Source organism: Ursus maritimus, unplaced genomic scaffold (assembly GCF_017311325.1).
Source record: "Ursus maritimus isolate PB19 unplaced genomic scaffold, ASM1731132v1 scaffold_14, whole genome shotgun sequence".
Classification (NCBI taxonomy): Eukaryota; Metazoa; Chordata; class Mammalia; order Carnivora; family Ursidae; genus Ursus; species Ursus maritimus.
Window position 1 is genome coordinate 31,736,658 of NW_024423786.1, and position 70,579 is coordinate 31,807,236.

General features: G+C 50.6%; 2 protein-coding genes and 1 long non-coding RNA gene across 4 annotated transcripts in view; 2 read left to right on the forward strand and 1 right to left on the reverse strand.

Annotated features, from left to right (window-relative positions):
• Nucleotides 1-1,171: 1,171 nt before the first annotated feature.
• Nucleotides 1,172-30,375, forward strand: FAM3D (FAM3 metabolism regulating signaling molecule D). Of its 2 annotated transcripts, none has more exons than XM_008703095.2 (10): nt 1,172-1,854; nt 3,585-3,635; nt 5,462-5,569; nt 8,083-8,106; nt 11,409-11,526; nt 18,981-19,039; nt 22,079-22,129; nt 26,761-26,845; nt 27,545-27,671; nt 29,974-30,375. In XM_008703095.2, the coding sequence occupies exons 2-10, from the start codon at nt 3,623-3,625 to the stop codon at nt 30,061-30,063; spliced, it is 675 nt and encodes a 224-aa protein (XP_008701317.1). In that variant the 5' UTR covers nt 1,172-1,854; nt 3,585-3,622; the 3' UTR covers nt 30,064-30,375. The 2 variants fall into 2 exon arrangements, with proteins under 2 accessions (XP_008701317.1, XP_008701318.1); XM_008703096.2 differs by having other exon boundaries at nt 8,086-8,106.
• Nucleotides 30,376-30,393: 18 nt separating this feature from the next.
• Nucleotides 30,394-34,896, reverse strand: LOC103674209. The gene is made up of 3 exons (XR_571576.2): nt 34,778-34,896; nt 33,329-33,478; nt 30,394-30,741 (listed from the first exon to the last, which is right to left on the reverse strand). It is a non-coding gene; the product is annotated as an uncharacterized LOC103674209 (long non-coding RNA).
• A 32,796-nt stretch (nt 34,897-67,692) lies between these two features.
• FAM107A (family with sequence similarity 107 member A) overlaps nt 67,693-70,579 on the forward strand; it is a 19,643-nt gene continuing 16,756 nt past the window's right edge. The window contains exon 1 of the mRNA XM_008703094.2: nt 67,693-67,796. Coding sequence (XP_008701316.2) covers nt 67,718-67,796 — 79 coding nt within the window. The 5' untranslated portion in view covers nt 67,693-67,717. The remainder of the gene's footprint in view (nt 67,797-70,579) is intronic.

The window sequence follows — 70,579 nt, forward strand, 5'->3', positions numbered from 1 at the left end:
GGTCAGGGTTGAGTTCGAAGGCATCTGAGTATAGAGGACTCCAGGCAACCGGAAGAAGCCGATGTCCCAGCTCTCCTAGGACCATTAAGAAATGTCACAAACAAGCAGGCTGTGATGGCATTTTGGTTTCGTAGGAAGAGCAAACATCCGCATAGGACTCCTGCCAAGGAGGTGTGTCAGCAGGAAGCAGCAGGGTGAACGGGGCCTGCCGGCGGGGAGGAGGGCTCGGGGGGATGTCATCAGACCAGCAAAGCCCTTGTAGAAGGCGGCCTCCCTGCCTGACACCCCTTTCAGGACAGGTGGATGGCATCACCCTCATTTGACATAGGAGGAAGCCAGGGCCCAGAGAAGTGTGCCCCCAAACACACAAGTACAGAGTGACTAACACAGGTCTGTCTGATGGACCCAAAGTCCATCCTCTTTCCCGACGTCTCACACTTTTTCCTCCCTGACCCTTTCCAGACCAAGGCCACAGCGCTGCCCCATGCACAGCCCCAGCATTTGCCTCTCCTGGCGGGTTGGTAGAGTAGCTGAGAAAGGGGCTCCAGCAGCCCCAGACACCCAGGTGTCCAGCTTAAGGTCATCGGGGGAGAAATAGCTTCTCTCTCCCCCGATTCCAAGAGCTGTCCCAGGAGAACTCTGTTTGGCCTTTTTTGGGTCACATGTCCCCTCCTGAACCAACCACAGAGAAATCACAGGGCTCTGACTGCCCAGCTCCTCTTGACAGGATGGGGTGCCATGATGGGTGTTTAACCTTGATTTGGGGGGTCAAGAAAGGCTTCCCAGAGGAAGTGACTTCTACACTGAGACCTGAAGTAGACGTAGGAGTGTCGCAGGCAGAGACAGACAGGGAGTAGCAGTGCAAAGGCTCAGAGATGGTCCAGAGCATGTCTTGCTCATAGCCATACCCCCAGCCTAACGCCCAGCCTGCCATCCCGTGACTGCACAGAGACTGCTTCAGAAATGAAATCCACAAGTGGCTGTGTGGCCTTAGACAAGTCACTTGCCCTCTCTGAACTTCAGCTTCCTTCTCTATACAGTGGTTTCATTGTCCTAACCTTTCAGGACTATGCAAGAAACCAGTTCATTCAGTCCCCAAATATTCACTGAGCACTTCCTCTGTGCTCAGCATTGTATGGGGCCTGCAGGAGACCAGGCCTGCCGCAGAAAAGCAAAGCACGCTTGTGACTTACGTACCACCTGGCCAGACCTACAGCCAGAAATCCATAGGGGTCCAAGGGGAGGGGCAGGACAAAGGGAGAGGCTCAGGACAGTGAGGGCGGACAATAGGCTCTGCCTTCCTCCTCCCCACCCCTCCACCTCCATCCCCTCCTTTCCACCCTCCACCCTCCCACCCCACCAGCCCTGTGACCACATACTACCCTGGGGCCACCATATGTGCGCAAGGGCAGTCAGACCTTTCTCCCCGTGCCTTTGCCCCACAGCTCCGTAACCTGAATAACAGGTTGCGACAGACATTCTCGCAGGAACAAGTAAGAAAGAAACTTTGGGGTTTGGGTGGCTGCGGAGGGAATTCTTGCCCCACCCTTAGTACCAGTCCCAAGTGCCTTTCTCCCTCCCTCCCCACCCCCAGCAGACCAGTCCCGGAGCCCAGGACGCCAGTCTTGGAGCTGGAGACTCCAGACCACCCACGGGCTGGCAGGGCGAGCCAGTTGGAGACTCAGGAGACTGAATAGCCCGGCAGGTGCTGAGGGGACAATCGGGGACTCAGCTAGGAGGGACATCAGGCTGGAAGAACCCTCCCCACCCCTGCCCCTCCCCACCCTGCTGCCCTGAAGCCAGAATCCCTGCTTGGCATGGGCAGGACTGTGAGAAGCTAGCCCCCCCACCCAGGTATGCGCCCCAGCCTCTATCTCTGTCCTACGTCTCTCCTCTCTCTCTCCGAATGGCACTCTTTCTCTTTCTGAATCTGGGTGAATGAATGTCCTGAGTATTTGCTCTTTACCTCTGCCCCTTTGTCTGCTTTCCTCCTCTGTCCCTGTCTTCTTCTTTCTCCTGTGTCCCTGTCTGTATCTCTGCTGTCCCCTCTGCCCCTTGTCCTTTGTCTCTCCAGGTTCTGTCTCTGGCATGCTCTCTGTCGGTATCAGCGTCTGTCCGGTCATCTATGCACCCTCATCTACCTGACCATGTTCCCATCCTTTCATCCTGTCCGGCTCCCAGCTCTGCTGGGCGCTCCACATGTGTGGATCCCACGGAACGACCTTCCAACGTCATCCAGGGCCCTGGGCTCCCAGACTGTAGGGCAGAGCCTATGAACATTCAAAAGCATAATATACAATTGTATCTGAAAAAAAAAAAAAACAAAAACAAAACGGGGGTGGGGGAGAGGGTGATAATTTGAATTTCAGGAAGTAAAAGTTCTACAAAATCACTGTGGGTGGGGTCAGGTACCCGCTCACCTTTCTCACCTGGAAGGACCTAGACAGTAGGCCAGAGTGGGTGGGAACATTTTCATACTTATCAGAAGGAAATGTAGATTTGCCCTTGCTTTTGTTTAAATATCAAGGACTGACCCCTCCCTACTGCTTCCGTGGCAGGCACTAAAGCCTCCTGCCTCTTACCTGGGTGCTTGGTGGTTGGGCTTTGGAGGCGGTATCTGTTGAGATGGATTCTTAGGATAAAGAAGATTCTGGAGTGGGGAAGGGGTAGGAAAAGTAGTGGAAGCAAGTCCTTGCAGTCAGAGCCCTCCAGCTGTGGGGGTTCAGAGACTTGGAACAGTTACTACCAGCCCTGCACTCCCCTCCCCTAGGTTCCTAGAGACCTGCTGGGGGTCTTCACAGCTGCTGAATCCCTGGTAACCGCCCAGCACCTGGGGGGTGGCACAGGTGAAAGGTGCGGCCAAGGGTAACCCTACCCCTGCCTTGTGCTCAAGAAGGGAGGAAACTCCAATGTCAACTCTCCTCTGGGACAAAAGGCCCTGAGAGTGGGACCCTGTGGGGATTGGGCAGTGGAGACCTGCACCCAAATTCTGACTGTGACCCTTACAAGCTGAGTAAGTGTGGGCTTGCCCATGGTGAGTCTTGGCTTCCCGACCCCTAAAACGGAGGAGTGTGAGGATGAGAGGAGATAGTTGCATGTATAGCAGCCGGCACAAACTGACCGGTGATGTGAGCGTTCTCTCTTTACTCTTCATGTTGGCCCTTACGCAGAAATTGCTTGAGCTTCCTGACGGTTTTACTAGAGCAAGCTAGCTCAGTGTCTCTCAGCTAGCTGGAGGGACGGAAGGATGGACGGGTGGAAGCTTGGATGGATGGATGGATGGATGGATGGATGGATGGATGGACGGACAAATAAATCCTCCAAGAGACAGCGGCTGGCAGACTACACCTTCCTCTACCTAACAATCTCTGCACTCAAAAAAGACATGTTGAATTGAATATAAAATTCTAGGGGCAAAAGTGAAGGACAGGTGGAGGCAGAGAGCAAACAGATGGCAGGTGGTGAGGAACCAAACTGAAAGGGCTGTGATCTCCTCCGTCGGAGGTACCCGTCCCTGATCGTCCATCTTACTCATTTTCAGACCCCAGGTGCCAGTTTCCAATTTGATTTCCTTCTCTCCACAGGCTAACGTTGACCGCAAGCCGCTCCTCACCTGGACAAGATGAGAGTGTCAGGTAGGGGCCACGTTCCGAGGATTCAAAGTCTCAAGGTTGAGGTCTGATACTGGTTTAGGAATCATTTTTTTATCAGGAATGCAGCCAGTCCCTGGACGCAGAGGTTTTTTGGCTGTCTATGCTCTCGAATGTTCAGACCAGACTAACTCCAGGAGGAAACCCATCCGGGGGAGCCTGGAAGATGGGGAAAAGGCAACTTGCTGCCCCGAGGCTGAAGGGCTGGAGAAGCTTTGGCATCATGGCCCCACCACCTGGGATCACAGGGACTGACCCTATTTGGGAAATACCTGACCCTGGAAGGAAGTGAGGGCTCAAGGAGGGCTATCCTAGAATCTTCACACCACAGGACTGGGCACGAGGAGCAGCCTTTGCCTTCTCGTCCATGCTCTCATGCTGTATGTACCCTGTTTGTACAGATAGGGAAACTGAGGCACCAAGTAAGAAATGGACACAACTCATTTATATTCCCAAATAGCTGTGAGGAAGTTAAGAGCACAAGTTTTAGAATCAGTGCACTTTTCTGGGTTCAAACGCAACCTCTGTCACTTACCAGCCAAGTGACCGCCTCCCTGAGCCTGTCTCCTCATCTGCAAAATGGGAATGATCAGTAGTATCCAACGGAGGTTTACCGTGAGGATGAACTGAGATAATGTATGTGAAAGCTGTTGGCGTGCTGCCACGAACAGGATATATGTAGAATGTGAACTGATACCCAGGGAGAATTCTGGGTGCCTCCAGCCACACTGTGCCCCAGAAGATGAGGGACTCCCACAGACCTGAGCCATGCCCGTACATGATCCAGGGGGCCTTCGTCCCCATCCCAAGTAGCCAGAGGCCAGCACAAGACCCCAGAGCTGAATTCAGGGCCACACAGAGGTCAGGGGCAGAGCTAGAGAACATGGCCCGAGGGCAGTGGGGCCACCAGAGTCCCTGTGCTGGGAGGTGTAGTGGAGCCCACTTCTGGCTCTCGTGGGAGAGTGAGGGAAGGGAGTGAGACCGGGAGCTCTGGGGGGCTCTCCTGTGTGTGGGGTTGCTCCCCACTGATGCAGAAGCAGCCAGGCTGTGAGCCCGGGGAAGCCACGTCAGCAAGGCAGAGTGTGTTCCTGTAGGTAGCGTCGTGCGGTTCTTTGTGGTGGCTTTCAGGGGGAATGATGGAAACTGTGAGGGACCAGCCACAGCCCCAAGCCACCCTGGAGGCTGCCTACTAGGGACAACCATCACATCCCTCCCAACAAGCTGTGGGCTCAGAAGCAAAGCTGTCGAGCCATGTCCACTCTGTGACTGGGGCATTCCTGCCCAGAGAGGCTGAGCTTCTGCCAGAGGTCACACAGCAGCAGTGGCTGCCCGGAGCTCTGGACCCAGCCTTCCCGACTCCTGTGGCGTTGGGCTCACCCCCTCGGGCTGTCTGCAGCAGAACCTGCCTTCTGCTTGGCTGCCACACCTCTCAGGCCTCACCTCAAGGTGCTGGATAAAAGTGCAGATTCCCAGGCCTCACCCCTCAAGAGTCTGTCTCTGGATGGCTGAGTGGAGCCCAGGAAGGACCATTTCTAACTCTTTCTCCCTGTGGACCCACCTTAGGAAATGTGGCCATGCAATCTTGCAGCACGATCTCACCATTTGATCATTGCCTGAATTCACACACGGTCTCACCACATGGTCCCCTGACCTGGTCCAAGGTGTGGGCGTTGGTCTGGGGCTACAACAGGGGGTCTCCTGGTGGGGTCTCATGACATGGTCTCACTGGGGGGATTTGGTAAGGACTCACAAGTAGCCTTGCTATGTGGCCTTGTGATGACGCTTCGTGGCCGTATCTGCTTGCTCTGCAGGTGTGCTTCGCCTCCTGGCCCTCGTCTTTGCCCTGGTCGCCACATGGATCTTTATTCGCAGCTACGTCAGCTTAACCATGAAAACTATCCGTCTGCCTCGCTGGCTGGGTGAGTGGGGCTCACTGCTGGGTACAGGGACTATGGACCAGGATGGGGCCAAAGATATTCCTCCCGCCATCTGTGGGTGACCCAGGAGGCAGCCAGACATGGCGGGGTGTGGGCTGCCTTTGGGACTCCAGCCTCTGTGGGGGTGGAAGCTGCCAGGAAGGCTGGAGCCCATGGGGAACAGAGAAGTGTTCCAAGGCCCTGGCCATAACATATGCCTGCATCAAGGGCCAATTTGGAAATGTGATTCCAAGAAAAAAAAGGACAGAGGGAGGAAGAAGGAAGAAAGGGGGGAGGGAGAGAAAGGAGCCAAGAGAGACAAAACTGAGCATTGAGTGGCATCCAACTGCAGGTGCTGTCGCCTCTTCCTGAAACACTCTTCGCACAGATGTCCCTACAGCCAGCTCTTCTCCAACTTCATGTGTCTGCTCAAATGTGACCTACTCAGAGAGGCCTTCCCTAACAACCCCAGTTGCAGCATGCCCCCTCCTTCTTCTTTAGCCCCTCATGTCAGCCTATTTCCTTCAGAGCTTCACCATCATCCATCATTAGGGTGTTTATTTATTTGTCTAGTTGGTTGTTTTGGGTTACCATCCCCTAGAATGTAGGCTTCTTGAAGGCAAGGATTTTATCTTGTGTACATCCATTTCTCTAGCACTCAGTGCAGAACAGATGCTCAGTAAACATTTGGTGAATGAAAGAAAAATGAATGGATGATGGAAGCATGGATTGGTGGATGGTGGATGGAAGGATGGGTGAACGGATGGATGTATAGGTGGATGAATGGATAGGTGGCTGGATAGATGATGGGTGGATGGATGGATGGATGATGGATGGATAGATGGATGATGGATGGATGGATGATGGATGGATGGATGAATTGTTGATAGATGGGTGGATTGGTGGATGGTGGGTGGGTCGGTGGGTGGATGGAGAGATGATGAATGGGTGGATGGATGCGTAAATGCATGGATGGGTGGGTGGGTGGATGATAGATGAATGATGGATGGGTAGATAGACACATGAGTAGATGGGTGATGGATGGGTGGATGGATGGATAGATGGGTAGACGGATAGATGAGTGGATAATGGACGGGCAAATGAATAATATATGGGTGGATGATGGATGAGTAATAGATAGCAGTTGCTTACATGCATAATCTCATATAATCTGCACAAATGGCCCCATGAGGTGATCCATGGTTGTGGAGTGGACTCATACGTGACCTCATGGTGTGGTTTTATGTGTAGTCTAAGAAAAGAGAAGCTTGGAGAGCTTCAGGGAGAAAAAAAGTTGCCCAAATTTCCCTTATAGATGTCAGCAGGAATGGGAACGCAAGTCTCCCAGGTCCAAATCCTTTCAAAAGAAAGAAAGAAAGGGAAGGGGTTTATGCCTTTGCATTTGTCCTCCTTGTATTTAGAGAACCACCTCCACTGACATAGTCAAACTTAATAACCTCTAGTGGCCCAGGCTAGCTCATAGCTTCACAGCAGCTAGAAGCCAGTCACCCTAGAGAGGAGTCTCCGAGATCCCGCACCTCACCCACTTCTTGTCAAGCGCGGCTCACACCCATGTCAGGATGAATTAGATAGACCCATGGGGGCCACCATTTCCCCAGCCCCAGGGCACTGCTTTTACAGAGATGGACTTGGCTGTGCTGACAGCCTGGGAAGAGATGGGCCCAGGTCAGTGTAGGAGGCTCAGAGCAGAAGTGGAGCTCAGGGGCATCCTCTAGAGAAGAGAGCCCCAGCCTGAAGTGAGAGAGAGGACAGGTTTGAAAGTACACCCCAGAACTCAGCCACCTGAAGTCTGATGAATCAACACCTCCAACCAACAGTCATGGAGCAACTATTCTGTGTTAGGTCCCAGGGACCCCAAAATGAGAAACATGTGGGCCCCGCTCATGGTCTGAGTCGGGAAGACAAATGGACTTAATTACAGAATATACAAAAACAGAAGTGATGATCCAGTCTCGAGAAATGCTTACAGTGACAGGACATGCAACCAGTGGGAAAAGGGGCCATCGAAAACCATGAACGTTCAGCCACTGGAAGGGGTAATATTCATTTTCTTCAGAGGTTCCTAGTCTGGCTGCACACACCCCCCACCTTATTATTTAATGCATTAATATAGAAGTATATATATTACTGTAGTACAAATTTATGTTTTAATATTTTATTATTATACTGATATATAGTTGGTTTCCATTCTAATCTATTTTATTTTATGCATTTAATAACATGCCCTGTTAGAGTAGGAAGTGCTGTGTGTGCGTGTGTATGTGTGTGCGAGTGAAGGGGTGGCAGCAGTAAGTGAGAGAGGGCTCCCTGACAGGGTGGGACTTTTAGAGCTCACTTCAACATCCCCCACAGGAGGAGAATCCTTGGCCAGGCCAGGCCAGTGCCAGCCTCCAGCCTCCAGCCTCCAGCCTCCAGCCTCCAGCCTCCAGCCTCCAGCCTCCAGCAGGGGGCACCCAAAGCATTTTCTCACTAACAAGATTGTGTCTTCTCTCCAGCAGGTTCGAACTCCAAGGAGATCAGTGAGTATCACCCCAGCCCCGCCTTTGCCTTAGGGTGAGATTTCCCAGCACTGCTCCTACTGGCCCTGCAGGCCTTAGAAAAATCCTGGTGTCCAGAATCTGCCCAGCTCTCTCCTCTCATGGCCCGATGGTGCCTTCTGAAGCCCCCGAGCCCTGTAGCAGTAGTGGCCTCCTTTCAGCCATTCAGACTGATGGAGATGACTCAACTCTCCCTTCCCCAGTCCCCCCGCCCTGCAGTCTGGATTGCCACCCTTGTCACAGCACCCGGCCCTGCACAGCCACCTCCCCACTCTGACCCCCACTGAGCCAGAGCCCTGAAGATGGGCGCTGTGCTTATCATCATCAAGCAGCGACCCCAGGGTTGGTTCACAGTTCCTGTTCCAAAGTATCAGGGGCCATGTGGGGCACTACAGGTGCCCCCAGAGTCATACAGAAAGGGGTGCTGATTGTCTGTTGGGGCAGAAGTGCCCAGTGTGCCGAGAGAGATAGGGCAAAGTGTTCTGGGCTCCGGGAGGGCTACCTCTTCCAATGGGATGAGGTCAGAGGAGGCATCAGGGAGGGAATGGCAAAGGCCTAGAGCCAGGAATGTGTGGGGCTGCGGGGGAGACCATGGCTCCCTGCAGAGCCCCAGAGTCAGGCACTGGGAAGTGGGAATGCCCAGGCCTCCAATGCTGGACACTGCAGCCGCCCGAGCAGGGCCTCAGCAAAGACCCCAGCTCCCAAAGTGTGCAGAAGGTAGAAGGGAGGGACAGTTATGATGATGATGATGATGATGATGATGATAAGATGATGGAGGACCTACTACGTGCCAGACACCATATTCAGAGCTTTGCAGGCATCTCAGGCAATCCTCACCGCAACCCTGGTAGGTGCTATAATTATCCCCATTTTATAGGTGGGCACAATGAAGCTCAGAGAAGTAGGAATATCTTGGCTAAGGCAACACAGTGGTACATAGTGGAGCTGGAGTTCACCCACAGGCTAGCCCAGAGCCCACCCTCTCAACACTCCTTGCAAGAGGCAACATCTCCAAGTCCCCCTTCTCCCACCGCAACATAGTAGTGACTGAAGAGGGTCATAGTTCCAGGAGCAGAATTGTGACCGAGAAGGGCATGGGAGCCCCCGTGCACTGTGGGATTACAGAGAGCAGAGACCAAATGGATCAACACAAACCATTCGCCCCACACCTGCGACTCCATTGACCTGAGCGTCCTGAGTCATATTCTGAAGTAGACAGAGTCATGGCATCTTGGTGCAAACAAGCACTCAGGCATCATCTGCTAGGGCCAGGGCAAATCCAGGCACACATGCTGCCTCCTGCCCCGCCCACCCTCCTGCTCGACATTGCCAGTCAATCCAGCACTTGCCCGCGGGCCCGCAGGTAGTCTCTACAGCTTTATCATTAAGCCTCTAAGAGCAGATGCACTGACAGTTCAGAGAAAAGCTATTTGACAACCCTGATCTAAACCAGCTCCCTCATTTTACAGCTGGCAAAGGTAAAGGGAGAGACTTCTGGCAAGTCACGCCGCTGATTACGGAAGAGCAGCCCACATTTCCTGACCTCTCCCCCTCCCGTGCTCAGCTTCACGCCCTCAGCAACAGCACTAGGGGTTTCCAGAGGGCTTGGGTCTCAGGGTTTGAGACAGCTGGTGGGGGCAGCCCCCCACCCCGAACCCAGAGAGCAAATCCCCTGCCTCCCAGTGGCTGAACCCCCTGGACATCATCCCCTTCATCCAGTAGCTGGACCGTGAAGGCTTTATGGTCAGAAAATCAATTCTGGAAAGCCCGCTTAAGCCAGCCTGTTGACATCAGGTTTATCAGACTTAGCTGCAGTTGATTAGACTCTGGGCAAACTCTAGGGTGATATCCAGGGCCTGGAACAATCCCTCCAGCACAGGTGAGAACGTCTGGCCTCAAGAGAAAACTGGCCTCTCCATGAGGGGACGGGGGACCTGAGGTTAGGGCCCAAGGCTCATAGGAGAGGAGGACCCCTCCCCAGCCTCATCCTCAGCCTCATCTCACCTTCAGGCAGGTGCTGGGCCTCCTGAGAAGGGTCCTCTCCAGAAGGTGGGGAAGGGGAGTCAGGTCCCCACATCTCCAGCCATAGGCCCAGACACCCACTCATCCCCTAACAGCCCCTTATGTCTCTGCTCCTGGCCCCCATCCTGGTGACAATGTCCTGGTTTGAGCTCTGGTTATACCCATCAGGTGGGTGGATTAAAACTTGGGGTGGGGGGAAGGGCAGGGCAGAGAGCCTAGGATAGGCATTCCACGCAGACCTGCAGGGCTGCCCACCTGTCGAGGGTACCCTGGCGTGAGTGGCATTCACTCCTAGGAAGGAGCAGCTTTACCTACTCAGAAGTGCCACGGGCTTGCCAAGGCTCGCACCAGTGCGTTGTGTCCCCCCAGAGGGGCACTTTTCCCTGATGCACGTAAAGGCTCCCTAGAGGCTGGCAAGATCCTCATCACCCTGACCACATGGATTCTCCCAGTCTCGAGCCTAGCCCTGCCCAACGCTCTGTGCGTTCATTCCGTGAAAATTTACTGAGTGCCTACTACGTGCCAGGCACAGGAGTAAGCGGCACGATTTAACAAGATCATAAATGTAAAATGCTTGCCGCAGTGCCTACCACCTCCCTCAGCGGCTGCAGCTTCTCTCAGGAAGCCTGTGCGTTTGCTCCAAGCGGGTGCTGCCGGAGCTCAGCCAGATGCGCGGCTCCGGGCTGGAGAGAGGCTGCTCGATCACGGCTTTCCCTTTGCAGGGACACTTTCTCTAATTCCGTGTTTACGCAGTCCTCCCTAAGGGTACTTTCCAAACTGTCAGGTGGTATTTAAAAAGGGGGGGGCATTAATATAAATCAGAACCTGCGGGGCCGAAAGCACAGGTGACGGATATCCCAGCTCACAAAGAGGCCGCGGAGGACGGAGCAGCCCAGCAGCTGTGTTTGGAGGCCCTACGTACATCTCCCGCCTTCCGCGTGCCCTGTGAGGGCCGCACGCAGAGGACGCGGGTCCTAAGCAGAGCCAGGCTCCGTGCTGGAGCTAGAGCTGTCGTGCTAACCCTGAAAACGAACTCGAGGGTGGTCAGCCACACAGCCGGTGCCCTGCGTCTTTGACGGGGTGGCTGGAGGCGCTGTGCGCCCAGAAAGGGGCAAGCCCCCCAGACTGAGGCGGTGCGCGAAGGCGGCTTGGGGAGGCTTGTCTGCGCTGGGTCCCGAGCCTGCTCCCCCGCCCTCTCCCCTGCCTCCTCCGGCGCCCCGTCCCGAGCTGCCAGCACCGAGGTTGGTCTGTTCCCTCCACAGAGGCCGTGAAGACCAAGTGCGGCCTCAGCAAGCCCTGTCCAGACAACTTCTTTGCCTTTAAAATCAGCAGCGGAGCCGCCAACGTCGTGGGCCCCACCATGTGCTTCGAAAACTTTGTGTAAGTTTCTTGCGTTTCGTTTCTTTTCATTCGTTCAATGGCAAATTCGGAGGCTGCAAGGGCGGGCCCTGAGACCGGTCCACACCTTCCACTCGCTTCCTTTCCCTCTGGGTGGATGAGTCGCACTTAACGATGATTCTCACAGCTTTCCCTGTCAGCCAGCACCTTGCGAAATGCTTCCCGGCTTCCTCTCATTCAATCCCCCAACGCTCCCAGAGGTGGGGCTGTCATTATCCCCTTTGCAAAGATGAGAAAATGGAGGCTCAGACAGCATTACCCAGCTGACTCGTGGCAGAGTCAGGATTTGAACTCAGGTCTGCCTGACAGCCAAGCTGCCGGGCTTCCTATATAAGATCAAGATCCAGGCATCAAAGTTCAGATGTGGCAGGTGTCAGGGCTTCCACCCAGGTGCAAGAGGAAGACTACGCATTATCCAAACCAGCTGGTAAAGGCTCTGGGGCAGTAAGTCTATCCTGCCAAAGGAGCCAGAGATAGGTGATTTATTTATTTATTTATATTTATTTAAATTCAATTTAATTAATATGCACTGTATTAGTTTCAGAGGTAGAATTTAGTGATTCATCAGTAGCATGTAACACCCAGTGCTCATTACATCACGTGCCCTCCTTAATGCCCATCGCCCAGTTACCCCATCCCCCCACCCACCTCCCCTCCAGCAACCCTCAATTTGTTTCCTATGATTAAGAGTCTCTTATGGTTTGCCTCCCTATTTTCATCTTATTTTATTTTTCCTTCCCTTCCCTATGTTTCTCTGTTTTGTTTCTTAAATTCCACGTATAAGTGAAATCATATGATAATTGTCTTTCTCTGATTGACTTATTTTGCTTAGCATAATACCCTCTAGTTCCAGCCTCATCATTGCAAATGGCAAGATTGCATTCTTTTTGATGGCTGAGTAGTATTCCATTGTGTGTGTGTGTGTGTGTGTGTGTGTGTGTGTGTGTATACCACACCTTCTTTATCCATTCATCTGTCAACGGACATCTGGGCTCTTTCCATAGTTTGGCTATTGTGAACATTGCTGCTATAAATATTGGGGTGTGGGTGCTCTTCAAATCACTGTTTGTATCCTTTGGATAAATATCTAGTAATGAAATTTCTGGGTTGTAGAATAGCTCTATTTTTAACTTTTTGAGGAACCTCCATACTGTTTTCCAGAATGGCTACACCAGCTCGCATTCCCACCATCAGTGTAGGTGGTTTCCCCTTTCTCCACATCCTCACCAACACCTGTTGTTTCTGGAGTTGTTAATTTTAGCCGTTCTGACTGGTGTGAGGTAGTATCTCATTGTGGATTTGATTTGTATTTCCCTGATGCCGAGTGATGTTGAGCATTTTTTCATGTGTCTCTTGGCCATTTGGATGTCGTCTTTGGAGAAATGTCTGTGTCTTCTGCCCACTTCTTGACTGGATCTTTTGTTTTTTGGGTGTTGAGTTTGATAAGTTCTTTATAGATTTCAGATACTATCCCTTTATCTGATATGACATTTGCAAATACCTTCTCCCATTCTGTAGGTTGCCTTTAATTTTGTTGACTGTTCCCTTTGCTCTGGAAAAGCTTCTTATGTTGATGAAGTCCCAATAGTTCATTTTTGCTTTTGTTTCCGTTGCGTTTGGAGACATGTCTAGCAAGAAGTTGCTGTGGCTGAGGTCGAAGAGGTTGCTGCCTGTGTTCTCCTCTAGGATTTTGATGGATTCCTGTCTGACATTTCGGTCTTTCATCCATTTTTAGTTTATTTTTGTGTATGGTGTAAGAAAATGTCGCAGTTTCATTCTTCTGTATGTGGCTGTCCAATTTTCCCAACATCATTTGTTGAAGAAACTTTTTTCCATTGGATATTCTTTCCTGCTCTGTCAAAAAGTAGTTGACCATAGAGTTGAGGGTCCATTTCTGGGTTCTCTATTCTGTTCCATTGATTTCTGTGTCTGTTTTTGTGCCAGTACCATACTGTCTTGATGATTACAGCTTTGTAATATGGCTTGAATTCTGGGAACTGTGATGCCACTAACTTTGGTTTTCTTTTTCAACATTCCTTTGGCTATTCAGGTCTTTTCTGGTTCCATACAAATTTTAAGATTATTTTTTCCAGCTCTGAAAAAATATTGATGGTATTTTGATAGGGATTGCATTCAATGTGTAGATTGCTTTGGGTAGCATAGATATTTTAACAATATTTGTTCTTCCAACCTGTGAGTATGAAACGTTTTTCCATTTCTTTGTGTCTTCTTCAATTTCTTTCATGAGTGTTCTATAGTTTTCTGAGTACAGATCCTTTGCTTCTTTGATTAGGTTTATTCCTAGGTATCTTATGGGTTTTAGTGCAATTGTAAATGGGATCGATTCCTTAATTTCTTCTGTCTCATTGTTAGTATATAGAAATGCAACTGATTTCTGTGCATTGATTTCTATATCCTGCCACTTGGCTGAATTCCTGCATGAGTTCTAGCAATTTTGGGGTGGAAGTCTTTTGGGTTTTCCATATAGAGTATCATGTCATCTGCAAAGAGTGAGAGTTTGACGACTTCTTTGCTGATTCGGATGCCTCTTATTTCTTTTTGTTGTCTGATTGCTGAGGCTAGGACTTCTAGTACTATGTTGAACAACAGTGGTGAGAGTGGACATCCTTGCCGTGTTCCTGACTTGAGGGGAAAAGCTCTCAGTTTTTCCCCATTGAGAATGATATTCGCTGTGGGCTTTTCGTACATGGCTTTATGATATTGAGGTATGTTCCCTCTATCCTTACACTGTGAAGTTTTAATCAAGAAAGGATGCTGTGCTTTGTCAAATGCTTTTTCTGCATCTATTGAGAGGATCATATGGTCCTTGCCCTTTCTTTTATCCATGTGGTGTATCACATTGGTTTATGGATGTTGAACCACCCTTGCAGCTCAGGAACAAAGTCTACTTAGTCATGGTGAATAATCCTTCTAATGTACTGTTGGATCCTATTGGCTAGTATCTTGGTGAGAATTTTCACATCCATGTTCATCAGGGATATTGGTCTATAATTCTCTTTTGGTGGGGTCTTTTGGGATCAAGGTAATGCTGGCCTCATAGAACAAGTTTGGAAGTTTTCCTTCCATTTCTATTTTTTGAAACCACTTCAGAAGAATAGGTATTATTGCTGCTTTAAATGTTTGGTAGAATTCCCCTGGGAAGCCGTCCAGCCCTGGACTCTTGCTTGTTGGGAGATTTTTAATTACTGCTTCAATTTCCTCGCCGGTTATGGGTTTGTTCAGGTTTTTTATTTCTTCCTTTTTCAGTTTCGGTAGTTTATCAGTTTCCAGGAATGCATCCATTTCTTCCAGATTGCCTAATTTGTTGGTATATTGTTGCTCATAATACGTTCTTACAATTTTTTGTATTTCTTTAGTGATGGTTGTGATCTCTACTCCTTTATTCATGATTTTCTTTATTTGGGTCCCTTCTCTTTTCTTTTTGGTAAGCCTGGCTAGGGGCTTATGGATCTCATTAATTCTTTCAAAGAACAAGCTCCTAATTTTGTTGATCTGTTCCACTGTTCTTTTGGTTTCTATTTCATTGATTTCTGCTCTAGTCTTTATTAATTCTCTTCTGCTATTGGGTTTAGACTTTATTTGCTGTTCTTTCTCCAGCTCTATTAGGTATAAGGTTAAGTTGTGTATTTGAGACTTTTCTTACTCTTGAGAAAGGTTAGTATTGCTATATACTTCCCTCTTAGGACCGCCTTTACTGCATTCCAAAAGTTTTGAACAGTTATGTTTTCATTTTCATTTCTTTCCACGAAATTTTTTAACTCTTTAATTTCCTGGTTGACCCATTCATTCTTTAGTAAGGTTCTTTTTTAACCTCCATGTATTTGTGTTCCTTCCAAATTTCCTCTTGTGATTGAGTGAAAGTTTTAAAGCATGAAAATATGCAGGAAATAATCTCAATTTTTTGGTACTGATTGAGACCTAATTTGTGACCCAGTATATGATCTATTCTGGTGAATGTTCCACGTGCACCCGAGAAGAATGTATATTCTGTTGCTTTAGGATGGACTGCTCTGAATGTATCTGTGAAGATCATGGGGTCCAGTGTGTCATTCAAAGCCCTTGTTGCTTTGTTGATCTGCTTAGACAATCTGTCCATTGCAGTGAGTGGGGTGTTAAAATCCCCTATTAGCATATTATTATCAATGTGTTTCTTTAATTTTGTTATTAATTGGTTTATATAATTGACTGCTCCCATGTTAGGGGCATAAATATTTATAATTGTTAGATCTTCTTGTTGGATAGACCCTTCAATTATGATACAGTGTCCTTCCTCCTCTCTGTCTTTGGTTTTATTTTTTTTAAATTTTTTATTATGTTTGTCGCCATACAGTACATCATTAGTTTTTGATGTAGTGTTCCATGATTCATTGTTTGCGTATAACACCCAATGCTCCATGCAATACATGCCCTCCTTAATACCCATCACCGGGCTAGCCCATCCCCCCCACCCCACCCCCCCTCTGAAACCCTCAGTTTGTTTCCCAGGGTCCATAGTCTCTTGTGGTTCATTCCCCTTCTGTTTACCTCCCTCTTCATTCTTCCCTTTCTTCTCCTACCAATCTCCCCGCTATTCCTTATGTTCTACAAATGAGTGAAACCATATGATAATTGTCTCTGCTTGATTTATTTCACTTAGCATAATCTCTTCCAGTCCTGTCCATGTTGCTACAAATGTTGGGTAATCGTTCTTTCTGATGGCTGAGTACTATTCCATTGTATATATGGACCACATCTTTATCCATTCATCTGTTGAAGGGCATCTCGGCTCCTTCCACACTTAAGCTATTGTGGACAATGCTGCTATGAACATTGGGGTCTGTATGGTCCTTCTCTTCATTACGTCTGTATCTTTGGGGTAAATACCCAGTACTGCAATTGCTGGGTTATAGGGTAGCTCTATTTTTAACTTTTTGAGGGACCTCCACACTGTTTTCCAAAGTGGCTGTACCAACTTGCATTCCCACCAACAGTGGAAGAGGGTTCCCCTTTCTCCACATCCTCTCCAACATTTGTTGTTTCTTGCCTCATCAATTTTTGCCATTCTAACTGGTGTAAGGTGGTATCTCAATGTGGTTTTGATTTGAATTTCCCTGATGGCTAATGATTTTGAACACTTTTTCATGTGTCTATTAACCATTTGTATGTCTTCATTGGAAAAGTGTCTGTTCATATCTTCCCATTTTTTGATTTGATTATTTGTTTCTCGTGTATTGAGTTTGAGAAGTTCTTTATAGATCTTGGATACCACCTTTTTATCTGTAGTTTCATTTGCAAATATCTTCTCCCATTCTGTGGGTTGCCTCTTTGATGACTGTCTCCTTTGCTGAGCAGAAACTTTTTATCTTGATGAAGTCCCAAAAGTTTGTTTTTTCTTTTGTTTCCTTTGCCTTTGGAGACGTGTCATGAAAGAAGTTGCTGTGGCCGATGTAGAAGAGGTTACAGCCTATGTTCTCCTCCATGATTTTGATGGATTCCTGTCTCACATCGAAGTCTTTCATCCTTTTGGAGTTTATCTTTGTGTATGGTGTGAGAGAGTGGTCAAGTTTCATTCTTCTGTATATAGCTGTCCAATTTTCCCAGCACCATTTATTGAAGAGACTGTCTTTTTTCCACTGGATGTTTTTTCCTGCTTTGTTGAAGATTAGTTGACCATAAAGTTGAGGGTCCATTTCTGGAGTCTCTATTCTGTTCCATTGGTCTATGTGTCTACATTTGTCTGATATGAGGATTGCCAACCCAGCTTTCTTTTAATGTCCATTAGCATGATAAATGGTTCTCTACCCTCTCACTTTCAACCTGGAGGTGTCTTTGGGTCTAAAATGAGTCTCTTGCAGACAGCATATTGATGGGTCTTGCTTTCTTTTCCAGTCTGATACCCTGTGTCTTTTGATTGGAGCATTTAGCCCATTTACATTCAGCAACTATTGAAAGATATGAATTTAGTGCCATTGTATTATTACCTGTAAAGTTGCTGTTTCTGTACATTGACTCTGTTCCTTTCTGGTCTATGTTACTTTTGGGCTCTCTCTTTGCTTAAAAGATCCCCTTTAATATTTCCTCCAGGGCTGGTTTAGGGATCTTTTAGTTTGTTTGTCCTGAAAGCTCTTTATCTCTCCTTCTATTCTGAATGACAGCCTTCTGGATAAAGTATTCTTAGTGCATATTTTTCTCATTTAGCACCCTGAATAGATCATACCAGTCCTTTCTGGCCTGCCAGGTCTCTGTGGACAGGTCTGCTGCCAGCCTTATGTGTCTAACCTTGTAGGATAAGGACCTCTTTCCTGAGCTGCTTTCAGGATTTTCTCTTGAAACAGGTATTTTAATGGGGATTCTGGGGGCATCTGGGTGGTTCAGTCAGTTAGATGTCTGCCTTCGGCTCAGGTCATGATCCCAGGGTCCTGGGATCAGGTCCCGCATCAGGCTCCCTGCTCAGCAGGGAGTCTGCTGCTCCCTCTGCGCCTCTTCCCACTCATTCTCTCAATCTCTCTCTCTCTCTGTGTCTCTCAAATAAATTAAATCTTTTTTAAAAAATAAGGATTTTAAGCCTAACTCCAACTTAAGCAAAAGAAGGAACTTAGTGATTCCCATATACAAAATGCAGAGATAGCAGGCTTCAGGACCAGCTGGATCCAGGGGTTTAAAATTGTCATCAGGGGTCCCTCTCATACCATCTTTAGCTCTGTTCTCTTCTGTTAAATTCAGTTTTCTCAACATGAAAATGAGTTGCTTCCTGTGAAGGAGGGAGGCCATTAGCTCGTTGACATATCAGCCCAGGCTGGCACCCCACTGGGAAGAGAACTTTCCCATCCAAATTATCCCTGTAAAAGTCCCAAGACTGAGTTTCCTTGGCTGGCCTGGGTCACATGACCATACCTGGCTCAATCACTGTGGGCAGGGACGCAGGATGCTCTACTTGTCCGGGCCTGGAAGACCGAGGTCAGTCCTGAGAACTACCTAGTCTGAGAGTAGAGAAGGACAGTTTTCCCAAGAAACACCAGAAGACTGGAGCGTGGATGTTGGGCAGGGAGCAACACAGCTGGATTCCACACGGCAATCCCAGCCACTGCAGGAGCGCAGCAACGCTCTGGGCTCTGCCTTCCTCCCAGCGACCAGGCCTCACTGCTTGGGGGAGGTGGGCTGGTCCCACCTCCAACACCTCAGAGCCCCAGGCAGGGACCTTCCCTCTTTTCCGAGCAGACTGTTCTCGTCCAAACATGCCATGAGCATTCCTCAGAGAATCCAGCCCACCACTTGTTTCCAGGAGAAAACAGATGGCCCAAGTTATTCTGTGTGTTTCCTAATGCTTCTGCAGAGCGCCATGTGGGCCCCCTCAGAGTTCCAGAGTCACAAAAGCAGAGTGTTCGTTCCACACTTGGGACCAACTGTTCTATTTTGTTTTTCTTCTTCTTCTTCAGGATCATGAGTCCTGTGAAAAACAACGTGGGCAGAGGCCTGAACATTGCCCTGGTGAACGGTGAGCTGCCGACCCACCCCCCAGACAGCCCCGACCATGCTCTTAGTACTGGGGGTGGGGGGTACGGGGAGGTAGTTAACATTCATTCAACCAACACTGGCTCAGCTCCTACCATGTGCCTGGGGCCGTCCTGCAGTGCATGGGAGGGGAAGCTTGTGGGAACAGAAGGTCTAAAAGACCTGGTCCAACCCACCAGAGTCCTGACCAGACCTCTGCCGTGTGCAGCTGTCCCAGGAGGATATGCTTCTCCTGTGAAGCATGACCCCATCCTCAAGGCCATGCAGCCTAAACCAATACACATGAAACCATGGGGGACAACCACCAACAATGTGAGATGATGAGCTGATTGCATACCTTCATTCATTCATTCAGTAAATATTGACAGCAGCTACTATGGGCCAGGCCCTGTACAGAGCACTGGGGTAGGTCAGCCATGAACTACAAGGACCGGCCCTGGCCTCACACTCCCTGGGGTCTCCATGAAATTGATCACCAATCCAGTGGGGTGAGCATCTATGAAGGAGAAAGAAGCACAGCTCTGAGAACTGGGACACAGAGCTGGGGACGGGGGCATCAGGGGAGGCTTCCAGAGGGAGGTGCTGGTCAGCTGAGGCCTGAAGGATAGTAGGGGTTGGCCAGAAAAAAAAAGTAGAGGAGACTCCTTCGAGGCTGGGGCAACACTGTGCAGGGAACAAAGAAGGGAGGAGTGGGGGGGAAGGATTGGGAGCCATACAAGGTCTTTCTGGATGCACCAGAGAAGGAAGGATGACAGGTATAGCTTGGGGGGGGGGGGGCAGGCAGGATGACAAGGTGAGGGGCTAAGCATCCTGCTAAGAAGTATGGGCTTGAAGCTAAGGACAGTAGGGAGCCTCAGAAAGGCTTTGAGCAGGCCATGAGGGCTCAGCCCTGCATGCCAGAAACTTCCTTCCAGCTTGGAGTAGGGAAGCTGGAGTCCGGGAGACGTTGCGGGGGAGGCCCACAGCCTCATTACCCTGCATTTCTCGCAGGGCACAACTGCAGGCCAAACCTGAAACAGGGACACATTTCAGGAGCAGGTGGGTTTATAGGGACATAGTAAGGACCAGGTGCTCTGCCCTAGCAAGGACACTCTTCTCTGCCTTTGGAGAGGCATGGATGAGATGGAGAGCAAAGGCCAATTTCCTGAATCTAAGAGCTGCTTCCTGGGACAAAGGGCAGAGCAGGTGGACAAAGGGCACAGCAGATACTCAGGAAGGAAAAGGTCAAGCTTGTGTGTGGCATGACTACGGGAACACACTTAGGAAGTGACAGGGCTGGAGTGGTTACTCCTAGGGGAGCCATCTCCCTTCTGCCAAGAAATCCTGCTGCGTGGGGGGAAAGGTCAAAGCCTGGAGCAAAAATAGAGCCTTACCCAGAGCAGGAGGTCAGAAGGCAGCCCTGACCAACTTCTGGGAAGCCCGAGAAAGGTGGGGTCTGGGAGGGGCAGGAGGCTGAGCGGGGGCATGCCCCCTCCAAAGTCTTGAGAAGGAGAGCAAGGCCTGATTCACTCCACTGGCAGCTCCTTCCTACAGGAAGGGCATGGCGCTGTTCCACCTAATCTCCGCTCACCCCCCTCCCCCGGCCCCTCCCCACAGGGCAGGAGCTGGCCCTGGCCACAGCCCATCTGGCTGAAACCTGCTCGTTCTCTCCACCCTGAAATGGGCCACTGCAGAAGGAGAATAGTTTCCCATGAGACAGGCTCAGACTAGGGCCTCCTTCCCTTCCCCTCAGAGCAAAGACCAAAACAAGTATCCATAACACCAAGAGCTAATGTTTATTGAGCCTTCACTGTGTGCTGCCTATTTAATTCAACCTCATCCCCGTGCTAGGGTGGAGTCGTGCGCCCTATCCCCACGTTCCAGGTAAGAAAATGGAGGCTCAGAGAGGTTAGGCCACTTGCCCAAGGTTACACAGCCGACAGAATCACCTAGATTTGAACCTGGATCTGGCTGACTCCAGGTTGTAATCGCTCAGCTGAACTAACTTCCCTAGACTAAAAACCTCTGGAAGCATCTACTGCTTGCCAGCTGTGGAGAAGTCCAATAAATCACTCTCAGGGCCTCAGGGTCTCACCTGTATAATAAGCCAGCAAGGACTGCTAAAGATTAGTGGTTCTCAGTCTTTTAGGGGGCAGAGATTCCTTTAGAAATTGTGCAAACTACACCTCTTGCCCCTAATTCCAGAAAAATGTGTAAATATAAATGATCAGTTTCATGTGTACAACTCCCCGCCCCTTTCCACAGACCCTACACTGGAGGCTCGGAGAATCCAGGAAGGGCTGCAGTGTAAACCCTCCACCCACCCAGCAGTAGAGCCTCCACTATCCAGGCCCTGTCCCTACCCTCTCAGGGATGCACAAACTGGCTTGGGGGGAAGGGACCTGTGGTGAAACTATAGAGCTTGCCATCCCCTCTGCAACACCCCCATCTAGTGGCAGAGAGTGAGAACTGCGACTTCCTGTAGGACTTGGACCCTTCGCAAAACACACCAAGGCTATTCAGATGACTGGACTCGGACTCGGAGCTTTGAGTACATTCAACCCACTGCATATCCCTTTGCCTTCAAGAGTCGGAGGATTGAAATTATACATTTCCTATTTAGGAAGAAATAATGATAACAATTGCAGTTATTTTTATTACTGGTTTCCAGCTAAAATTTGTCTTGTATGTTTACTGCCTAGTTTAAATTCAGCTCCCTCAGTTCCCATAGCCCATTGTTCAGATGCAACAGTTGAGGTCAAAATACTAATTTGTGCATTAGGAAGTGGCGAGGCAGAACACAGACCCAGATTGGCTGGATACTGTTCAATTCCAGAGATCTTCACCGTTATGTTCTGGTACCTCTCAGATCAGCCCAGAAGTTAGTGGGCCCCTGCGCAGTCCTGCATGCTTTCTATCGGACCTGACTTGACTCACATTATTATTCCATTTTTAGATCTTAGACTAAAGAGTAGCCATTTTCTGCAAAATGATAGGCAGGATGACCTGTTTCAGGAAGTCAGTTTTGCTCTCTCACCCGCAGGAACCACAGGAACGGTGCTGACACAGAAATGTTTTGACATGTACTCTGGAGGTAGGCATCTCTGTTGGCGCTGATGTCACAGGGTGGGCTGAGCTCCTTCCTATGGCAAGAGAGCCGTCAGGGTGCTGGGACACTCGGCTCTCGTCTCCACCGGAGACGACCAGAAGGAAGCACGGTAGGGTTGGAGGACCATCCTTCTGTCTTTGAAACTCCTTTCTGCTGTCTTAGTTGGCTCTCCTGGGTGCAGATCCTGAGATCAGAAGTCAGGTGCAACAGTTTACTGGGCAGGAGGTGATCTCAGGAAATGCCAGCCGGAAGTGAGACAGGGAGAGGGAGACAGCCAGAACTGTGTGCTACCAGGCTCAACGCTGCGGGCAGCTGGAACTCGGGAGCCAGTGTCAAATACATGCCTCAGATCTCAGAGGGGCATGGGAGCTGGGGCGCTCCCACCCCTAATTCCTTGGCACTTCCCACATTTCTGGTCTGCCCCAGGGCACAGAGGAGGATCTGGAGGTCAGAGAGGACCTTCAGGCAAAGAAATGCTGGAGCTGGCAGTTGGAGGCCAAGCAGGTGCACGCTCAAGTGCTAAGGACAAGGACACATGGCTCAGTTTGCTCTGCTAGGTAAAGGGTATTTTATTTTAAGGCCTCATGGGTCTCTCTTGGGCCCAAGGATGGGACAAGGCCTCCTAGGGCCCAGAAAGAATCACTCTGGGGCTCTAAGCTCTCTGCGTCTTTCTGCAGACATCTTTTCTTCTCTCTGCCCAGGCACAGTATTTGAACTCTGTGCATGTGACCACCCCACTGTCCTCCCACCCTTAGCACAGCCTGGGGACAGGCCCCTGACCTACCTGGGCTGGACTTTCCCACCAGCAGCTTCCTCACCCCCAGGCTGCCTGGCAAAGCTGTGTTGAGGGCGGGAGTCTCACCCAACAATCCTGACATCTTCCAAAACGTGGTGGAATCTGTCCCAAACCGTGTATGCCACCCACTGCCCAGCTGGCAACCCACCTCCTTCCCTCTGACCCAGTAAACCTCAACAAGGCGTAAAGAAGCAGCAGGGCAGCCCCTCGCAGGCAGCAGAAGTCTTGGTCCTGCAAGGACAGGTTTCCATCAGGACAGATAACTGAGCTCAGCCCCCTTCTCAGAGTTCAGCTCAGCTCCGTTTCCCTTCCCTGTACCTGCGATCTCAGGGCCAGCTCTGGGCTCAGGCATCACTACCTTCCTGTGCCCACCTAAACACATGAGCCCCAGAGGGGACAAAGCCAGGCAGCAAGAAAGGGGGAAGCCCTCTTGGCTTTGCAAACAAAGGAGGGGCTGAAAGGCGGGCAGTGGGAATCGGGTGCCCAGCAGTCACAGCTGGGAATGTAGGGAAGGTGTTCGGCAGCACCACACTTCGAGACAGCAGCTGGCGCCCTGTCCTGGGCCCAGGGCTTCGGAGGGTCCCCTGGGTCCCCTGAGGGCCATCCTCCAGTGAGTCCCACCCCACAGGTCGGGTCTGCAGGGCCTGAGGACGTGCTGGGCGGAAGCCTGCATCGGGGCCCATGCAGACTTCCAGGCATGCCCCGCTAGGACAGAAGCTGCAGACACACCACTAGGACCGAGGGATGGCCAGGGCACGGCAGTGGCTGGAGGCGAGGGGGTGGAGGAGACGGAGCTTGGACAGGCAGGCGGGGGGTGTGCATGTGCAGGCACGCGAGGCCCCCTCCTGCAGGACCGAGCTGGAGACGGGTGAGGAGACGGTGGGGCAGGCTAGGGGCCAAGGGCCAGAGACCGTCATGTGTTCTCTGTCCAGGACCCTGCACGTGTTTGGGGTGGCCAGGCCAGGTTTATGGAAAAGATCCAGTCTCTGGAGTCAAAGACTTCAGGCTGAGGCAGTTGACACCTTTTGCACTTGAGTTTTGTCATCTGTAGAATAGAGGTAAACCACAGTGTCCTCTTCAGGAGATGGATCTGGGGGTTTGGGTGGGAATTGGCACTAATCATTGCGAGGGGCCTGGCCTGCCTGGGGGAGGGCCCGGGGGTGCAGTCAGCCTTCCCCCTCCCCTTCCCTCCCCTCCCGCCCTCCATCCACATGACTCGGAAGCAAGGAGGTCATTGTCAGAATGAAAAGGGTAAAAAAAAAAATTTTTATTTTTATTAATTTAAATTCAATTAATATGTAGTGTATTATTAGTTTCAGAGGTAGAGGTCAGTGATTCATCAGTCTTATATAGTACTACCCAGTGCTCATTACATCACCTGCCCTCCTTAATGTCTATCACCCAGTTACCCCATCTTCCTACCCACCTCCCCTCCATCTGTTTCTTTCCTATGATTAAGAGTCTCTTATGGTTTGTCTCCCTCTCTGGTTTCATTGTTTTATTTTTCCCTTCCTTCCCCTATGTTCTGTTTTGTTTCTTAAATTCCACATATGAGTGAGATCATATGATAGTTGTCTTTCTGTGACTGACTTATTTCACTTAGCATAATACCCTCTAGTTCCATCCATGTCATCTCAAATGGTAAGATTTCATTTTTGATGGCTGAGTAATATTCCATTGTGTATGTATACCACATCTTCTTTATCCATTCATCTGTCAATGGACATCTGGGCTCTGTCCATAGTTTGGCTATTGTGGGCATTGCTGCTATAAACATTGGGGTGCAGGTGCCCCTTCGGATCACTACATTTGTCTCTTTGGGGTAAATACCCAGTAGTGCAATTTTCACTGGCTCTATTTTCAACTTTCTGAGGAACCTCTGTACTGTTTTCCAGAGTGGCTGTAACAGCTTGCATTCCCACCAACAGTGTAAGATGGTTCCCCTTTTTCCTACTGTTTCCAACACCTGTTGTTTCCTGAGTTGTTAATTTTAGCCATTCTGACCCGTGTGAGGTGGTATCTCATTGTGGTTTTGATTTGTATTTCTCTGATGCCAAGTGATGTTGAGCAGTTTTTCATGGGTCTGTTGGCCATTTGGAGGTCTTCTTTGGAGAAATGTCTGTGTCTTCTGCCCATTTCTTGATTGGATTGTGTTCTTTGGGTATTGAGTTTGATAAGTTCTTTATAGATTTTGGTTATTAGCCCTTTATCTGATAAGACATTTGCAAACATCTTCTCCCATTCTGTAGGCTGTCAAAAAGAGTAAAAAAACCTAAATTTTATATTGCTCTTTTATGAACATGGATGTAACCATGACTGTTGGGGACCCAGAAACAGAAGCATTTGAGGACAAGTCGCCCCTTCCCACAAGAGATAAAAGGTGGCAGTGACTTCTTAAAGTGAGAGGATAATTAATAGAAAGCACACTTCATTCTTTTCCAACTTTACTGTCCATGCCAGACAAGAACAGATCTTGATATCTGTAGCTCATGGCTCCAACCAATTTTCAGAGTTCCCTCTTTTATCTCAAGAGTTCAAGGGCCATTTTACTAACAGAGCTGCTGTGGTCACTGGCTACAGGCCTCTGTCTTACTGAGCTGGTTGGTGGCTGGCCTTGCTTTCAGGGTTTGATTTTAGGTCCAAGGGATCCCTGGGGAATACTAAGAACTGGCTCATCTTCGTGGGTGTGGCCTGTGGGCAAGGCAGCCACACAGCCCTGGGCTTAGAGCAGACTCGGGTTTAGCCTGATGCTCTGCCCTCACCATCTTGAAATTCTTAATTTTTTAACAAAAGTCTCCACGTTTTCATTTCTCACTGGGCCCTGAAAATTATGTTGCCCATCCTGCTAATAATTGCAATTCCATTATAGTGCACTTTCTGTATGCCCTGAGTTGTTGTCACATTTGGTCTTTACAGAAATGCTGTGGGCAGGGCTATGCACCATCCTCGTGTGACAGATGTAGCCCCTACTTTTCCCACTAGGCCCATCTTGCCCATACCTCCTCAACTGTTCAAGAGCCCCCTGTGCAAGTTACCTCATATCCAGAGTACCACCTGAATTAGTATTTTCTTTTGAATCAGCTCACTTTTTTTCAACATAAATAATGTTAAAAACTTAGGGCAGGGATATAATTTCTTATCAGTTTTTATGCAGAAAAGGTGACCACAAAAATAAGCACAATGGAAACAAATCCATGTCCTTGAAGTGAGCTGGATGCTGATGTCTCCCCAAGGAGCCACACCCAGGCCTACTTTCTGGTAAACGCAGAGATTTTGCAAGTTCAGGGAGGTGTTAAAGATGCAGAGGGAGGCTTGGTCCTTGGCATAAGCTAGAGAATTGTAGCGCACTGATGTTCTCTCTGTGTGACCTGAGTTGCCTGTGGTGCAGTGGATATCCTCTCAAGTCAGCACAGACAGGCTCTTAACCACCTCCTTCTAAGCTGGTGTGCAAAGATCCCAGAGTTCCTGAGAGATGACTGTGCTCCATACCTTGGGTGCAGGTCCCTAAGCGCCCTTAGAACAATCTCTCTCGCTCCTGGCTGCATATCAGAATCGCCTGTGGAACTTTTGAATTCCAGTGTCCACCCCGCCCACCTGAATTAGGGTACCCTTGCTCCATGCACTTTGCTCTCCCCTGGACAAGGGCTGCAGGGAGCTCCATCCAAGGTGTCGCCTCCTGCTGGCCCCTGAGCTTCCGATGGAGCTCCGTGTCAGCCTGCCCCTGGCCACTCCTGGATCTTCAGGGCAGTAACAGAGAATGAGAATGACCAGCAGTTATTTCCCTTCAATAACCAGCACCCCACTTTCTTTCCTCCCCCAGATGTTAAGCTCCTGGTAAAATTCCTTAAAGAAATTCCAGAGGGCACGCTGGTGCTGGTGGCCTCCTATGATGACCCAGGAACCAAGTAAGTGGGAACCTTCACCTTCCCGGCCATGGGTTGAAGGGAACCAAATGCTTCCAAGCCCTAAGTGCCTTTTCCCCCGCTCTCCCACTTACTCTGTCTTCTGGCAGCTTCTCCTAGGGAAATAACCAGATACGTGCACAAAGACATGTTCATGGCAGTTCATCACAACCTTGGTTACAACACTGGAAAACTGGACATACTGTCCCTGTCCAATAAAGACCAATTAGTTACAGAAATTACGACACATGTTGATATGACGTAGTATTATATACATAGAAAAGGATCTACTCCATCAAAAATGATGATGTAGAAAATAGTTTAAGGGCCTGGAAGAATGCTCACCCTTTAGTATTAAGTGGAAAAAAAACAGATTATAAAACTATTAGTATGATTCCCCAGTGCATGGGGGGAAAAGACATTAAGGAAATACATTAAAATTTTACAATGATTATGTCAAGTGGGGTGAGACTATAATTTTTAGTTTCTCTGTGATGTTCCATATTTTCCAAGTACACATGTGTATTTGTAAACAGAAGCAAAACCGTACTACTGGCCACTTAGCCCCGTTCCTGGTGAACACGACTCTGCAAGCATGGCTGTTGCATCCAGCCAAGGGTGGAGCAGAGGGCAGGCCAAGTGCTTGAGAACCTCACGCTTCTCCCACCCCTCCACCCCACTGTCCTCTCTGGTTCTCTGCAGAATGAATGAGGAGACCAGGAAGCTCCTCTCCAGCTTGGGCAGTTCCTATGCAGAACAGCTGGGCTTCAGAGATAGCTGGGTCTTCTTAGGGGCCAAAAACCTCAAGGATAAAAGCCCTTTTGAGCAGGTGAGTTCCTGGCAGCCTCTCCATCCCAGTGAAGCAGGTGGGGGTAAGGTGCCAGGGATGGATGGACAAGGACTGGGGTAACTTGGGAGGGACAGTGTGGGGACCTCAGAGGTCAGGGTGGCCCGACTGGCTAATCCGCCAGCAGGAAGTAGCCTTGACCATTTTGCGAGGAGCTGGGTCACATAGAAATGGATAACTACCAGGAAGGAGAAGGAAAAGGAGAAAAGAAGGATGAGGGAAGGAGGAATGGGGAAAAAGAGAAAAGAATATAGAGATGAAGCCTGCGTGATGGGCGAACAGGGGGCAGGATGTGTCGCTTCTGGTCCCATTGGAAACCTAAGCCAAGCCCCTTTTCTCTCTCTCTCCACTCTCCTGCCCCGGGGCCTCAGGCTCCCCACCATAGGGGAGAGGTTTAGACCAGGGGCACTGTTCCCTTCTAAGCTCCCTGTGGAAAGGATAAATTTGCATCAAGAGGAGGACACAGGAGAGCCCACCTGAGTACATGGAAGGGGTCAGGAGTGGACCATGACAGGCGGCTCTACAGTCACTACTCAGGGGTGGCCCCAAGCCGAGTCTGGGAGGCAGCCCACAGTGGAGTCTCCGGGGTGCTCTAGAGGAGGAAAGGGGAGTCAATGAAGGGGTGGGAGCCTCCAGGGAAATGTTGCACCTTCTCTCCCTGTCCCCCATCTGTGCATCCCCAGCTCAGAGCAATTCCCAGAGGTGGGAAAACTAGCCAGATCTTCCGGGCATGAAGCGGTCCCTTGTCTGGTGGTGAGAACATTCTGCTCTGCCTAGACCCCAAGGCAGGCAGCTCAGAGTCGATTCGGACACATAGGACTACTGAGGCGAGTGAACTCTTACCCTGAAGGCAGAAGGGAGCCCTGGAAGGTTTAAGCGAAAAGCGACAAGAGCAGATGGATACGTAAGAAACACTAGCATTCAGCAAGCACTTGCTCTGCACGGGCTCGGCTGAGCAGGTTACCTGCAGGTCCTTCTTTCATGCCCACAGTGAAGTAGGTACGATTCTCCTCCCACCCCCCAGTCAAGGATCCGGAGCCGTGGAGAGGTTTCAGGCAGCTTGTTTGGCTCTGATGAGGATGTAGCTCTCCTCCCGGTCTGCTGCCTCCACGGAGAGTCCTGATGCTTTTAGCACAGCCTCCGTGGCTGAGCACAGGAAGGCAGGGGGGAGACCCAGGCAGCAATCCAGCCAGTAGCACAGCAGCCTGCAGGGAAGGGGCTGTGGGAGGCAGGGAGCGACAGTGTCAAGACGCTGGGCTCCAGGTGCAGGGACCACAGTGGGCTGCGAGGGTTCTTGCCTTGTCTGGAAGATGCTGGCCTGGTCTGTATGTGTGAGTTTCTAAGAGAATGCATTCAGGTCGTTAGATGTTACTTTTAAAAAAATGATAGTACAGTGTAGCTTCTGCTGGAGGAGACGAGGGAGCCGTCAGTTTATAGCCTCCAGGTGAAGAACACAGGCAGTGGGTGGGGATCCAGAACATCCCTGTGCGGGGAGGGGGTGGGGGGTGGAGACAGACAGACCCATCACCCAGAATGAACTGGGGCCCACGATGTGATTGAAACCATTAGGTCTTTGTCCCCATACATGGGGCTCTGGGTTTTAGAGAAGCAGCATCCAGAATTACTTCCATCCCTAAGGGTTAGCTACAATTATTCCACTGGTAGAGTTTGCTATTTACATTTCTTTCTTCCATAAGCTAAGCCTAAATACAATCTTAACCGATTCTATTCTATGTTTATTAATCTTAATTAGTATTACACAGTAGTTCTGCCACTAGGGTCACTTTGGCCCTCTGTGCCTCAGGTTCCCCATCTGTAGAATGGGATGGTAATGGGATGCCCTTCTCAGGGTATTGTAAGGAATACATACATAAGGCACTTTGCACCTGGCATAGAGCAAGTGTCATGAAGTGCTAGGATGATGCTTGTCATTGCTGTGGTGGTTTGGGGGTGTCCTAGAGAGGCTGATGGAGAATGTGGCAGAGGAGCTAACACTCTGCAAGCCTGCCCCCCAATCCTTGGTACCCCACCCCCCAGGGCATGACAGGCAAGGACTGAGCTCTGATCTCCTCTGTAAAATCTTTCACATGTTGCCATCCCTCTGCACCTCAATTTCCCCACCTGTAAAGTGGGCTGGTCCTATCCCACACCACCACCTCCCCATGGGAGGGGCTGAAGCCAGGGTGGAGTGAGTGAAGTCAGGATGTCTTAAAGCGCAGTGAAAATTCAGGTGCAAATTCTGAACAGCCTCCCCCATTGTCCGTGTTACTCTTTCTCTCTCTAGTTCTTAAAGAACCACCCGGACACGAACAAATACGATGGCTGGCCGGAGCTGCTGGAACTGGAGGGCTGTGTTCCCCAGAAGGTATTTTAGGGTGGCTGCAGGACTGACAAGCCCCTGGCTGTCCTGGGGACAGCGTCAGCTGCAGCAGCCAGAAGGGCACCAGGCGGCCTGTGGAAAGTTCCCCGGGCGGGGGCTCTGTGCACCTCCCCTCTTGGGAAGCAGCGGCCTCCCAGAGGCTGCGGCAGCCTACCTGAGGTGGCCAGCCATCAGGGGTTCTTCTGGAGCCTATCTGCAGGAAGAACAGTCCGCTTTCCTTCAAGACGGCCAGCACTCGCTCCCAAGGACGGACGGACCACCCGCACCTGCGGCGCACCATTAAATTTTATTTTTGCTGATTTTGAATGAACTTTCTGACCTTCTGATGTGCAGCGTTTCTGCCTGGGATCCAACTGACCCAGGCCAGGTTGGCTCGGGCCGCAAGCGGGGACAGGTCGGTGACAGCTTCGGGCACCAGGTTAGGCTGCTGGAAGACCCACAGGAGCAGAGAGAGCCCAAGGACAGAACGCGGAGCCTGTAGTCTTCCTCTGCTGCTTGAATGAGAGCTGGAGGGCTCCAGAGCCAGCGAGGGGGAGGCGGGTGTCGTGGGAGGAAGGCTGGGAGGAAGAGGCAGGCTGTCTGTCGGGCAGGCTTCAGGGAGGACGTCCTGGCCATCTTCGTCTTTGAGTGGTTCTCCGGGAGCAGCCCCTGAGATGTATTCGGGAGGTGATTCTGGAAAACACCAGTGGGGGTGGGGAAGTAAGACCGGGAAGGAAAGGCAGCCAGTAAAGGCTGGGGGTGAGTGGAGCTTCGTTCCTCGAGGACCCCCAGGAAGCCATGTGGGATACACACATCCGAGAGCTCGGAGCCAGGGTGAGGGAGCTGAGCTGTTTATGCCCCATCCTGTCATTGCTGGGGGGCTGCTGGTGTTGGGGCTGCAGGGAATTCCTGAGCACTTCTTGTCGGCCCTACAGAGGAAAGCGTGGCCAGCCGTGGCTTCACAGGGAGTCCTTAGCCGAGAGACGTTGGTACCAGCCACTGAAGCCCACGGAGGGGGTAAGGCCCAAAGGATATGGTGCAAACACCCTGCCTGAGGTCTCTGAGAAGGGCCACGCATGGGGTGCCTAGAGCCAGTCCTGGGAGGGGGACACGGGAGAAGACCGTACTGGTACCTGGGCCCCTGGAGTGTAGACCAGGGAGCCTGCAAAACTCCCGTGCAAGTACAAGTGCCCTGAGCCGCGGACCAGCAGACGCTCAACTCCGGCTCACAGCAGTGGTGTGGGGCCCTGGGGATGGGCAGGGCTTCCAGTGCTCCAGTCTGGGGTAGAGAGGAGGACAAGAGTGTGGGACCCTTCGGCCAGAGGCCCCCGTGGGCTGGGACTTGGGCTACTGTTGTGATGGGGTTGAGATCAGGGTTCAAAGCCCGACGGGACAATTTTGAGCAGGCTGAGGCAGTCCGAGGAGGGCACCTGGCCAGCCAGCACCCACCACCCCCAATTCCATTACCCCATTTTTCCCGGTGCAGATCCCTCTCGGGGACTAAAGGGGGAGTTTGCCTGCAACACCCACTAACTCCTCCTATCTAGACACTCACATTTGTGTGGTGTGGAATGCCTGGTGGCTGCGTAAGCAAATGGAATTTGCTTCGTTCCTGCCATTTTCTTCCAAGAGGCAGGGTCCTCTGTTCATCCCTGACCGTGAGTGCTAAACAGGGCTGCCGCTGAACCCGGTCACCCTCCCTTCCCAGTCCCCAGGACTGAATGGGGGGTTTCTGCAGGCCCTGGCCCCTGACGATGCCACTCCTTTTCTCTTGGCTGACTTGCTTCTCGTTGTACTCTATTGCAGGCAGTGTGGCAGAGGGAACGCCTGGCCTGGGTCTGAGCACTGGCTCTCCACTTGCTAGCTGGGTGAGCAGATGTCACCTCTCTGAGCCAGAGCTCCTCTGTGAAAAATGGGGGATTCTAGCTGTCTCTCAGGGGCTCATGGGCATGAAATATGATAAAATTTCCACATCACCAAAAATTGTCCAAAAAAATTAGATAGATAGATAGATAGATAGATAGATAGATAGATAGATAGATGGATATATGTTTGGGAGCAAGAATACCTTATAAAATTAAAAGAACCGATAAGGACTTCTAAAGTGAGTTCAGGGCCAGAAGTAGGGCTAGGCAGAGCTCTTGGCGTGGCCACTATTTTAAAAGGACATGGGGTGGCCAGCTGGGTGTAAGAGAAGACTCATGGTACTTTTCCAGAAGCTGTCTTGCATAGCACTTTAAAGAAGTCTGAGAGAATGTCAACGGGATAAATCAGAGAATTGGGGAAAGGGTCTCAGGGAGGGTGGGGGCTTGGAAAGACAGCACAGTGGAACGCCTGGTACCCACCCAGGCCCCCTCGCCCAGTTTCTGCCTCTAGGAGTCTGTCTACGAGCCTCTTTGGAAAGCTGCCCTCAGGCTACTCGTTCTTAGCTCCCAGAGGCAGAAAAGAGAGGCCAGGAGGTGCCAGAGTTTACATCCTGGCAGGCCGGTCCCCAGCTCCTGAGCGCCTGGCTGGGAGTGTGCAAGCCCAGCTCCCTGTCCTGGGGCAGGGCAACCATGAGCTGCCGTCTACACTCCATGGTTCCCCCCCCGGAATCAAGCTGGGGGTTGGCCTGAAAGTGTCCCTTTGCTTGGTTGTGTCCCCTTCCCTATCCTGCTCCCCCACCACTCTCCTACCCACGTCCTTAATAAATCACCTGCATGAGAACACTCACCCCCAAGTCGGCTTCTAGGGGATCCGTCCTCGGAGAGGCAGTGACCAGGGCCAGCCGGATGGGACTGAGCCCGGGCGAGGAGACAAGACCCCCTGGCATACAGGAATTGTCATAAAGAAGGTCAGTTCCCCAGGAGGAGAGGCTCAGTGAGAGAGCCGCACCTGTGGCTGCCCCGCGGGGCCCGTGGGAGAGGCCACCTGCCGTTGCGTGCTGGGGAACAGGAGGCCGAGACCACAGGTCATGCCCCCGCCCGCCTCCCCTCCTCAACCAGGGGCCAGCCTCAGTTGGCACATCCTCCACATGATAGAAGGGAGCCCAAACGACCACCAAACCCACCAAGGGGATGGCATTCTAGAGCCAGCCCCTTCTAGGTCCCCCCCACCCTGGGATGGGCATCGCAAAACGGCAAATACCCATCAGATTCTCAACACCATTGTCAGGGCACTGTGGCTACTACGGGGACCCCCGGGTCAGCTCACGATTGGGCAAGACAGTCCAAGAAAATGGCTGTAGAGAGTTGGGTCGGTAGCCCCTTATGAGACTGTTTCCTACTCAGTCATTACTCACCTGCTACCCATTGAGAACAGGGTAGGCACTGGGGACACTACGGTGAAGAAACTCGATCCAGTCCCAGCTGGTCCGTCTCTGTTCCTCAGCCTTGGCCCGGGCTTTCCAGCAGCTGTCATTCTGGTCCTCACCAGTAGGTGGCAGCCCAAGCTAGAAAGGGAAAGGTGCAAGGTTACCCCTGGCCACCCACTTTGGGGAAAGGTGCTGTGCTTAACGGACAGGATGCCTGGGACTTACCAATGGGCGGTGGGTTTACTATCACATTATTAACAGCATCAGAACAGCAGCACCTAACTTCTAGGGGAATTGCTGTTATACGCTCTGTACGAATTTCATTCTCACAGCCCCATGTGGTGGGGCCCATTGTTAACTCCTTTTACACGTGAGGAGAATGAGGCTCAGAGGCCAAGGGACTTGTCCAAAGTCACACAGCTAAGAAGCCTCAGATTGAGGGTTGGAATCCCAGCCTATCTACATCACTACAGGAAACAAACCCTTCAGAAATACTTCCCCTGAAACTACTCAGGGGTGAGCAATGTTTTCTTCTCCCCCCCCCCCCACTCCTCATCCTCCTTTTCCACTTCCTCTCCCACACACACCCCTCCTCCTCCTGAATGCCTCTGAGGACGTTTGAAAATTGCTCAGAACCTCTGAGTCAATGTTCTCAAAAGCTCCCCGCATTTTGTAAGCCTTGCTTCCCTCTACAGGATTGTAACTCAAGAAGGAGCAGGTGTTTCTGTGTCCATTTCGCAGATGGAGAAAGAGAGGCTACAAGCTGTGCCCAGGCTACACAGTGAGACCAGGCAGAGCTGGATCCTGACCCCGCACCACCAGCTCTCTTTTCCTAAGTCATCCGTGTCTGCATCCCAAGCACCTCCTTGGTGTCAGGCCCTATGCCGGGCTCCGGGGCCACCACCCCCATTCCTGCCCATCACATGGGGTCCGATCATCGCATTTCAGACCCACAACCTGCCAGGAGCCGGGCTTCGGACCTTCAGCCAATCGAGGCCTCTAAGCAGATGGGGAAAATTAATAAACGGGTAAAATTCCTTTTCTCTCCTCCCATCCCACCAAGAGGCAAGCTGGTGGGTAATTATGGGATGGCTGCCAAAGGAGTTTGATCTTCAGGGCTGACTTATGGCATTTTTACTGCTCTGGCTGACAGCCAATTTAGTCACGGCCCTTTACAATTTTGTGGATGCTCTCCTTACTGCAGAAAATCAGAAGCTGCATCCCAGCCATGATTGAAACAGGGAGAAGGGGAATGGGGGGGCCACTGAGGCAGGGGCTGGACCCAGAAGAAGGAGCAAAGGAAGAAGCCACATTTTTGCTAGCCCAGAGGGGACAGGACTAATACTTTCCATGCAGGGCGCTCTTGCAATGAGCTAGGATTGAGTTAGGCACTCTGCCTGCTTACACTATTTCATTCATCCCCCATCATGTACTCACCCATTCCACTAATATTTGTTGAGTGACTGCAATGTGCCAAGCTCTATTTTAGACCCAGGGGGTAAACTGATGAACAGGACAGACCATGTCCCAGCCTTTGTGGAGCTGCCATCCAGGTGCAGGAGCTGAACAATAAACACAGAAATAATATCATTCCAGTTGCTGATAAATGCTATGAAAAAAATAATAAACAGCCCAGGAGGCTAGTTTGCATAGAGAGTCAGGGCAGGCTTCTCTAAGGAGGTGATTATGGATCCTGATGGATAAAAAGGAAAGAATCATGCAAGATTAAAAAATGGAGTCGACAGAGAGAGATGGAAAACAGTCCAGGCAGAGAGAACAGCAAGTGCAAAGGCCCTGGGGTGAGGAGAAAGGTGATATGATCCAGGAATTATCGGGGAGAGAAGGGAATAGGAAATGAGGTCTGAGAGGCAAGCAAGACTTGATGGAGCAGAGCTTTGGACCATGGGGAATTTCATTCTATGGGCAAAGCTGGATCTAGAACACCTAGTCCTGACCCTGCACTACCAACTGCCATTTCCTAAATCATCTGTGTCATATATCATCACCACCTCTTAGCCAGGCACTGTGCTAGAGGAAAGGGGGGGTTGCAAGGTTCCCCCTGCCCAGCACCTCTTAAGAAAGGATGTTCTGCTTAATCAAGCTGGTTACCTGGGACTTGCCAATGGGCAGTGGTTTTATCCCGAGCAGCATTAATAGCATTATAACAGCCGCACCTGACTTCTCTGGAGAATTGCTGTTGTCCAAATCCTCTACTCAGAGCTTTACACAAGTCACCTCACTTCATCCTCAGGGCCCCAGGGGGTCAGGGGCCATTGTTTTCCCCCTTTTGGTCAAGTGGGAGAGTATAAAACAGGGAATGACATCATCTGATTTATGCTGTAACAGAACAATGGCTTTGGCTGTACACACCTACCTTTCGGCCATCCGAGCAAACCTGTGCCATGTGCGTGGAGGAACACACACACACAGATGAAGAAACTGAGGTCCCCAGAGGTCAAATCATGCCCCCGGGGTCACACACTGTGAGGAAAGAGCTGGGATTCAAGCCCAAGGTGGCTTTCGCCTCCACCTCGTCCCATGTTGATGATAAAAAGAAGGAAGGGGGTAGCAAGAGAGGAGGAGGGTAACTGCTAGGGGAACTTTGAGAACTTGGCTCTGAGCCTGGAATCCGGCCTCCAGATATTTTCCTGGCCTGAGCCCAGACCAGCCCTCCCCGCCTGGACTACTGTCCTGGTGAATGAAGTACTCTGCTCTCAGAGTCTCTGCTCTGGGAGAGCCCTTGCCCCCAAGTGTCTTCAAAGATCCATTATTAACAGGGCTGTCCAGCCCGAGGTTTACATCCCCACACTAGCCCGCCCCGAGCCCCACACCCCGGCTGTCCCGCACAGCCTCCCCTTTCTGGGACCCGTCTGCCGATCAGTGCCCAGCCTGGCAAGAAGGCCAAGTCCTGCCTGCTAGGCCAGCCAGAGGTCACCCTCTGTACCCAAGCTGCCGGCCGCGTGGTGAGAGGACTGCTTTGCTTCTCCTCTACCCTGGATGCCTCAGTTTCCCCTCCTGAGAGAGGCAGGGGTCCAGGAAGTGAGGAGCTACAGGGACACAAGACGTGTGAGCCATCTGGGGACACCGTGCCCCTCTGACAGGATCAATCACGCTAAGCCTGTCTGAGGAGCTCTGGGCTTACAAGCAGCTGTGAAAGCCTTCCTTTGTGCCTGAGGAGAATGAGCCGCGAGAGGACGGGGGGCCCTGGCCCAGGGAACCCCCCGGGCCCCGGCTCCTGAGATCAACATCAGCAGAGAGGACCCCCAGCCTGGCCCCCAAGGCCCACCCAGGCCTGGTGCCCACTTTGTGCCATGGGAGCGGTCCACGGGAAGAAGGTAAGAGCGCCCGAGGGTCCTGCTGGGTCCCTGAACATGGGGAGGGAGACTGTGCCTGGCAGGTGGGAGCCCTCCCCTACCTACCTGCCAGCTCCATGGGGCCTCAGCCAGGCACTGCCCACCGGCCGCCCTCCTTGGGCTCCCAGCCAAGATTTGCATTGAGAAACCTGGCCGGGGCTTAGGACAAAGGCTTCTGACCTCTCCATCTCTAGAATAGACCTGGGGGCTATCTAGTCTCACAGGCTCTCTGGTCTTACACGCACACACCTCTCTACTTCGCCGCATACAGGCTCCGTGGCCGCCCCTTCGCCATGTGCCACAGGAGTGTCTGTGGGCAAGTTACTGAATCTTTCTGTGACTCATTTCCCTATTTGTAAAATGGGGGCAAGAGTCACCACCTCAGAGGCTTAGGGTGAGAATTAAGTGCATTAAAAGATATGTAAAGTGTTTCAAACAGTGCCCGGCACATAGTGGGCTGTATATAAGCTTCGCTCTGTTATTAGAATTCTCTTCCTGTTACTACACATCACCTTCTCCGTCTGGGCTCTCGTTGGGGATTTGTATACACAGCCGATGCAGTGCTTCTGAAAACGTGGTCTGTAGAACCCCTGTGTCTGCCTTAGAGAGGGGGGCATGGGTGGGAGCTGTTCAGCAGTCTCCTTCTTGGGGCTCACCCAGACCTCTTGGATCAGGGCCAAGGGGAGGCAGGACTCCCCGGAGATTCTTATACGAGCTCTCAGCGCACATCGCCCAGGACGGTGACCCCAGCGATGTGGTCAGGCTGCCCGGGGCCCAGCTCCTCCACCTCCCTACTGTGCCAAGAAACTGAACCCCTCTGGACCTCAGCTCCTCTCCCGTAAAGCAGGGCTGGTCCCCACCTCCTGGGAGGTGCCATGAGATGATGCTGAGAAGTACATGGCACGCGGACCCCCAGCGGGCTCCGGTAAATGGGGGCTCTAATCCTCAAGCCTCATGGTTCTGCTTGACTCTGCATTTTCTGCCAACACTGCCCATCCCACAGTTTTCAAATTTTAAGTGAGACACGTCATGGACCCCATGGAGAAAGCTTTCTGGACCTCGGTTTCCCCATTTGGAAAAATGAGTGTTGGGTGAGATAACCCCCGGGGTCTCCTTGTGCCAGCCTCTGCTTCCCACCTCCTTCATTTTAGATGCAGTCAGGCCTGGAAGCCCCTGCCTCCCCCTCACACCCCAAGCAGCATTATCCTAAAAGGTCGGTGTCCTGGGGCTGCCCTTCTCCCTCCCGCAATGGCCAGCTGCGCTCACCTGCAGTCAGGGCAGGCAGATGGTCTGACACAGCGCAGAGCCAAGCCTGGTGCCCTGGCCCACCCAGTCCCCTCTCAGGAACACTCTTCCAGCTCCTCCGCTCTCCCAAGGGTCCTACCTGAAACATAAACATGCAAAGAGTCACCTTGGAGGACAGCTTCCCGGGCCTAGAAAAGAGCCTGACAAGGTCTAGCCTAGGAACGGCAAATACAGCTCACGGACTGCCTCGCTCTTCTCTCACCCATGACAAACACCACAAATCAATCCCTGCACCCTTTCCCTCTAACTCCAGATGGCCTCAGAATCCTCCTCAGCACAGCATCCCAGGAGGCCCCCACCATTCAGAACTAGCCCCCAGACTGGCAGCCAGGCCTATCCTGTGCCCAGCCCTCCTCCCGCCCTTCAGGGGAAAGGCCCCTGGGGGGAAGTCTGCAGTGCAAGGTGAACGGGAATGCGGGCCCTGGGGCCAGACAGACCTGAGTGAGTTCTTCCACACCTGCTCTGTGACCTTGGACAAGACAAGGCACCTCTCTGAGCCTCGGGTTCTGCCTCAGTAAACTACATTGATAATCCTTCTCACACTGTTGTAAAAGCTGAGGTGATGCCTGGGACCAGACAGATGTCGGTCAACGTCTCTCTCTGGGTTTGATCCTCTCATAGCTGCATCCTCTTCTGTGCTCCACACCCTCCTTCGGAGCCTCTGAGGGCATTACCATCACACCCCAGGGCACATGAAAAAGCTGAGTCAGGTGCAAACACGATCTCCCCCAGCTGCTCAGGGCTGGAGCATAGGCTAAGCATGTCCAGGCCAGGCCCTTTGTGGGGCTCACTCTGTGGACCACTCCCACCCAACCCCCCACACGCCTACTGCTCTCTCTGCTCCTGGAGCCAAGAGCCCAGCTGGTCTCTGTGGGATGTCCATGACACCCACTGGCCTGCCCTACAACGGTCACAGTGCTGTCCTTGGGGGCTTCTCAGACCCTCTCCCACACTTAGGGCTTAATCATAGTTCTAAAATAACAGCTCTGGAAACCCCCTGGTAATGTGGCCCAATCCCCTCCCCATTGTACAGGCGGGAAGACTGAGCCCCAGAGAGCGGAAGGACTTGCCAGGGCCGTGCAGCCAGGGTCAGACCATGTCCACAAGGCCTGGCAACTCCAGGCCAAACTCTGGAAGCACACAGGAAGGCAGTGGGTCTCCTTCCCCAGCACCATGAAGGGCGGGACTGAGCCGCCCCTTGGAGAGGACTTCTGCCCACTAAGCGTACAAACGTCCGCCCCTCATTTGTTCAAGTGCACATTTGCCTGCAAATCTTCATTTGCTCCCACCCCAGCCTCCCATTAACAAACATTAACTGGGTGCCTGTGCTGGGAGCTGGGCCAAGGAGGATTGAAAGGTGTCCCTGCCCTCACAGCAACTCTCATGGACCTCAGACACCAGCTGATGCTCCGCGAAGATCGGGGGTCGGGGCACTCCGTCCTCCGTTCCCGGTCAGCAGCCAGTGTCCCTCCCCCAGGAAGGGGACAGGCCCACAAGCTGTTACAGGCAACTCCTCCCCAAGTCCAGCACCCCAGATGTGATCCCAGTCCTACCCCTAAGGCCGCCAATCCTAAAATCAGATACTAAATGATATCCTGATGCTCGACAGAAAGTGTTACTCGTAACAGCTCACAACGCACTGCACCTTCGGCAAAGACTCCCTCATTCAGGGCTCCCGCAGCTCTTCGAGGTGGATGCTTTCCTTACAAACAACCAGGGGCACAGAGAGATGGAACGAGATTTCACAGGAGCTCAAGGCCACCTGGCTAGTAAGCGGCGGAGCCGAGATCTGAGCCAGGCAGTCTCAAGAGCCTGGACCCGTCGGCCAATGACCCGCACTGCTGGCGTGTGTGACAGCGGGCTCCGGAGCAGGAAGCACAGGGTTCAGTCCCGCCTGGGACCCCGTCGGGGCCACCTGCTGACCCCTCCGAGCCTCAGTCTCCTCACCTGCTACATGGGATGGTGATTTCCCCTCGCACACGAGGAGGAGCTGAGGCGCCCTCCTCTGGAAGCTGAAGGCGGAGCTCCAGCCTAGAGGGGGCCCCCAGGTCCCCACTGGAACCCCGTGAAGGTTGGACACTCGGTATGCTCTAAGACATTTCTCCAAACTCAGCACCACCTCGGTGTTCCCTCCCCTGCACGAATCCTGAATTCTGACTCTGTTGGCGTTTGCCAAGCCGCTCATCGCTCTGCATTCATCTTCATTAGAAGAAAGTCTCCTTGACGGAAACAAACGGAAAAAAAAAAGATGAGCGATCCAGCTAAATTTGATAAATGGCCTGAAAGGGAGTGTTCGCTTTCCCGAGTCCAAAAGGCGCCCATCTGGCTGGGCCCCACTAGCTCCCTGAACAATTATCCGGCCGGTGATGGATGGCTCCTGCTTAGCGCACCAGCTCGGCGGGGCGCGGGGACCTCGTTAGGAGGCTCTCGCTGCCCCTGCCAGGCCGTGGCCCCCCCCTGCCCAACGCCTCTGACGGCTTCTGTGAGGGCAGCTGGGGCCCAGCACCCCCACGGCTCCCCTCGTCCGCACGCACGTGCAGGGCACACTCCTGGGGGCTCTGGGTGAAAGACATGCACACATGCTGCGACCGTGAGCACGGACTTTGTCATTCAGGCCCAGGTTCACCCCCGGATCTGAAAGCCCCTGCATGATCTCCTCCCCATCCTAAGCAAACTGGTAAACACACTGTCCTCCCCTTCACCGTGACCTATCTATCCTCTCCACCTCCTTCACTGCCCTCACAATAGCCTGGCCTGGAACCCTGGAAAAGGTTGGAGCTGAAACTTCTGCCCTGGGAAAGCCCCTGGACAGAGGGCGAGGTCTGGGAGCTGTGGAGCTATGTACTGGCAACAACTGGAAGGCCCGTTCGGAAGCAGGCAGAGAGACCTTGGCAAACAGGGAGAGGGCACTTTTCCTGTTCCCTGAGGCCTCCCAATGGGGCTTTCCTTCTCCTCTACCCTTGGCTTCCCCAAGCTGGGTTCAGAAGCTGAATGCCCTGGGCTGCCTCAAACAGATGGACAGGCTGGGCACTGCACAAAGGCAATGGGTGGAAGGGTGAGCAGGGGTGGAATCCAGTCCACTCCCTACCAGTGGAGCCCAGTACCCAGGTGTTCGCTGGGTCTGCCCAGAGGAAAGAATGCTGTTTTGTGATTTCACAATGCCATCACTTCCAGCCTTGCAGTCACCTCTTCTAAGACTAAACCTTCTCCTGTCCATCTTTATGGCTAGAAGCCCAGCTTAAGAGAGAAAGAAATTGAAGGGGAAAGAAAGGAAGAAAGATGCCAGCTCAGCTGACACTTCTTCTAGGAAGTCTTGCCTGAGTGGATCTCAAATGCCTACTCAGGGCAAGGGGCTGAGGTGGGGGTGGGGAGAGGAAGCTTGTCTCAGAGCTGTATTTGCATGAATAGCCTACAGGTTTTCCTAAGCCTGGAGGATCACCAGGGATAGCTGGGAAGGGGCCAGAGAGATTAGAAGGGGGTAAAGCTCCATCAGACACCCCATGGCTCCACCACCCCCCTGAGTCCCCTGGACTAGGGCAAATCCCATTAGGCTCTCGGCACTCTCCCCACCACACTGATTATGGCTGTAATTTCATCTTTAGCTCTGTGATTTATCTGAGAAGGAAGGGAGAGATGGTGTTTGACTTGTGGCCCACCATTGTGTCCCCAGCACCTAGCATATAATCAGGACCCAATAAATTGAGGAAGGAAGGGAGAGAGAGACAGCGGCTGGGTCTCTGGTGGGGGGTAAATCAAGGGTGGGGTTGAAAGTCAAGGTCACAGAAGGATCCACGCAGAACTCAGGCTGCAAGCAAGGACGTGGGCTGGACCCCTCAGTTTCTCCCACACATCCCCTCCTTTCTTTCCAATAGCTTTAGGATTCTGATCCAAATTCCCACATTCTCCGCCTCGCCTCCAGCTGGCCACCCCCACACACACGCACACACATTTCCCCTGCATGACTTCCTGGCCAAATGCAAAACCTCATGGTTTGATTGTTCATCATTCATTCAACAAGCATTGACTGGGCACTACTGGGTTCCAGGATCCCAGGCATAGGAGAAAGGGCAGTGTACAGGACTCAGGCTCTGTCCTTGGGGGTGCACAGCCCAGCAAGAGAGAAATAAATCACTGGGGATGACAGGGCAGGTGCTGGGTGCTCTGATGAGGGAATCACAGAGACGTTGGGGCATAGGAGGTCCACAAAGCAAGAAGAGTAGTCAGGAGACTCCCAGACGCCCAAGCTGTGACCTGAAGAATGAAGGGTTAACGAGGTCAGGGGGCTAGGAGAGGCTTCCAGGGGACACAACAGGACCTGCCAGGGCCCAGAGATATGAGGGGCATGACACGTCCCAGGAACTGAAAGAACCTCTTGGTTTGCAACAACTCTTCCTGGCCTAGTCGAGCCTCCCCATTTCCTGGTTCCGGGCTTAGGACCTGCTGTGGGGCTGGTTCAAGTGGGGCCCTGACTCCCCACTCCCCCACCTACCCCTCCACCCACCTTGCCACAACACCCTTCCCCCCAAAAAACCAACTATGTATCTGCCTTAGACTCTTTGATCAAGGAGAACATTCTCTTTTTTTTCTCTCTTTTGCTCAAGTATTCAAAACCAGAGCTGAGAACAAAGCAAGAGAGAGATGGAGAGGAAGAAAGAGACAAAGACACAAAAGCCACCATGAGAAAGTCCCCTGGGAACAGAATGAGGAGACCCCAAGCCTGTCTTCCTGACCTCTGCCCCTCTGTTCCCCACACCCTCTGCTTGACCCTCTGGGCCTCTTCTCCACTCCCTTGTGTTTTAATGCCTCCAGACAGGAAAAGAGAAGGAGCCAAGATGGCGGGCTTTACCTCATGCTCAGGCCACGAGGGGCCAATCTATCCTGGACGATAGATGGAAGACATTATTTTCATTCCTTCCTTATGTCACCCACCTCCTTTTAGTCTGATCTTCCCCCTCCACTAACAAGCAAACGTCTTCACCTCAGAGGTCTTGAGTGACCCTGGGCAAGATGGTCTCCCTCTCTGGGCTCCAGTTTCCTCCCCTGTCAACGCAGGGTTGGTAGCTGTGCTATACTCACGGGCTTAGGGGCAAAATGAGGCAAGGAGAAGAGGGGAGATGGGAACAATCATCCCCCAAAGGAAACCGTGCCAGGCCCCCACGCACACAATGGCAGTAGCCCCTCTCTGCTGCCTGGCCTGGGTTGTCTCCCCCATTTCACAGCCATGAAGGGGTCCGGTGAAATCACTGAGCTGAAGTAAGGTGGCCTTCAGATTCCTCCCACACACACCAGAAGCCAAGCTCCTGGCTTGGTCTCTTGCGGAGACCTTGTAGCCCAGCACAGCCCGACCCTGGCCTACACCCGTAAGCTGGACTGAACCCATCCCGCATGGTTCTGCAGCCTAAGGGGTCCCAGGCCTCTCAGGCCTCCTTCCTTCTCATCTGTAAAATGGGTACTCCTTGAAGGTAAAAATATGAACGCTTTCAAAACATTGAACTCCCATGGAATCCTCACCACAAACCTAGCCACATACACATCCATGCCCCCGCTTCACCAAGGCAGAAACCCAGACTCAGAGAGGTTGTGTTCACTGCTCAAGATCACACAGCCTGCAACAGCCAGAACCAGAGCATGAACCCGGCTACATCTGGCTCCCCCGCTCACGGACTTATTTTTCAAGTGTCTGGATGAAACCGTGCCTCTCAAGCCAGTATAAATCTCACCTTGCTGGGTAGAGTTACCAGCCGGTGGCGGCTCCCGGCCCACTGGGAGCCGTGAAGAGGGACCTTAAAGTTCAGAAGAATTTAATTTCCTTCATGAAAGGGCTTGGAGGTGGGGCAGGAGAGGCCAAATCAAAAGCCGGCTTCGGAGCAGGCAGGAGTCCAAAATCACAGCTCCCTCTCAAGCTCCGAGCTCTGAGCTCCGGGGATCTGCTTTCAGAACACTGTGTCTCCTAAGCCGACATGAACGAGGGGCTTTGTTCAAGTGAGGGATCAGATCTCAGGGCCTGGGGCGTAGGGAAAGGGAGAGGAGCTGGAACTTTCCTTCTGTCTTCTAAAATCAAAGAGGAGGCCAATGAAAACAGCAAGACGGCCCCGGGGAAGCTGGGAGAGCCAGGCTTGGTCTTGGTGACATCTTCTCCCATAGAAACTTAGGCTAGGGCATGGGGTGTCCCACAAGGGATGTCATACCCAGAGCTTGCAGAACTCAGCCAGAAACTGGGCAGTGGTGCTGTTTGGGGGGACCGCCCAGGAGTTTTTCCTTATGCACTTGAGCTCTTGCGAACACTTTGGGGTCATTTTGGGGCATATGATGTGGCAGAAGTTCGTGGAGAGTCCTGCCATCGGGACCCACAGGCCCCAAAGCAGTTTGTGAAAGGCCCGTGGTGACTCCGTGATCACAGCTGGGCAGCGCGGAGAACGGACTGGTTTCCCGGGGCTGCCCTAACCACCTACCCCAAACCAGGCGGCTGAAAACAACAGAAATCTATTCTCTTGTAGTTCCGGAGGCTAGCAGCCTGAAATCAAGGTGTTGGCAGGGCTGTGCTCCTGTGAAGCGTCTAGGCGAGAATCTTTCTCTGCCTCTCCTTTCTCAGCCACCCTTGTTCTGCGGCTTGCAAATGCGTCCCTCCAGTCTCTGCCACCGCCACTGTTACGTGGCATTCTCCTGTCCGTGTCTCGTCTCCTCTAATTATAAGGACACCGGTCGTAGTAGCTTAGCACCCATCCTAGTGACCTCATTTTAACTTGATTACAACTTCGAAGACCTTACTTCTAAATAAGGTGACATTCGCAGGTACGGGGCGGCTAGGATTTCAACATATCTTTTGGGGCACACAATTCAACCCATAGCTATGACCCTCACCCCACTGGACCTCGACTCTTTCTTTTAAGATTTATTTATTTATTTGAGGGAGAGAGAAAGAGAGCAGGGGGAGGGGCAGAGGGAGAGAGAGAATCTCAAGTAGACTCCCCATCGAGCACAGAGCCCCATCTCACGACACTGAGATCATGACCTGAGGCAAACCAAGAGTCGGAGCTTAACCGACTGGGCCACCCAGGCACCCCTGGACCTCTGCTCTTCGCGGGCACCTAACGGTGTGCTTAGTGTAGCTGGAACACGTCCTGCCTCTGCCGGCTGCTCTCCTGGGACCCGGAGTTCACTTAACTCCTGTCCGCTGTGGGGACTTCCCCCACGGCCGAGCCAGAGCAAGCAATCTGGATTCAGAGTCTAATCCTCTATTCTCCCAGGTAAAATCCTTGGCGAGCAGATTCATGGATGTCCACAACCACCAGGCCCTCCGTGCCCCCCACCGGCCTTGCCTCCTGGGAGGCGGGCTCTCACCGTTCCTCCACCGCGCCGAGCTCTTCCCCAGCTCCAAGCCTTTGCCTCTGCCGTTCCCCCTGCCTGTGCTCTCTGGCCTGGCTGACCCATGCAGGGCTCAGCTCAGAGGGAAGCCTTCCCCGCACCCCCACCCCTGCAGCTAGAGGATCCCCAGCTTGGTCCCCGGTCTTGTAGTTGCTCACAGAACTTACCACCACGTGAAATTACCTTGTTTGGTGATTTCTCGGTTTCCTCCCTGGCTTTCGCAGCCAGCGTGCCGGCTCGCCGAGGGCAGGGCTCTTACCCGTCGCTCACTGTGGGCGCTCCGCGCCTAGTGAAGCTCTGACATTCAGCAGGTGTGAGTCAATGCGTGAGTCCGGGGTGGCATTGGGGGAACTCACTCCTTTGCTCCATCAACATTTCCTGAGCATCCGCTCTCCAAGCCGGAGCTGCGTCAGGCCTGAGGCAGTCATCATCTGCTCGGGGAGACCAACAGTACAGGCCACAGTGACTGACTGACAGGAACTAGGAAACGCCATCCTTCCTCCCAGGCCTTCCCCACCAGCTGCCAGAAAATTGGAAATTCAAATTCTGCCATCTACAAATGACTCTGCTGAGATCCAGTGTGGAGATGTCCCCTGGGACCAGCTGCCCCCTTTCTCATGTCCCAACACACACACTCCCCCCACCAGAAGCCCTCTACCCCTCCATAGCCCTGGAGCAGAGGAACTAAAAACAAGATCTCCAAACAATAGGGATGTCCTTTCTGCCAACCAACACGTTCAGAAGTGGGATTGCTAAATCCGAGGACACGCGTGCGTGCTCACCCACAGGGGAGGCAAATTTTTCCCTCTACTCTCTTAGAGTCTCCGGCTGGGCCTGAGAATTCAATCAACCCAAGGCAGATTAATAGCAGAAAAGCTTACGGATTTCCACAGGTACCTGAGAGCCCCCGCAGGAGAACAAAGCCCCGAAAGCAGGTAGGCCCAACTGGTTACAAATCAGGTTGAACAAAGAAGAGCAATGGCGGGAAAGTAGCTGAAACATATGGAGAGATTAAACGAAGACAAGGGTTATTCTAACAAGAGCTGTTCGTGTAGATTTCTCTCTGCTCAATTCCCTGTCTCTGGCGCTAAGAATGTTTCTCTCTTCCTGGAAGAGGGAGGGAATCTCCAGGGAGTTTTATCTCCTGCTTTTGGGAAGACAAGAGGTCAGAGCAACCTTCTTGCACCAGCTGTTTTTCAAGTGTCTTTAGCTCAAAATAATCCTTATGCCAAAGTGGCACATTTTGGGGTGGCCTTTGCTGCCACCTTCCACACCTTTACTGGATAAATAAAGCCAGACTGGTTACGGCAACTTACACGCACATGGGCCGCGCGTAAGTGTTTGGATGCCCGCACCCTCACCAACACTTCCTGCTTTTCAAGCTTTTTAATTTTGTGAAATGGACACATCTATACTGGTGTCTCATGGTGGTTTTCGCTTTCTTTTTTAAAAAAACAGCAGACTTGATTTAAGAGGTATCTCCAGATAGCTATAAAATGTTTTCAAGCACTCACGGAGTATTTACAAATGTTGACCACATTGTAGGTTACAAAACAAACCCAGGTACCCTACACATCAGAGTATAGGTCCCACCGTGTAACTAAAGGACAGTAACAAACACATAAAAAAGAAACTCAAATATATTTGGAAGGCAGGGAACACTTCTAAATTGATCAAAGATATCAGGAAACCTTCAGACCCCAATGTGGATGAAGATACTGTATATCGAGACACAGCTAACCCAGCATCTAACGAGAAGTTTGCAGCCTGAAAAGCAAATAGAAAGAAGGCTGAGATTTAATGAGCCAAATGTCAAAGTTAAGAAGTTGGTAAAAAGGACAGCAAGAACCAACCCCAAAAATGTAGAAGTCACAAGAAAATGAAAATAAGAGCAGAAACAAAAGAAGGGGAAACAAATACGTGATAACAAAGATCAAAATGGCTCAAAGTTGGTTCTTTTAAAAAGATAGCAGATGTGGCTCTGATATGGCCTGTAAAATTTTAAACTCTCTAGAAATATCTAGAAACTATTGTTGAACAACTGGCTCAAGGAGAAATAAGCAACCTGAATAGTTAGTGACACTTGAAGAAATTGAATCATGGGTTAATCTTCCCATAGAGAAACCGGAAGACCATCAGTTTTACAGGGGAGCTCTAGTTAACTGCAAAGGAATTCATCAGTTTGGTTTTATACTGTCTTCTAAACAAAAGAAAATGACAGAACACTTCCCACCTCATTTTATGATAAAATAATCTTGATATTGGGGGCACCTGGGTGGCTCAGTCAAGCATCTGACTTTTGATCTCAGCTCAGGTCTTGATCTCAGGGTTGTGAGTTCAAACCCCACACAGGGCTCCACTCTGGGTGTGGAAACTACTACTACTAATAATAATAATAATCTTGATATCAAAATTAAACAAAGACAGTGAAAGAAAAGTAAATTACAGTCCAATCCACTCATGAATATTGATGCAAAAAAATTCTAAGCAGGACTCCCAGATCCCACAGCCAAGCCCTGTGGGTGGTTTTTAGTCTGTGAACTACACACATCTCCTCTCCATGAGTCTAGTCTGACTCACAGCCAGCCAGCGAAGACGTTCAGGCCTGAAATGGCCATGGGCTCCCTCTCCTCTGAATCCTGCTATTCCAGAGCCAGGCCAGAGTAAGTGGAAAGTTCCAGTGGCAGTTTTTCCAGGGATGTCTCATCCAGGCTCAGCCAGGTTAACATTGGAGAGGAGAGACATCCTGGGGTGACTGCACTGGTCCAGGGCTGCCCCCTGGCACTGTGGTCTGTGGGCACCCCTCTGCCCCAGGCCTGCTCCGCCTGCAGCCGGCAGCCTCCGGGCAGCAGACCCCTGGCCTGGCTTCCCGGGAGCCTCAGGCTGCAGGGGTCACAGTGCCAGCGGGAGCTGAGCCAGAGGCGGTCTGCGACAGATGTGACACGTACACCTCAGACTGACCATAAGGGCTAACGTTTCCTGCCTTTGCCTCCCCCCTGGCAAAGGCTCCACTACCCCAGAGCAGGGATTGGACAGTCCCGGGAGGCTGAGCTCCTTGGCAGGGCTGGGTAGAGACAGTCTCCTTCAGAGAGCAGGGCCTCCTCCAAGCTCACCCCTCACAGGGAGGCAATGGCCCTGGGGTCCCCAACCCTAGGGAGGCGGGGCATGCTTGCATGTCCATCCCTTCTTCGTGGGCACATAGGGTGCCCCTGATAGAGACACACCACGATTTGCTTGAACAATCCTTGATTGGGGAGTGTTTTTTATTCTTCCACATCCCGGTAGATATATTTGGGTGCACACCCTTTGTCCTTTCCTTGGGATAAATTCCACTTTGAGGCTCATGGGTGGGTTTCTCTGAAGTTGGGTACAAAGTGCCATGTGCACATGAGGATGGACAGAGTTTCCAAGAGGGAGCCTGGCCATCAGACCCGTATGGGAGCTTGTTTCCGGAGCCAAGAACTTCTGCTGCAGAAAACTCACCCTGCACAGTGTGACTTGTCTCCCCACTTCCGTCATCCTCAGCCAGAGCAGCCTGACAACTTGGGCCGCAGGGCCTCCAACCACCTCATTTCAAGGAAATGATCATCTCCCATGTAATTAATCTCATCACGGTACCGCCTGAGTACTTTACAGGCACCATCCCGTAACAACTCCACGAGGTTGGTACTCCTGTTACCCCCACTCTATGGTGGGGAAACCGAGCTCAGAGAGGTTAGGTGCCTTGTCTAAGGTCACATAGCAGGTCAGAGTCAAACCCAGGAATCAGACCGAGGCGGCTGCCTCAGCTCACTCTCTGAGCCACGCACTTGCCCAAGCCTCACCACCCAGAACCGTGGGTGGGGGGCTTCCTGGAGCCCAGGAAGCCAGCCCTGAAGCAGCAGTCCCCTTGCTCCTCTCAGTCAAGCTGTCAAGGTGCCCTGGGCTGAGTTTCCGTCAGAGTCCTGCCTACAAACAGGTGCTGCAAAAAATCAAGAGTATCTGCCCGCTGGAAGGAGCCGTCCAGGGTGGGCGAACCTAGAGGTGGGGGCTGGTCCTGCTGGGGCTGCGCTGGCTCCAACTCCACCTGCTCAGAGCAGCCCCGTCGCTGGGGGACGGGCGTGGCTGTCCGAATTCTGCTGATCTCAGACTGGGAAGAGGAAGTAGAGTGGGTGAAGGGGATGTTGGGGGTCTGTGGGCAGGACCCCCTCTTTCCAGCCACCTCCTTTCACACTGGGGCACATGTCTGCAGCAGCCCAGACCAAAGGCAGCGTTATCTGGCATGAAGGAACCAACTCCAGGTGCTCGGGGAAGGCTGGGGCTTCCTTGAACTAAGCCAGGCACAGCCCTGCCCACCACCCAGGTGGAAGGGAAGGTGGCCTTTGGAAATTCAGTAAGTCCTCTGGGAATCATATCAGTGATAAGGTTTTTAACAGCTGGATTTATTGAGCACATACTATGTCTCACACCTATGCTGAGAGCTTCACGTCATCCAATTCCATCGTCTCGCCAACACTTCGATTATCCCCATTTTCCAGGTAGGAAACTGAGGCTTGGAGAAGTTAGGCCGGTGACAGAGCTAGGAGGTGTCGGAGTAGGAATCTATACAAGGCAGTCCAACCCCCGAGCCCGCAGCCTTCTCCCTCTACCCCTCAGCAAACCCAGGGAACTTGGGGAAAAGTTCTAAACTTGAGCATCTGCCACCAAAGGATGAGCTCTCCAGGGGCAGGGATCAGCCTTCCTCCCGAGACTGGCTGAACCTCAGGGATGAGGGATCCTGAACGCGACAAACCTGGGATCAAGTCCCTGTTCGCCACCTGCCGGCTGTGTGGCCTTGGGAGAGCTACCTGAAATCCCCGGGCCTCAGTTTCTTCACCTGTGAGTGGGAAGTAATGACAGTCATTTATTTTGGTGGCTGTAAGCACCAAAAAGAATGATCTGGCACAGTGCTGTCCTGAGCAATGGAAATGGTCATCATTAATGCTGTTATTTCCATCCTGCAAGTGACTCAGCTCTCTGCCCGTGTTCATTACCAGTCGGAGTCTCCCAGAGCGAATGGCCTCAGGCTGCCCGGCCCCCACTAGGATACTAATGATGACACAGTCCTATCAGCAGCTAAGATGTACTGACCGTACGCTGTGTGCCAGGCACTGGTTCTAATCGCTTTACCTACGAACTAGTCAACACGCAGCCCCAGGAGAGGGCAACAGGGAGGAGAGGCAGATGTGGACAAGACATGCCCAGGCCAGCCCATCCGTGCGCAGGCCTGCTGGACAGGAAGGTCACACCTTCAGCACCAGCAGATTCCAGGCCCCAACTTTGGCCCCACATCCATGTCTGAGACCTGCAAAATGACTTCACCTCCTCACAACTCCTCTGGTGGTTCTGAGTGAGGACCCAGTGTTGGGGTTGCTGCCAGAGGGCTGGAGAAACAGAGGATGTGGAGGTTTGGGGGAAAGCTGCCTCCAAGACACCAGGGCTACAGCAGTGCTCAATAATGTTTGTTTCTGTGGAGGGTTTTGGTTTTGGGGGTTTTTTGCACCTGCTTCATTATCTATAATGAGCAAGTATTAATTTTATGCCAAGAAAATAAACTTTTCTGTGAGCTTAGGACTCATTCAATTTTACAGAAGAAATAGAGGCCCAGAGGGGCTAAGCCATTTGCCCAAGGCCACACAGCAAGATGGGGAAGGCTGGGACGGACCCATGTCTGCTATCTCAACCCCTACACCCTCTGGGAACTCAAGCCCTAAGACTGGGACATCTCCAGCTCCTGCGTGGTGAGGCCTCCTTTCTCTTTTTTTCACCACCATACCCTGAAAACACTCCCACCCCAATCCTGCCAGCTCCCCCAACTCCTGAGAGAGTCCCCTGAGAGAACTAGGGATCCCTGCAGATCTCAGTAAAGTGATCCACGGAAAGAAGTACATATAAACCCCCATTCCAGCTTCACGGACTTGCTGCTTACTCATAAATAAAAGAATGCCCAGGCTATTTTGGGCACCTGTAATTTTCTACTTGAATAACCAGGGAAATGGCTGCCTGCCCGCTTCTCTGCCCTGCTCATGGCGCCGGAACGGGGGAAACGTGATCTCCCCTGGCGTAATGGGATCTGGGGCCAGGTCTCACTGCTGATTTCCTTGCCTTTGCCCCGTTCCAGAAAGCCCAGGTGGCCCCCACATCACATCCATGGGAGTCTGGGAAGGGAGAATCCAGGCCAGATTTGGGTGCTATGGACTTGGTGGTTCCTTCCAGGTGCAAGAGGCAAATCTCAGCTCTGCCACCTGCCAGCTGTGAGACTTTGGGCAAGTGACTCAACCTCCCTGAGCCCATTTCTTCATCTGTAAAATGGGGACACTTTTATCACTTTGCAGGTTTGGTACAGGTGAGGTGCCTGGCTCTTAGGCTAATTGTTATTTAACGTACGAGGAAGGAGGTGTTCTGGAAAGAGCCCCGCATAGGTTTCTCAAGCTGTTGTTTGCTCCTTTGGTTGCAGGAGCCCTGCAACAGGGAAAGAAAGATACTTTATCAGTTCTTGTAGCTGAAAGTCTAGGAGTAATGGCTTCAGGAAAGGCTGGACCCAGGGTCTTAAATGAAGTCTTTAAGACTTGGTCCCTCTCTTCCTCATGCTCCACTTTCCTCTGGTTGACCTCATTCCTGGGCCAGGCCCTCCTCATGGAAACTCCCAACAGGTGCAGGCTTATGTCATTCTTACAGCTAGAAGGGTATGAAGGCTGGAGGGGGAAATTCATATGGTGATGGGGGAAAGGGTGACTTGTGACAAGTCATGGGAAATGAAATTGAAAGAGTAGGTTGAAATGTAGGACTGGGGTGTAGACAGAAAATACTAACCTGAAAAGAGAAGAAAAAAGAAAAGACTAGAAAAGACAAAACTAGCCTTTACTTTGTGGTCCAGTGTTTCCCAGTATGTCCCACAAGATGTTAACAGGTGTTAGATGAGCCAAGGGTTTCAGGGCCAAACGACTGGGTGAAGCCCAATTAAACATGCTTCTTGCCTACAGAGCTTCTGGATGGTCACATTTCCAGCTGCGAATCTCCAAGAAGAGAGCCGTGGGCTATAGCATTCCCTAAGTTCTCAATTCTACCCTTTGGGAAGGGCCACTATGGGTCTCAGGGAGCCACCGAAGTCAGTGGAGCAAGAGAATAAGAGAGCAGAAATGTTCTGGGAAGAATACAATGGAGGCCCCGTAGGAGACAACTATAATCCGCCACATAAAGGATGACAATTGCCAGAACAGGGGGTCAGTGACAGAAGCAGGAATAAAGGTACACAATGAGGGATGGGATGTAGGAAGATATGTGAGATGGCTCAGAAAATGCTGCCGCTTTGGTGATGGTAACAGTGAAATTTAGTTTTGATTTTAGCTTCTCCAGTGAAAGCAGCACAGGGATAAGACGTAGGCTCTGGAGTCCAGCAAACTCTTGAGTAACTTGCCCCATTTTGCTAGTGGGGCAAGTTGCTGTAACCCTCCGAACCTGTTCCCTTGCTTATTAAATGAGGATAGGGAGCCCTTTTTCTCAAACATTCCAAGACAAACGTAGAGAGAGAGTGCCCAGCTAGGAGTTGGACTTCCCCTTCCGGCCATAACAAAGGACTTGGTACCAGACCAGCCCTCCCCCCAAAAATAACGTCACACTTGACAAAATCAGAGATCAGGTGGTGGACAATACGCACGGAGGTTCTGAGGGAGGGAAATCTCACGAGGTGAGCGCCTCATCGCCTGGACTCTCGTCCTAGGAACAGTTTCCTGAGCGTGGCACAGGGCAGTAGGTGTAAACAGAGCACAACAGTCCCTCCGAGTTCAGGAGGCAGGGATCAGAGTTTGGGCAACTGGGACAACAGAAACAGAAGGAATCTTCGGGACAGGCACCGGAGAGGAGGGAGCTGCATAGCCAGGCGGCCCCAGATGCCTGTGAGGGGGGACCCCCGGGACCCACAAGTCCTTGCCCAAAGGCTGGGCTGTGCATGCCCAGGGCGAAACTATCCAAGGTCTGCCAGAGAGCAGCTGTTACAAGGGTGGAGAGCAAACAGGTCCTGTGGGGCCAGCAGGCTGGGAGACGTCGGAGGGACCTTCATCACAGGCTTCAAACTGAGACTCCAGGAAGGCTGTGCCCTACGAGTGAGGCCCACGCTCCAGTGTCAGCGCAGCTCTAGTCCTGCCCCAACCAAGCCCGAAGCCAAATCCTTCAAGAGTCTCAGAGGACAGAGTGTAAAGGCAAGTCCTGCCAAGTTAGGGAGGCTTGGGAAATAGCTCGGGCTTTGCATGAATCCTCCCTAACAACGTGTTAAATGAAGCGCATTGGATTCCAAAAGGATCAGCCAGTGATCGTGCTGTCTGCTAAAATAAAACTTAACACTCTTCAGAAGAAAACAGAATCCTGAGTCTGTAACATACCGCACACACACAACACCCAGTACGGGATCGAGATTTCTCTAGACATGCACAGAAACAGGGAAATGTGATCTTTAGTCAAGAAAGAAACAGCCAGTAGAAATGGACCCCAAGACGGTCCAGAGGTCAGAGTTAGCAGATGAAGACCCTGACGCGCCTACTCCAGGTTTTGGCACCTGGCAGATGCCCGGTTCGTGCCAGCTGCCCATCTCCACTCGAGCAGAGTAATCATTTATTTCCCGAAGGGCTTCGAAACCCTAGGATTCATAAAGGGAAATGCACCCAGTCCTCAAATACTGAGTTCTTGCTATCTTCACCAGACAGCATTCAGAGAGTAGGGGGGAGCGGCCTCATGCAATAACGACACACAAGACATGACCCTGCCACTAGCTCACTGTGTGAGTTCCTCAGCTCCCTGTGCTTCAGTTTTCCCTGTGTCCCTAATGGGAAGGGCAGGCAGGTCATCTCAAAGGGCTCTTTCTCTCCAAGATTCCAAGTTTGTCTGGCCCAGGAGCTGTTTTCAGCCAGTATACGCTCTGAGCTGGGGGCCTGGAAGAACCAGTAGGAGAAGGAATTGGATCCCCATTTAATACCTTGGGGGAAACACAGGCTAGGATGTCTCTCTCCCAGGTTTAATAATGTGATGCTGAGGCAGAGCCTGAGCTCATTTTCCAAAGGAAGCTTTCTTGAGAAATGTCTCCTAGCAACCAGCTCCACCAAGATCCAACCTTCAGGGGCCTCTGCAGAAACACAAAGGCTTTTTGTGGTCTCCTTCAACAGCCCAGCTTGGAAGTGCTTGTCAACCGCGGTGTTAACGTGAAGCACGGAGAGCTGGTGGAGGGGGCCCATGGCGGGGCAGGGGATGTTGGTAGTGCGTCCACCCACAGCCTCAAACTCCTTCCGCTCTGTGAAATGGCCAGCAGTCTGGCTTCAGGGCTCAGAGCAAGAGCTTCAGAACTGTGTTCAAAAACCAGGCTCCATCTCTTACCAACTGAGTAGCCTGAGGCAAGTCACTTAACCTCTCTGAGCCACAGTTTCCCCATCTGTAAAATGGGGATAATAACATGCAGGTTAGTGCTCTACCCAGACCCCCTGTACTCATCCAGCACACCCAGCCTCCAGGTGCTGTGAGTGTTGGCAGCTAACAGCTACGCTTTTAGAACGATTAGCCGAGGGGAGGTGACTCACAGAGGTACTTGACCCCATCTGGTTATCCATTCCCATGTCCTACAGCAATGACTGACTAATGTAGAGGGAAAAAAGACCAGTCCTCTTGCCTCAAAGCAGGACAACATGGTACCATGTAGAGCCCAGACCTCCCTGTGGGGTCAGGCTGAGACCAGACTTCAGCTGAACCCCCCTCTTTGCTGAAATTCTACCCCATCCTGCTTCCCTCCCTTACTCCTTCACAGACTTCCTGTGAATGCCCTCCCTCAATAAATCACTTGCACTAAGTCCCCATTTCAGGCTCTCCTAGGAAATCCAAAGTCATGAGAGTATCTACGTCTCAAGCCACTAAGAGGATCTGATGAAAGAATGTGCATCAAGTACCAGCCAAGGCCTGGCATGCAGCGTGTGCTCGATACATTGGCATTACTACCCTCCTCCTCCTCGTTGTTATTGTAATTACAGACAGTCCTGGCATCAGAGAGGGCTTCGAAAGTGGACAAGAGTTGGGGACCGTCTTGGTGTGAGGGGATAGTTGCACTTAGACTGGCTAACATAGTTGAGACAGAGTCATCAGCTTTCTTTGCTTCCTAAATAAATATTAATATTATTTTTCCTATTATAAAAACAATATGAGCTCATTGCCAAAAAATGAGTAAATAAACCCCTCAGCAATGCAGAATGATAAAAATGAGTGAATGAATGAATGAAATTTCCCACCACTTGAGTATAATCAATGGTGACATTTTCTTCATGCCCTTCCAAACATTTCCCAAATAAATTCACATAATATACATATGTAGACCCATATACACACATATATACATGCAAATATATGTAATTGACATATGTAACATGTATATGTGTATATCTATAATATGCCCTATCTATAGCATAACACTATATATGTAATAATATGCATATAGTTAATTCGGTTACCGATAAAAATGGAATCACAAATACTATTTTGTAACCTGGTGGTTGTTTTTTTTTTTTTTTTTTTTGTCCACTTGATTTTCATATACAGATAGTGGGCATCTTCCATGTTAGTAAACAGGAGTCTACAGTATCAGTTTTAGTCAAAGATTGTAAGATTGTTACCTTTTATGGGGGTAACACAGTTTATTTAATCAATCCCCTACCTCTGGACATTCACCTGATTGCCAATATTTTCACTATCATGAACAATGCTAGTTAATGCAAATCCTCGAGCATGTATCTTTGTGCATATGTTCAGCTGTTTCCTGAAAACAAATTCCTAGAAATGGAAGAGTATGGATATCCGAGCACACACATTTCCCTGCAGGATGTCTGTACTCTCAACACTCCCTCCAGGAGGACTGGAGTGTCTATTTCCCCACAGTGGGTATCCAACTGTCTCCAGTACTAGGTATCATTTTTGTTTTAATTTTTGCCAATCTGATAGGTGACAAATAAAACGGCATTGTTGCTTCAGTGTGCATTTCTTTGGTTTCTGGGGAGGCCAAGCATCTTTTCTTACACTTGTGGGCTGTTTGGTTTTTGCCTGCTAAGAATTGCCATTGTCTAGTCCTTGGCAAGGCCCTTCTGGGTATCTCCTCTCCTCCCCCTTCCCCATCCAGATCCACAGGCTCAGTGCCCCCCCCCCGCCCCCCGCTTCCCAGAGTCTCAGTGCATAAGCAGCAAAGCCCTGCTTCCTACAAGATTGGTCTCCCAGGAAGGCAGGGGTTTTGCCCTCAGATTCCAGCAGCCAGCCAGAGGTGGGATTAGTAGGGATCCAGTTCCCTGACTCCCAAGTGCCCCCTTGCCAAGTCCCCACTCCTGCCCCCGTCCATGTCCCTACACCACGGAGACCTTAGAAACCAGATCTGCTTAAAGAAAAAATTTCTCCAAAATTCCAAACCCACACAGCAAACACATTCCAGAGGTGATTATTAGCATGGTTTGAGGAGTCTTGTCAGAAGAACCTACTAGAACATTCCTTAAAAATCCAGTGCTCCTGAGAGGTTTAAAAGGAGATTTTACATATGCCAAGATCTATCGCAGTTGAAAATACCCCAACCATTGCCCAATGATACCACTGGTAAGAATGTTCCCTCTGGCGGGTGCACTTACCCATACAGAAAGACACGTGTAACGTGCTCATGGAAACATCACTCACAACAGCAAAATAAATGCTAACAACCTAAACGTCCATCAGTAAGGACCTGCAAAAGAAGTTACGAATGACATTTACCAGGAAACATCATGCAGACAGTAAAATAATTGCATGTGTGGAAAGACACCCTCGAGATATCATAAAGTGACAAAAGCAAGTTATGGAATAGTGCGTTTACTGTGATCCCTTTTAAAACACCTTTCAAAAGGGTAGATCAGAATGATTTTAGATGTTTCATGAAAGTGGAACCAATTCCTGCGTGGGCACATAAGAAACTATTCATAACAGTTGAATCTGCAAGGAGGATTGGGAGTTAAAGTATTCAGAGATTTTTTAGGGCCCACTTTATACCCATCTGCATTATTTAAATTATTAGCATGAATATGTTTTATCATTATATAATGAAAAACCTTAAAAGTTTAGAAGCCTATGATCGATCATTGTGATGATAGTCTGACTGTTGACTAGCTTCCTAAATGTCAGATGTGTGCCACCACTGTGCATTCTCCCATTTAGTCTTTTTTTTTTTTAAAGATTTTATTTATTCATTTGGAAGAGAGAGAGAGAATGAGCAGGGGAAGGGGCAGAAGGAGAGGGAGAAGCAGGTTCCCTACTGAGCAAGGAGACTGACACAGGGCTCCAGCCCAGGACCCCGGGATCATGACCTGAGCCAAAGGCAGATGCTTAACCAACTGAGCCACCCAGATGCCCCTTCTCTCATTTAGTCTTAAAACAAGTCTTATTTTGGGGCACGTAGGTGGCTCAGTCGGTAAGTGTCTGGCTCTGGCTCAGGTCATGATCCTGGGGTCGTGGGATCCTGGGATTGAACCCCATGTCAGGCTCCCTGCTTGGCGGAGAGTCTGCTTATTCCTCTCGCTCTACTCCTCCCCCCACTCGTGCTTTCTCTGTCTCCGTCTCTCTCTCTCAAATAAATAAAATCTTAAAAAAAAAAAAGCCCTATTCTTTTTTTTTAAGATTTTTATTTATTTATGTGACAGAGAGATAGCCAGCGAGAGAGAGAACACAAGCAGGGGGAGTGGGAGAGGAAGAAGCAGGCTCCCAGAGGAGAAGCCTGATGTGGGGCTTGATCCCAGAACACTGGGATCACGCCCTGAGCCGAAGGCAGACGCTTAACGACTGCGCCACCCAGGTGCCCCAAAAAAGCCCTATTCTGATACCCATTTTATGCATGAGGAAACTGAGTCTTCAGTTAAGCGGTTTGTCAAGGCCACATCTGATTATAATAGTCCTGGTTTTTGCTGCAGAGTGTGGTTCTGGTGCCCAAAGAGACCCAGCCATGTGTGGGCTGCATGAGAACCGCTATGAGTGGGTCCCTCCTGGTGGGCTGGCTGGTTTCCCACTGGGGCAGCTTTTCCGTCACCTGCACCTGTAACCCTGCAGTTTCTTTCCTTCTTGTGACCTGACTCTTTAAAGTTGCACCGTCCAATACAGGCTACCTAAATTAATTAAAATTAAATAAGACTAAAATTTCAGTTCCACAGAAGCACTAGCCACATGTCAAGGGCTGAGTGGCCACATGTGGCTAGTGGCTACCATATTGTCAGCACAGATATCCAATATTCCCATCACTGCAGAACATTCTATTGGGTAGAACTGCCTTATTACAGCATTAAAGCCAGGTGGCCCCGGGCTCACTGTGCTCTTCTGCTTACTAACGGGGTGAGCTGTGCAAGTTCTTCAGCCCTTCTGAGCTTCAGTGTTCTCGTCTGTAAAATACGATGACCATGGAGCTGCCTCACTGGGCTCTTGCAGGGGTAACTTGCAATCACACCTGTTGCATGGTTAGCCCAATGCCTGCCGCACGAGCAGCTCAAAGGGTAACAAGGAGGGTAGGACACTGCAGTCAGACAATTTTGTGACCTTGGGCATGTCACCTCACTGCGCTGAGTCCCAGCCTCAGGGGGTGAATGGCTCCTACCCTGAAAGGGTGTTGTGAGCATGAGAACATAGGGTTGGTGCTCGGGGAGGGCCAAGTACCTTTTCCCCTTTCTGAAAGGGGGTTTCCTCTGTCAGACAAACCGTTCTCATAAGACCCAGAAGTAAAATACTCCAGAAAAAGGAACTGAGAAAGCCAATGTACCAACAAAAGGAGGGTCAACCAGGGTGCCTGGGTGGCTCAGTCAGTTAAGTGTCTGCTTTTGGTTCAGGTCATGATCCCGGGGTCCTGAGATCGAGCCCCACATCAGACTCCCTGCTCAGTGGGGAGTCTGCTTCTCCTCTACCACTTGGGCATGCTCACTCTCTCAAATAAATAAAATCTTAATTAAAAAAAAAGGGAGAAGAAGAAGAAGAAAGGTCCACCTCCAAAATAAAATGATCATGGGATGCTGTTTGTCACCCTTCAGATTGGGGGAGAAAGGAAATGATTTGAACATTTTATTGAAAAATAACGTACACACAGAAAAGTGCACCTATCGTAAGCATACCACTCGATGAATTTTGAGAAATTTTTGTGTAGCCACTACTGAGAAATAAAAACAGAACATCAACAGCATCCCAAAAGCCCCCTCAGACCCCTTCCCATCCACTATCACCCCCCAGTATCCTGACTTGTCATACCAGAGACTCATTTTCAGAAGACAAGCCTAAAGATTCATAACACCCAGCGTTAGTGAGGGTATAGACAACCCAGTAATCTCAGACACTGATGGTGGGCGTGTGAAATGGTACAGCCATTCTGGATGGTAATTCGGTAGCATCTGCTAAAATTTAGCATTGGCCCGGCATTTCCACTTGGTATTGTCTGCTCTAGAGAAACGCCCACATCCACGCACAGGCAGGCAAGCACACGGATGTTTCGAGCAGAATTGTTTGTAATAGTGACAAACTGGAAAAAACCTACATGTCCAGCTAAAAGGGATTGGTTGGGGAAAAAACAACTATGGGCATCACAGTATATTTTACACTGCAGTAGATCCAAATAGTAAAGAGGACCTACATGTACTGCATAGAAACATCTAGAAGATATATTATAGACTTTAGAAAACAAGCTGCAGAAAAATGACCAAAACATACACACACACACCATCAACAACAGCGATAACTCTGGGGAAGGGGTGAGATGGGGTTGAGAGGGCACAGTAAGGAGAAATGTTACTCTTAAATTTATATGCACTTAGGTTGTTCCAAATGTTTAAAGCAGCGGATTTACATTTGTAGATATATTACTTGTGTGAAATACGTTAAGAGCTTTCAAGGATAATTAAACGGCCACGAAGTCCAGGCCAGGAGCGGAAGGCTGCCCCTCTGGCTCCGGGGTCGGGGGTGGCTGCTGGCCCCATGCCCCAGCTTGGGTTGCGGGAGGGCAGAGTTCCGGGTCTCTGAGGCCTGAGGGGCTGAAATGAATGGAGCAGTCAGAAGGCCCTGGAGACCGGAACCACGGAGGCTTCCTTTGATGGAAGACGGTGCCCTGGTTACCGCACTCAGCTGAGAACCCAACACCAGTGGGATGTAAGTGGACCCCTGGAAAGGAGCAAGTCCCGGGGTTTGGCACTCTCCAAACAGTGCCCAGCACTTTAAAGGAAGGATTGCCAGGTTTGATTCTCTCCATCCCCGGGGCGATGGAGGACAGAGAGGTGGCTTTGCGAGTGTGAGGTGCTAAGGGAGAGGCTCACAGAGGGTCCTGTGACACCCTGTGACCCTCAGGGGTGGGGAACAGGAGGCGGAGGGCAGCAGCCAAGGGTCCATATTAAAAATATTCCACCTTTAAGAATTAGCTTTGCAAGGGCGCCTGGGTGGCTCAGTCTGTTTGGCTCAGGTCATGATCCTGGGGTCCTGGGTTCGAGCTCCACCGGTCCCTGCACACCCAGTTGCATGGGGCTCCCTGCTCAGCAGGAAGTCTGCCTCTCCCACTTCCTCTACCTTTCCCTCTGCTCAGGCATGTGCTCGCTCACTCTCTCACTCACTCTCTCAAATAAATAAATAAAATCTTAAAAAACAAAAAAAAAGAATTAGCTTTGCAGGGAAGCTGACCCAGTGGACTCCATAGAGAAGGGTTCCCTAATGTCTCTGAGCCTCAGCTTCCTCCTCTGTAAAATAGGGTGCAGGCTCTTGCCCCCACACATACACATACATACATACACACACACACACACACACACACACACACACACACACAATTTGTGAATATAGCAAAGACCACAGACTCCTGAGTCAGACTGCCTCCAAACCAACCGCAGAGCTACTGCTTCCCGGCTGTGTACCCTAACTTGCTGGGGGCCACAGCTTCCTTCCCCATCCATACAGCAGGAGCCCCCCTCTCCCCTGAGTTCAAAGGACTATCACATGGCTTAAATGCGACCATATTGGTAAAGTCGTGTTTGGCTCTAGGACATGCTCAATAAATATTTGCAACAATGATTAAACTGGTTTTTCTGTACTAAGCATCTGTCTATGTGCCAGGAACCATGCTAGACATTGAAAACAAAGGCCTGAATAAGTCACAGCACCTGTACTTGGGGCGTTTCCAGTCTAATGGTGTGGGGTGGGGGGGATAAATGAGGACACCCAGAATCACACTTCCCTCTGATGCACTCTAGGTTACAAGACAAATACTCTGAGGTCCTACCCTCATCTCTTCCAAGGTCAGAACTCAGGCCCCTCTCTGTTCATCTAAGATGTAGTTTTGCTAATACCTCCTTCCCCTCCCCCACCAATCCAAAGGATTGTGCGCAGAAGTGACCTCAATGTGCTTAAAACATAATCTATGTTGTGAAGATGTCAAAAGCAAACACACAAACTGTTACAATGGCTGTTGACCGTATCTACCAGCGGTAAACAGTCATATACCTCATGACCCACAATTCCACTGCTGGGTATTTCCCCAACAGAAACAAGCGCTGTGTACCCAAAAAGTCATAGAAAGTTGTTCATAGCAGCTTCACTAGTCATAGTCTAAACTGGAAACCACATAAATGTCCATCCATAGGGGAACTGCTGATACAGGCGACAACATCAATAATCTCAAATATACTGTTGAGTAAGAAGTCAGACCCAATGAGTAAATTTTATGATTGCATTCATATGAAGTTCTAGAACAAGAGAAACAAATCTATGGTGGTATCATTTAGAATTAGTGCTTACTCTAGGAAACAGTGGCCGTTGACTGAGAAGGGGAACAAGGGAGCCTTCAGGGTGCAGGGGCTATTTTATATCTCGATCTTGGAAGTGGTTGTGTGGGTGAATACATATGTAAGACTTTGTTGAGTTGCACACTTAAAATTAGTGCATTTTCTGTATGTGTGCTATACTTCAATTTTTAAAACATTTACAGACAGACAAAGCAAGGTCCCTTAAGGGTAACTTGGTGCATGCTCCCTGTAGGGAAGACTAAGAAGGATGTGTGATGGGTCCCTATGCTCCTTGACACTTCTCAAATGTCATCAGTCTCCAAGGGAAGCAGCAGAGCAAAGTGGAGAAGAGGAAACTTTGTGGGATAGGCTCACTGACGGTCACCAAGGACTAACCCCAAAAAACTTTGTCAACAATCCGGGCATGAAAAAGAAGCAGATGGTGGCCACAGTAAGGTCAGGAGAAATGCAAATGCAAACACACTGAGTTGTGCTCAGCCATAGTTGGGTATGTTTTATTCTACACAATAGTATTTCCGCTAGAAAGAGTGTGTGTTAACTTTCATTAACAAAAATTATAACTATGCTAACATCTTCCAATCCCAAAAGTGTGTGAGCAAATGAAAATTGGCGTACTTATCAGCACGGCCCTTGGAAAAGAATATCAATGACCAGTAATGCGTCAGCAAATTCAATTCAGCTTTGCCTTTGCAAGGGGTTACATGCGAGAAGGGTGTTTTTTCACTCACCGAACTCCAGTCACTGAAGGGAGAGAGGAATCTGTCTCAATCACTGACGTGTTACTGGACATGGGATGGCTTGATTTTCCAAGTCTTTTGTGCAAGGGGGTTTAGAGAGCGTGCAAGGGACAATTCTTTGAACTCCAGATCTGGGAGCCACTCCTTATGAAATTCTGACTTTGTAATGCTAATCTTGCCCTTGGGCCCCAGCCTCATTTCCCAGGTCTGTAGGGAGATGTGAGAAGAAGCCCAGATCCCCTTCGAGCCTTCCAAGCAGGTCCTTTTTCTATGTCCTAGAATTTTCTTCCAGAGATGAAGTTACTTGTCTTCGTAATCCCTTTGTCAAAAACCACAAAAGAGGCTTGGCCAAATCCCAAACACCCTGCCTTTCTATCCCCCCCTGGGTGGCAGAGTTCAAAATAGGAGCACCCTGGAGAAATGTCAGCACCCCAGGTCCTTCTGTGCACCTGAATAATCCCTGGGCAGACAGCAGGGGTCCTCCCTGGGTTCTGACACTGGCTTACTCTCTGTGGAATTGCCCTTTTTCCCTTTAAAGTCCAGAGCTCTGTAGGTGCACACACTCATTCACTTCGTTCCTTCTTTCAATAAATCTTCCAAGCCAAGCTCAGCTCTAGAGTAGGCCCCAGGGGAGACAGCTGTGAACCCAGTCCCCCCACTCAGGACTCATACAGTCTATTGGAGGAAATGGGGCTAAAACAATAACTCAGTGGTGAAGAGTCATATAAGGGAAGTTTGGGGTGCCAGAGCACATGATTGAGGGGACCTCCTTGGAGAAGTGGCATTTCAGCTGAGACTTAATGAATAAGTGGAGGAACCAGGCAGAGCTGGGGAATATGCATGGGTTGAGGGACCAGCTTGTGCAAAAGTAGGAGGTGAGAAACAGCACAGCTTTTGGGAACCCAAGCAGAACTCTTAGTGGCTGGAGTGGAGGTGTGAAGGAAGCTGACTTTCCCTCATGTGACTGCCCCTGCGTCCCTTCCACTCCAGCCACCTGGCAGCCTTGCTCTTCCCTGAACCTTCTGGCACACTCCAGCCTCAGGACCTTTGCTGTAGCTGTTCCCTCTGTCTGCAACACTCTTGCTCAAAATATCTGTTGGCTAACTCCTCCGCTTCCTGCAAGTGTGTGTTCACATCCCACCTTCTCAATGAGACCCTCCAGGCAGCCACTTATTACTACATACTGCCTCCACTTTCCACTAACCTTCTCCCCCCTCCTCTAATTTCCCTCTTTTCCATAGTACTTGTCACCTTCTAACATTCTATCTACTTTACTTATTCATTATGCTTATTGTCTAGCTCCCCCACTAGAGTGCCAGGTCCACAAGGTCAAGGTCCTTTGTCTGTTTTCTTCACTAAGGCATCACAAATCCTTGAACATTTGAGGAACAGATAGGTGGTATTTGAGAAGGTGACAGGAAGGGTCTGGGTTGCGAGGATTTAAAGGCCAGGGTAAGGCACATGAGTTTGATTCCGAGTGCAAAAGGAAGGCACTGAATGGTTTTCAGTAGGACAGGAGTGGAGTCTGAGTTACATTTTAAAATTTGCTCTGGCATCTGTGTGAAGAACAACTTGAAGGAGGGCAAGCTACTGCAGGCATCCAGGCATTCAGGCACAGGACCATGGTGCCTGGGCTAGGGTTGGGGCACTGGAAGAAATGGATGGATGGAAGAGATGGCAGGAAGTGGACTCATCATGACTTGGTGATCTGAGCACTGTGGTCTTGTGGGAAGATGGGGCAAAGCAGAGACCCAGGCTCCTGTCTGAGCCACAGGGCAGGAGTGGAGTCACTTGACAAGATGGGGGCACAGAGGAGGAACAGGTTGGAGCTGGAGTGATCAATAGTTCCGTATGGGCCATGGTAAGTAGGGTCTATTAGATTTTCAAGTGGACATGTCAAGTAGCGTGTTGTCCAAAGTTTAAGCTCAGAGTGAAAGTCTGGATCGGAACTATGCATTTAGGGGTCTTTGGCTTAGAGTTGTTTATAAAGTCCTGACAGTATAGAGAGAGAAGAGAAGATGTCTAAGACCTGACCTTGAGGACCAAACCTGGATGCCTTCTGAGTTGGTTCTTGAAGGATGAGGAGTTTGACAGAAAGGTAAGGAGAAGGTAGTTCAGGTAGAAGCAACATCATGGATAAGAATGCAACATAAAAGATATGGATCTCAGTGCTCTTTGAAACTGTTAAGGTCATCAAAAACAAAGAAAGTCTGAAAAACTATTACAGCCAAAAGGAGCCCAAGGAGACCTGACAAATGTAACCTGGTATCTTGGATAGGATTCTGGATCCGAAAAAGGACATTAGGTAAAAACTAAGGAAATCTGAATAAAGTATGGACTTGACTTAATAATAACGTATCAATATTACCTCATAAATTCTAACAAATGTGCCATACTATATACATGTACATCTATATACATATAAGGTGCTCACAGAAAAACTGGATGCAGAGTATAAGGAACTCTCTGTACTATCTTCTCCATTTTGCTCTAAATCTAAAACTGTTCTAAAAAAGTCTATTTTTTAAAAAGAGCATGTCTCATAAATGGCCCCAACATGTACATGTGCACACATACATGTACACACACTCTAAGGATGATAGTAATTTGTTCCTCTGGAGAGGACTTCGACCTCGATCAGTCCCTCCTGTGGGAACTCAAGGACACTATGAATATCTCTTCAATCCTCCCCTGCCAAGGGACAGAGGGTCCTCACCTCCACCTACTGTCTTTCTGTTCACAGAAAGAATACTCTCCTCAGGCCATATTTCATAATGAAAATGAGAAGCAGAGACTAAATGGCTCAGGTAAGTCAGACCCACCTAGAATTCCTCAGGAGTGCAGCCAGAGTTAATCCCTTTCAAATGCTCTGTAAAAGCACATTACTTAGGCACAATTTTCCTGAACCCCCTACCTTGTTCAATAGCTAGCTTTGTTTCCCCCCTGCAGCAAAAGCTTTGGCACCATCTGGGTTCCAATATCAGCTCCATTACTAACTAGTTATGTGACTGTGGGCAAGTCACTTGAACCTTATTTTCCTTATCTCTAAAAAGGGCATAATCATACTTGATCAAAGAGTGGATTAAATGAGATCAATAATAAATTGTATATCATTTCATCCTCCAAAGAATGGATATGAAATAGTCAATGCCAAATGTCTGTGATTGTGCCTGGCACTCATGATGGTTGGTTGTTGATGAGACACATGATCAGTCTGACCAATCAGTGATGTCCCCAAAGATCAAAGTGTGTCACTTGGGTTCTTAGGACCCTGGGTTTGTGACTGAGGAGCAGAGAAGTACAGAGATCTCTGAGTCACAGCAGAAGCTGGGCCTGGAAAGTGGCAAAGGACCAACTAGAGAGGACTTGGCTGACAGCTGGCCTAGGGGGCACCAAGGCTAGAGAGGACTGGAGAGGACACAGAGGCACAGGGAGACAGTACTGTGTAGCCAAATCTCCAACAGCCAGCTCAAGATTCCCTGGCGCACGCAGGCACAGCCTTGAACAGAGGCCATGCAGTACCGCGGACAGCTCCAGGGGTCTCTAGACTAGTGGTGTGGGCGGGAACTGGATTGAGGCTTGGTTCCGCCAACTAGCTATATGAGCATGAGTAAGCTGCCTGAGCTCCCCGAGTCTCAACGATTTCATCTCTCAACTGGAGATAATACCTACCCTTCAGCACTTTTGTGCAGCGTAAATGACAGAGCAGGGGGGCCACAGAGTAGAGCGGCCCAAGTCTGGGGTCAGGCTACCTGACTGTGTGTGTCCCAGATCGATTGATCCCAGATAAATTGCTTACCCTCTGTGAGCCTCAGTTTCCTCATCTGCAAAATTGGAAGGCTAATAGACACTAATTCAAAGGGTTGTGAAGTTAAAATGAAATAGGACATAAAGTACACAAGGAACATTGGTTTTTATATTAGAAGAAACTTAGCACAGCACCAAACAGAGGAGATAATCAGAATTGTCAGTTTCTTATATGTCTGGTTGACTTTGCTCCTCCACCTTTAGACTCTTTTGGTTGGTCCTCGCATCTCTGGCTATTAAAGGGATTGTACAAACTGGGAGAAATCAATCTGGTGGAGTCCCACCACAACTTTACTCCTACAGTAAAGCTCCCTGCTTCTCAGTGCCACTCACCCCAAAACACTTTTTTTAATACCAGTATACAGTGTTTGTTCTGCCCTAGCCGCTGTTCCAAGATTATATATAATACATATAGTCAGTATATGTAATACATCGACTACATATACATACATATTATCCTCACGACCCTGTGGAAATAACTACTGTGGTTATCCCCATTTTACAGCTGAGAAAACTGTGGCTCTGAGAGGTTAGGTAATTAAGTCGTGGGGTCACACAGTTATTAATTGGTGGCACTGGGACGTGATTCCAGGGATGCCACTTCAAAATCCCACACCTGCTTGTAGCATTCAACGAGGCCAGCAGCCAGGGAAATGGAGAAATGAGGAAGAGGAGGTGGGAGACCAAGGCTAGAAATCAGGACATCGGGTTCTCCCTTGGCCCTGGAACCCCGGGGCCAGGAATCCTTGCATCGGACCCTGACCTGTGCCCTGCCTGCTGAGCGGGCAGCATACCTACCCTTGCCCCTGCCCTCTATCCCTCCCCCCGCGGTGCCTCCTCGCCCGGCGCGGCGCTCGGGCTGCGGTGGAAACTCGATCTGCAGCAGGGTTTGGGCCTCGGTTCGCGTCACCGCTGCGGAGGCGCTCCGGCCCCGGCCCGGAGTACTATCCCCCGTGCGCTCCCTGTCCGCAGTGCCGGCTCCGCAGTCGAGCGCACGGGCGCATGGCGCAGAGGCTGGGTGAGCGGCCACGGGACCCCGCCGAGGCCACGGGTCTCTACCGGGCCATGCTGCTCAGGTCCGGTAAGTGAGGGCAAGGCCGCGGAGAGAGGGAGAGGGCAGGGCGGACACACTATGCTCAACCTGGCCAGCCCACTGCCGGGCACCTCGGTCCTCCTTCATTGCTCTGCTTTCCTCCCTTCTTTCATTCTTTTAAATTACTTTTCTGTGTTCTGCTTTCATTCCTTCTTTCCCTCCTCCATTCTTCCGTTGGGGGATCTACCATTAGCTGTATCGCTTTATTCCAGTGCGTGAGTGCGCCGCCCCCCAACACACACATATACACACGCGCTCGGGTTTCTTAACTATGAAAGTTCGGCGAGGTTCCATCTCCTGGCGGGTCTCTTATGTGCGCGAAGACGTTTGCAGGCGTGAGAAAGTGGAAAATGGGTAAGACCCGGGCTGCCCGCAGTGGGGCGTGTAGCAGCACAGACGCATAGCCGCTGGGGGTGTCCAGCGAGGTACGTACGTTGCAGCAGAAAGGCAAGAGAGCAAGTTACAGGAAGGGGAGAAACTATTTTTCTATATACATGCATGTAAAGGGGGAAAGATTTAGAAGGAAACACACGGTGGTTATTTTCAAGGATGAGAGTTGGATGACAAGGTGTTTCTGTTTTTCTCTCTTATTTGTCTTTCTGTTTACTTATTTGCAATAAGCACATACTACTTTTCTACTCAGGACAATAAGAGATTTTTTATTTAGGAAAATGAAACAAACATGGCATATAGTCAGTGTAAAAATAATTGGGAAAACCAGAGATGTAGAAAGAAGAAAAGGAATGCCCGCAGTCAGCGGTTGGGGCGTTTCTTTCCGGACTTTGTGTTTGGAAAGAGAGGTTTAGGGAAGGTGAAAATCCATCTCGAGCGGGTCCCTGCCGATTTAGAAAGCGTCAGGGGACTTGGGCTCACGGGGTAGCTGTGATCTGCCGAATCGCCGTGGACAAGCAGCCCACCCCACTCAGCGGTCCTGCCTGCAGACCCCTGGAGCCGAAGGCACGAGCGGAGCCATTGGCGCGCCTGGCGATTGCCCTGGCCCCACCACCAACCCCCCTGACCCTCCCCGGTCCCCCCTCCCCACCGGGGACTGACTGACTGCCTCTCTTAGACTGGCTACGCCCCGCGGAGATCCCCCCCGCGGAGCTACAGCTTGGGAACACTGGAACAACGGTTCTCTTAAGTCCAAAAACAAGAACTGGCCAAGACTTCAGGACTGCCGGCGCCTTCCTGAGGGAGGGTCTTAAATCCGGCGGAGCTGGGGCAGGCAGAAAGGGAGGAGCTCTATAATTAGATGAATCCTATTTCAAATCCCAGCTCCGGCAGCGATTTCCCCGAAAAGCACTCCTCCTAGGTGTTCCCACCCACTGGCAATCTTCTCGCAAGATGAGGAGGGGCTCTCTAATCTGAAGACCCTGTGTCCCCTCTAACCTGGAGCTGCAGCCATGAACCTCATTCAAAAGGCAACATTTTTCACTGGCAGCCTATTCAGAATAGCAGACATAGCAGAGTCGTTCCAGGGGCCACATACTTGCCCGGTATCTGTACCACACGCAGCTACAAGAAAGGCCTTTGCCTGGGGCCTCGCGGAGGGAGCATTTACTTTGTGCTGGGCACTGCTGGTTCGTTCAGTCTTAAGAACCCTACGAGATCACTGCTGTTTGTCATCCCCGTTTAACAGATGAGGAGACTGAGCTTCAAAGAGCTTGGCAGCTTGCCCATGGTCCTGCTAAGAGAACACTTCTCTCCCACTAGGGGATAGAAAACACATGCAAACTTAGGACCCTCCGTGTCAACCTCTGCACACCTCCTGAGACTAGTAATAATAATGACCAATAATGTTGATCACTTGTTATTGTCACCTGTAACATCTGACATCTCATCAACGTAATTCATTTATTCCTTCAACCAATATTTATTGACCACCATTATATATTACCCCCATGCAAGGCACATGGATATACTCATAAATATAACAGATATGTCCCTCCTCTCAGGGAGGTAAGAAGTATTAACCCCTATTTTAAACACGAGGAAATTTAGGCTCAGAAGATAACCTGACTTGTCAAAAGTCACACAGCCCATCAAGGGTGGAGCTGAGATTCTGCGATTCAAACCCAGGGCCAGGGCCAGAGTAGAAGCACTATTCTGGTTGTCTCACACATAGAAAAGCAAGAAGAGTCGGGTGAGGATCCAGCTGGGCCATTTAGTGAAGAGGCAAGAGCCCCCATCCTTTAGAAGCCCCCAAGGATGGGGTTATGGAGTCAAGTCCAAAATGGTAGCCACCCATCTTCATTTACAGTAGTTTCAAGTCATGCTCCAAGTAAGAGAACGCTTCTAGAAAATTTTTCATTGATTATTTTTTAATATTTTAATATTAAAGTATTACATGTTCACCATGACTATTTTGGGAAATTGAGAATAAAGGAGGGGAAGCCTTACCCACAATCCCACTAACTGTAAGCAGATACTGGTAACATTTGGGGGTATCTCCTTAAAGTCTTTGCTTGTGTGTGTGGTTGTGTTTGTTTTGCATTGCTGAGGTTATGTCAACTCTAGTCTTTAATCCCACTTTTTTCATGTGGTTGAAAATTTTTATTGCTTTTAAATGGGTTATCAAAATAACAGCGACCACTTCGGAGCCCAGACTCTGAGACACATAATGTGAGGACATCCCATGCAGGATCTCCTTTGTTCCTCAAAAGAATGTCTGCCCCATAGCAGAGATGAGGAAATGAGGAGTTGAAGGTCAACTAGCTGCCCAGCAGTGGAACGAGGAGTGGTCTCTGCACTGACACCACAGTCCCTGCTCT

Coding starts and splice junctions, on each gene's coding strand:
- FAM3D (XM_008703095.2), top strand. Junction 5,570..8,082: donor CCGTCTGCCTCGCTGGCTGG/GTGAGTGGGGCT, acceptor TCTTCTCTCCAG/CAGGTTCGAACTCCAAGGAG. Junction 27,672..29,973: donor ATAAAAGCCCTTTTGAGCAG/GTGAGTTCCTGG, acceptor TTCTCTCTCTAG/TTCTTAAAGAACCACCCGGA.